This window comes from Ictidomys tridecemlineatus, chromosome 6 (genome assembly GCF_052094955.1).
Source record: "Ictidomys tridecemlineatus isolate mIctTri1 chromosome 6, mIctTri1.hap1, whole genome shotgun sequence".
NCBI lineage: Eukaryota > Metazoa > Chordata > Mammalia > Rodentia > Sciuridae > Ictidomys > Ictidomys tridecemlineatus.
The window spans coordinates 163407660-163479748 of record NC_135482.1 but is presented as its reverse complement, the minus strand read 5'-3'; the positions used below and the strand labels follow the sequence as shown (position 1 = coordinate 163479748).

Below are 72089 nucleotides of genomic sequence, written 5' to 3'. Positions count from 1 at the left end.
TCGTTCCGGGCCGAGCCGTCCGAACGCCTCCGGCTTTCCTGCTGCGCGGGAGCCCGGGTGGGTTTCCCTCTGCCGCGGTCCCTCTGGGCCCCTGGCAGGGTCGAGATGGCGTCCTAGCTGCTTCTCGGTGCGAGGCCTGGCCAGGACTTGAGAAGTCCGGGAACCGCGACCTGCTCCGACCCTTACATATCCAGATGGGAGATCCCTTGGAGTTATTCCCGGGCCGCAGGGGTGAGGTGGAGGTTGGGGGCTCACTTCAAGTCTCAGTTTGCAAAAAAATAACATGCCCTGGTCGCGCTGATGCCAGGACCCCACCGAAGGGAAGCAGTTGCTTCCTTGGGCCCTTCAGGAGTGGCGCCCAGTTTGCGTAAAACACAGTAATTCACAATTTTCGCGTTCTAAGAGAATTCTGAGGGGGCGCCGGCCTGAGCCCCAGACAGCAGCTCCCGGACGGGCTTGAAAGTTTTGGGCTTTTCCAATTCTGATATGAACGTGCGGCGCTGAACTTGGTGTGACCTCCGCGCTGCGCTCTCAGCTCTGCGCGAGCAGGAACCAGGAGCGGGACTCCAGGATTCACACTCGCAGCCGGGTCTTGAGAACCACTGGAGTGGAGGACGGGGAGATATTTGTAGGTGTTCATGCATGATGTGTTTTTCTATAACAAGCTAAATAGACCTTAAGAGAGGAAATTCCTGATCCTGAAGCCACTATAACGCGCTCCTCCGTCTGTCCAGAGATCTCCTAAGGGCTTTGGTGTGAGGAAGATATTGATGCCCCAAGTTCTCATCACATACGACGCTTTGAACTTGGATGCAGCAAAAGAGATGAACACGCAGTGCCCACGCATTACACCTCCGCGGGAGCCAGATGCTAATTAGGTGCGATTCTTCTGCTCTCCCTGAGGGGCAGCCTGGCCCCAGGGGGCTGAGATCTGCCGCTTACACGAGGTCACCCTACGTGACCGGCCTCCTCATTTGGAAGGAGAAGAGAGGGATTTAAAAAAAAAAAAAAAAAGACAATTTGAGGCAGGAAAGCCTGCAAGTGGAGGTGAACTGCGTGTATGCTCTATTTAAAGAGCAATGCGAAGTTGCCAGGAAACTCGCTACGTGTCTGTTTACTCCCCGCAAATGGGCCCCAAAGAAAATAAGGTAGTGACCAGGCGGGATCTGGGAAGTCGCTCCAGGCAACTTTACTCTCCAGCGACTCTGCACCCAAAGCAGGAGGAGCTGGTAGGTGGGTTTTCTCCACCCATGGGTGCTACAAACTTTCACCATTTGCTTATTTTTTTTAAAGAAAAAATGAGCACAAGTTTCTCTCAAAATAGTTGAATAGCTTCAAGATAAAATTTGCGCTATGAAAAATATGAGGTCGAGATACATCAGTATGTGGGCGAAAGCTGCTGTAGCAGAAACGCTAGAAGTGAGCAAGAGCCCACAAATTTCGTTTTTACTGTAGAAATTGGGAAACGGAATCAAATAGTAATTGTTACCCATTACAGCCACTGAAAAATTCGAATTAATTTAATGTGTTTCAGGTTTATATGTATGTAATCACCATATTTTTTTATTTTTCTAGCTATTTCCATTAAGTTTTAATACGCTATTAAAGTTCCCTGGATAAATTTTGTGAGTTTTTAAGTGAGTGGAGATTACATGAACCAGAAGCAAAGTTTGAGCATAATTTCTTTAGCCACTGGGAAGTCTGAATCTCCTGCCAAATATCCAAGAATAGGGAGGGAGGGAAAGGAGAGAGGACGACTACATAATCCTTGAGCACCTACTATGTGTTGGCCCACAGATAGTACTAACTATATATATATCGTTTCACATCAATAATTGCCTATCAATAAGAAATCTTTTTTTAAAAAAAAACCTGAAACCTCCATCTTCTGCATCTAGACCTCATATGTATAGCTTTCATAATTTTATTTTATTCTAAAGAATTTCGTTTTTATTACTTCCTTCTTTGAAGTGACAGGATAGCCAAGGTTAGTGGGGAGAGCCATGTCTACTGATAACAAAGTCTGTTTTGTTTAACTGATTAACATCGTTTAATGTTAATCCTTGTCTGGGGGTGGGGCGGGCGTGAAGGTGTGATTTAGCACAAGCTAAATTTCTCCTAATCCTTTAGGTCCCTGTAAAAACAGATTCCTAGAAATTGTTTGGGAGAAGAGGAAACTTGTAACTGGGAGAGCACTCTCACTGAACTCCATATGCAAAAAAGAAAACGTGCAAAGCAAAACTCTTTTTGTCGCTGAGCATCAAAGGAACTGAAAATGTGACCGGTTTTGCGAGGGCTGTGCAAACTCTTTCGGCTTGTATTGACTGTTGATAAAAGCTGCCTAAGACTGCCGGACTGTATACGTTGTAATGGTTACGAAGTCATGGATGACCGAAGTTGAGGGGCTGCGGGGTAGGTGGACAACTAGATGATGTGGGGAAAGGAGGCGAAGAGAATACTGCCAGGAGCTGCAGCAGGCAGGTAAATCATCAAAAACTCAGTTCCTGAAACTAATGAAAAAAACAATCTCACTAGAGTCCAGAGGGGAAATGGTTCTCTGACGCAAGCCTGATGGCGATTCTATTTGTCCCGGTATTTTTCCGGTCTATCAAAAAGTTATTTCGAGATTTAGCCAAATGTTTTGACTGGGAGACCGAAAACGCGACGAAGCGTTTCCTGCTCTAACGCCCGGTGAGCCGCGGGCCCCGGACTGAGCGCTCCGCGAGTCGCGCGCTGCCCGCATGGGGCTGCTCTAAAGGACGGTCCCCGCGGCCCTGGTAGAGGCGAGCCCGAGGAGCCCGAAGTCCGCCGACCGGGACAGCTGAGGTTCCACGTGGGGAACTGACTTTAGCCTTTCTTGGGAGGAACACTCTTTCGGTCCTGTTTTAGAAGGGGAAATGGGTGCAGCTCTCTGCGAAACTGTCAAGAGTCCCCATCACTCCACAAACTTGGAAACTCTGGACGTTCTAAACTTTCTTCCCCGAGTTCATTTCTACCTACTTTACCGGCGCTGAAGGACTACTGGCCGAGGGGCGCTATTTGAGATGATTTTTTTTTTCTTCCACGTTGACTAGAGAAACTATGCGGCGGGTTCCGAAGGCGACTTGCAGACCTCAGCGGCCCGGGCTCGGCGTGGCGTACTGCCCGCCCCTCCGCTCCCGCCCAGCCCCGCTCGGGGAGAAGCCCGAGGGGGAGTATCTTTACCTCTGGCCAGAACTCGGTGCCAAGGCGCTCTCCTGACATAACCCTGTCCAGGGGAGCCGACACGCTCCATAACCAGTTCGACTCCTCTGCTGCCAGCCCCAGCCCCATCCGTCCGGCGTCTTCCTTGGAACCGGCCCCTATAACAGAGGATCTCGCCTCACGTCTCCCCTGGCTCCCAGTTTTGCTGGCCTCTTTCTAACTTGTACACCCCTACCCTTCTTCTTCCGCCGACTAGGGTCGAACTCTGGCACCATCCTCCCGCCCACCCCACCGCGTCATTTTAACCCTTTGGAGGTTTTCCTGGGCCGTGGGGCGGGAAACAGAGAAGGTCCATCTTCTTCAACTCTCCCCACCCTCTGGCTCCCCCCTGGGTCACTCCTGAAGCAGTCTGGAGGGGATTGTGAAACCACCAGTAGTGGGCGGAGGTGGGGAGGGACACGCTACCTCCGGGCTGCCGAACCTTTGGCAAAGTCTCGGGAACACTTGTGCTCCCCCAGGATAGCTCCCTTCGCCTCATGGCGAGCGTGGGGTGTCCGAGTTTCTTGGCACTGACTGCAAAGAGCCTCTCCCTTTCCCTAGTGCCTTTAAGGACATCTGATCTGCAGCCTCAAACTTTCTCCTCGGGTCGAAAAGCTTCCTCAGGCCGCTGAGAGCGACCCCAGGCGAGGCCCGGAAGGGAGCGCGCTGGTATGGGGTTAACCCAAAGCCTGGCGCCCAGAGGTCGGCTGAGGCCCTGCGGGTCGAGGCCAGGCGCGCTGTTTGCAAGAGGGAGCCCCAGGGGACCCGCGCGGGACGCATAGCCGCAGCTGAAACAGGCGTTCCCTTTTCCAGATCATGTTCCTCATAAAATCTAAAGCCAGATGCATCTCTTGGGCATGTTCCCATTTCACCGTGAAAGGGACAGATTTGTTTCCAAACTGGACTCCAAATCGAGGTTTATGTTGCGGGATCCATTAGTGTGCGCAAAGCTGGGGCTTTCGATGGCTCTGGGGATGGCTGGGGTGGATAACGTTGGAGGGACTAAAGTCTGAACCTAGCTCAGGCAAAGCATCATTTGTGAACGCGTAGGCTTTTAAGGGGGGTGGGGGTGGAATAAAAACCACCAAGGGTTTTCAAAGGCTTGCGTGTACTTTTTGTTTAAGAACTAACTTCATAATTACAGATGCTCAGTTTAGCAAGATAACCCGATGGAACCTGTTTCACAAAAATATGCTACAAGGGGGAAGACTCAGCAAGAAAAGTGGCCACATATGAAACTAAAGCGCGAGCACAGTGAGCGCAGGCATTTTTATAGTGTGCTGAGTCAAAAGCAGCTTTTGCAAAGTTTTATTGTTGTTAATGAAAGGGTTTTTGTAAAAGGAAGAATCTAAGGGTCTGTTTCACCTGTAGCTTGCCTGTCATTGACGTATAAAGAAATCTGGATGGAATGGGCCGTCCTTTTTTACAGTTAGGACTTTCTGTTATTTGCCGTTGTGGTAAAAAAAAAAAAAAAAAAAAAAGGAGGAATGAAAACCAACAGGGTTAGTCTGGGAATGACTGCTGCCTGTTACCGGCAAAACCTTAGCAGGAAACCAAGGCTGCCTTCCCGAGGTTCACCCAAGAGAACACCAAAAGCAGACGGCTTTTGAGTTCTGTGGTGAAATGAATATTTGGCGATGCAGAAGCTGAACCATGCAAACACAACTCCACATCTCCCGCTTTCAAGGGCGAGTAGGCGCTGTGCAAAAGCGCCTCTGGACAGCTAGAGACATCACCGCCCTCGCTGCGTCCTACATCAGGTGCCTGTGAGAAAAACAGACCTGACTACTCGCAGGGGGGAAAAAACGGTTTCCACATTCGACTCATTTAGGAACAACATTTTTAAAACACTCATACCCATAAACATTGCTACCACAAAGGTGTTATCAAATAGAATAAAGTTAAGTGTTTACTAAGGTAAGATGCGGTTTTTCGGACGTTAGGCTGCTGGAGTAACGGCGAGTGCTCGGCAGGCCAATCAGCCCGGGTTGGTTCACTAGGAAGCGGGTGGAGGAGGATGAAGCAAGGACAAATTTTAGCTGACCGTCTGCCACCGGCTACTATCCCTTACTGGCGCTTGTGGGCACCCGGTTATGATGCCTTGCTTTAACAGGAAAAGCCTGTGCCCTGTGCCCTGTAAGGCCGCCCACGCGGGCCGTGCCTCTTCCAAATCTGTTCAGGGCGTCTTTGTCTCTGCAAAGACTCCCTCAAGGGAGGATGACCGGCATGTAGTATGTCACCAGAGTTTCCTCAAGTCTTTAAACAGCTTAAAAATCTGATTTTTGCGGGGAGGAAGAGTGCTCATCCGACTTAAGGGTAGCACAAAGCCACGGGCCTCGAGTCCAGGCGGCCTCAACGCGCCCTCGCAGCGCTCCCGCTCGCTGTGACCGTCTTGGGAATCCGCTTCTGGGGTCCAACGCTCGACCCCCGCGCCACACTTCTTTGGCTCTGTGTGCCTTCCGCTTGGACCCAGTCAGTATTGACCTTCAACTCAAGACCCTGGCCAAACTTTCCCTCCCTGGCCAAACTTTCCCTACCTGGCCAAACTTTCCCTGCGGGGTTGGTATATTTATTATTGACGTTCGCTTTTCCCGGGGGAGAAAAAGAGCGACAGGGCACTGAGAAGATCCTGGCCTGGCAACTCCTGGGCGCCCTCCGGGGATTGCCCCCATCCGGTTTCCGCGAAGCTTGGGCCCCCATCCTCGCTTCGGGACCCCAGACTTTGTCCTCCCAGGGCCGCGCTCAGGGAAGCCGCTGCTACTGATGCGCCCCGAGTGCTTTCGTTTTGCTTTCCCTTCCTCCTTTCCACAGCTAGGAAGACCGCGGGAGAACAGAGTGGGGGCGAAAAGCGTGTGTCCTGACAAAGTGGCTGGGACACCGCAACTTGGTCCGAAGCTAGGGTTGGGAAGCCAAGGCTGAGGCCGAGGCCTGGGCAATCTCTGGCCCTTATAGGACCAGGAAGGGCCAGGAGACTCTGGCTTGTTTTCTTCATGAAAAGTAACGTGCTTTGTAGATATCGATGCAACAAAATTGGCGCGGAAACGAATTTGATTCTCTAGAAGGGTTGTGTTTTTCAAATGCTAGAGGCAGGGTAGGGTACAAAGACGGGAAGAGGGGCGACTGGGGCCTTTCACTAAATAGGAAGGAAACCGGGGAATAAAAAGTCTGCTCCACACTCTCAGGTGTGGGGGACCAAAGCGGTCGACTCAACTCCACACTTGGGAAACACAGCAACCACTGCACAAGTTCGCTTTACTTCATCTTGCTTCCCTCTTTATAAAAGCAGGCGCACACATTGTTAGCTTGAACCCATTCTCTTAGGTCTCCTCCCTGCTCTTCCTCCCAAAAGATGGCTCAAGACTGGAAAGATTGTCCATATAAAGAAAAACTTAAAGCTGACCCATCAGGCCCGTGCAAAAGCGCTCCCAGGTTTGGACCAACCCAGTATCCGGCCAAGGAGTTCGGCTTGGGGTTCACGGGCCCACCACCATCACCAGCCAGCACTTAGCCCGAGCAAGGGTGAACGCGCGCGGGAACAATTTCCCTAAGGCCCTTAAAAAAACAACATCATCCTACTAGACTGTTTATCACAGTCCAGCCCCTGAGAAAGATCCAACGCGTTTCCAGCCCTCGTCTAGCTTTCCTCGTTTTCCTCCACCAGGGATCTGGTGGGCTAAATTATTCTATTCCAATCCTGGAAAGTTAAACTGCGATCTAAATAAATCATTTAGGGAGAGGATCGGAAGCAGTGAAGGTAAATTACATACAAGCTAGCCACTTCCACTTGGTTTTGTTTTAAGGCCTTCTTGTGTTTACCGCCTTCCTTGTTTACAAGGAGCCCAGGAACGGAGGCTTTGGGCCGGCTGGGAGCTCAGTTTCACTTCGGGGTATGGCAGGGCCTATCATTTCGTCATCAGATTTTGAAGAAAAGTTAGAATGTTTTTGCCACACTAACTCCCATGACAAAACAGTAACTGCTCAAAAACTACATTCTCCCCACCGCGGTTCAGGTTTGCAAAACCCTTGGGCTCTAAACGGCCGGGAAGAGAGATGTGAGCTCAAGCAACGGCTCGTTGCACCTGCGGAGGGAGAGCGTCTGCGAGCGCCCGCACCCAGCTTCCCGCGCTGTGCCTGGGAGCCGCTGCGAAACACCCCCGCATCCCTCCTGCCTCCGCCCTCCGTCAATAGTGCGGGGTAGTGGGGGCTAGCATCCCAATTCTGGCGGCAGGGGCCGCGCCAGTGGCATAGGGACGTGTCAGACTCCTGGCTCCGAAGCGAGGTCAGAGCGCGCGCGCACACCGCGAGCAGGGCGGTGGCGCTCCGGGAGCGGGAAGCGAAAGGAGGGGCGGAAGCGCGCGCGGGACCCTCCGGAGCACTTCCACATCCGTGGACCCTGGGATCGCCGCCGGGTGTCGAGCGCTTGGGTACCCACGATGTGCGCGACACCTGGGCCGCGGCCCGACACCAGGAGCTGGGCTTGCAGCTGGGCGAGGCCGCTGCCACGGAGCCCAGCGGGCGGCGCGGAGCCCCAGGGAGCTGGTTTTCCCGGGCGGGCACGTGACGGGGTTGGCAGCGCTTTGGCCCAGCCTGGGAGGAGGGGGGAGCAGAGAGTAGGAGGCCGGGGGCGGGCGGCTGGCGCGTTGTGTACTTAGGTCGTGTGCTGGGGCTTTTCTCTCCCCGGAGCCGGCAGGGGGAGGGGGAGGGGCCACCGCTCCGCCTTCTCCTTTTCGCAATGTTGACGCAATCTATAAATAGTGGAACAAAAGGACCAACTTCCTCGGAGCTTTGCTGAAACTGCACAAAAAATCGAGCTGGGGGGTTCCCTGGTCCCTGGCGATGGGGCGGGGAGCACAGCGCCGAGGGAGGGGGCGGGAGCGGCAGCGCGGGCCCCGCCGAGGGGGGACACCTGGCTGAGGCACAGCTGCCGCCGCGCCGCTCCGCGCGAGCGCTCCCGTCTCTGCGCGGGCTCGAGAGCTCGCTCCGACCGGGGGTCTTCCTCCACCGTTGACAGGTCAGTGCGTACCGCCCCTTTCAACGCTGAATTTTCTTTTCTCTCCCCCAAACCTCCACTTTTAGAAGGGAATGGAGGAAAAAACTGAACGAGGCGCAGCAGCTACAGCAACCAAATCTGCAACCCCAGCAGTCCACGGCGGGGGCGGCCGAGGGGGCTCCCGCAGGCGATTAGCGCCTGGCCGCTCGTCGATTGGCTTGTGCCCGCGCTGTAGCCCGAGACGAAGCCCGGCAGGACAGGCGTGCGCCGCCCGGGTGGCGGGGAGAAGGAAGGCGCGGGCCTCAGCGCGAGGGTCAAGGACGGGTTCCCCATTGCCTCTCCCGCACGGGGGCCGACCCCCGGTGGCGACAAATTAGGGCTGGAAGACCGCTGCGCGAACCTCGCTACTCCCCCACCCCCCAGCTCCGACTCGGCGAGTCCGCCTCGTCCTCGGGCTGCGGTGGGAGGACTGAGAACAGAAGCTCTAACGCCGCACGCCGTCGCGCCCCCTGATTCCAGTGCCCACACACCAAGTGCGCTGGAGTTGGGGGGCAGGGTGGGACCCCGGGCACGCTCGGATCCTTGAGTCCGGGACCCGAGCGCGAGCGATCGCCGCGCCGCCGTGGCGGTTACTCAGGGCGCGGGGGAGGGGGCGGAGCTGGCGCTGTTGACAGCGGTGCCGGAGCAGGGAGGGCGAAAGTTGGAGAGAGGGGGCGGGGGAAAGGTGGGAGTCGGGTTGGGGGAGGGAGCGCGCGCGCGCGGGATTCAGCGGGGCGTGGGGGTCTGTGTCACGTGACAGGCAGACGCCCCCGCTACAGGCTGGCTGTAGGGATGACGTCACTACCCCTGACTGCAGGGGGTGGCACTTCCGTTCCCTCCCCCATTGCGGCTCCCCCAGCCCCTAGTATCGCCACCGTTTCTCCTCGTGGGGAGTGGGCCGAGGTTAGAAAAGGGTTTTCCACACGGCCTTAGCTTTTGGCCGCTTCCCCAGCAGCCCGGAGTCCGGGCCCTGGGACTAGAGCGGGAGCCGCGGCAGCCCCCTTCCGACGCGACCCATTGTGTGTGCGGCCGGCTCTGGGCGGAGGCTGGTGCCTGCCCCCCGCAGCTACCCGCTGGGAAGGGGGCGGGGGCGGACCCTTCAGCAATCAAGGCCAAGTCCCGCCGTCGGCTGGGTCTCGCGTCCAGACTGCGGCGTCCGCCCCAGCGAGGTCCGACGCTCTGCACTCCGGGCCGGGACGCGGCGGCCGTCGCCTGCGTCCCTGGGGCGCCTGGTGGTTAGTAACCCGCTCAGTGGAGCGGGTCCACGGCCAGCCCGGCGGGTGTGTGGTCAGCGTCTGTCACCGCTGCGAGGGGAATGATTCCAGCAGTCGTTAGGAGCTATTTGAGGAAACTCGGGGTTTGGGTGACTCAGCGCGGTGAGCGCTATTTATAGGTAAATGCGCTAAGAGGAGGGAAATACATCGAGCCAGGATCCGTCCGCCGGAGTACAGCAACCGACTTCATTAGGAGGAAACAATTAAAAGACAATTTTTAAAAATATATATTTTTTAGTTGTCGATAGTCCTTTGTTTTATTTACAGGCGGTGCTGAGAATCGAACCCAGTGCCTCTCACATGCCAGGCAAATGCGCTACCGCTGAGCCACAGCCTCACCCCCTAAAAGACAATTTTTTAAAGAAAAAAGATTGAGATTGATTGTGCTGTGAGACATCTCGTCTCACGAGCAGGCTCGTTAGAACAGTGTATCTTTAAAAGTCCGAACGTTTTCCAGAAGTAGATGGAGAGTTGGGAAAACACGTCTGGACTGTCTTTCTAGCTGATAGTTCTTGAAGTAGGAGCATTACTTAGTGCAAAAGACTGAGCAGTCCTAGTAGATTCCAGAATATCAAGATCTGCGGGTTTTTTTTTTATTAATTACAGGATTTGTATAAACATATCATGTGGTGGCAGGGTATAAAACTGAATGATGATAAAAGTCCTTTACGTGATATTCTTTAACACTGAGGTTTGTGTGGCATTTATCCAGTATCAAAAGTCTTACAAATTATGTTTCCCACCCAATTTTTTTCTTCCCAAGAAAGCACTACAAAACATTACAACCTGAGGTTCTTCAACAGTGTATAAATGCTGCCATTAACTTTTAAATCACTAAACAATGATTTTGATCTTATTTTGTGGTTTTAATCCCCTACCCCCAGCTCCCCTTAGGAACTACAGGAGGTAGAGGCTAAGAACAATTGTAAAACTGGCTGCAGGGAGGCAAGAGTTGACAACCAGCATGCTTAGCCTGCACAGCTTTTGGTAGGTAGTGTGACATGAGCTGTTTCTTGAAGGAGGGTTGGTTTCCTGGATGACCTGAAGTTCGGTCAGCTAAGAGGAAAGGAATACGAAGCAGAGAGCAAAACTATGTCAAGAATAACAGCTAGGTAAAGGGTGGGTGTCTAAGGATTGAAGAGGGGTAAGAAAGGAGCTAGACCTATGGCTAGGTCATGCAGGACATTTTATACCATACTGAGGAATTTGGGCCTTAGCCTGAAAACCTACAACTTTTGAGGAGACACATACCTCACCCAAAAAGCAATGGGCTGTCCTACAGACTTACACTAAAATTTTGCTTATTATTTCAGGGAGGTTATTCCTATTGTACCTGAGTTTTAAAACCTATAGGAAAAGGGAAGTCATGGAAAGACTTTTTTTTTTTTTAATGGAAATTACTTGGTCAGGGGTGCATTTTGAAAAGTTCATTGGTAAGAGGCCTGGAGACTTGAAGATGAAATATAAAACAGCCTGTGATCTGCATAAGAATCAACTAGGACCACTTTTATGTACCTAGGGACAGTAGAAATAGAAAGAGAAAATCAAAGAGTAATTAGAGTAGGTGGAATGGGAAATTGGCTGTGTGGGACAAAGGATACCCAGACTAGGTATGTCCTCAGAGCCTGGAGAAGGAATTCTGTTTTTTCCCTGTAGCATTTGAAATATCAGAGAACTATATCCTAGGAAAGCTAAATGTACAGCCTAACTCCCTGGAGTCTTTAAAATAAAAGTAGTAGCCAAGAAAAAATGGGAGAATCTAAGGTGGACCTGAAAGGGTACTATGGGAGAAAAAGCCTAGAAGAAAACCCTGGGGAACACCCACATTTAGGGGAAGAGAAGAGCTGGAGGTCCATCAGTGATGGTGATGGCAACTAAAAATAGAGTGGTGTTCTTAACAAGTAAAGGAAACAATACTGCTTTGGTTCCTTTGTAATATTGAAAATTTCACTCTTTCAGTGAAAATGAAAGTATAATTACTTTTCCATAGTTTTGAATTCAGAATCGAGATGAGGGCAGGAGAGGATTAAATCTTGTCTTTGAAATACAGAGAGATACCTAGAAAGAAGAAAAGGAGAAATGGAGGAAATCAAACTTTTCTTTCCCCTACTCAGCTCTAAGCCTTCAAAGAAAAGATTTAGGATATACTGGGTTGCTGTGACAGTGTTTTTTGTTCCCTGTGGCACTTACTCTCTATCAGTTAGTATTAGAGCTGCTAAAATGGCAGTCTGGCTAAGGAAACAAGGAAAATAGAGGGACAAGGGGTTTCTTTTGCTTCCTCTATCTCCTCCCTACCTGTACCAGCTAACATGATCTAGAGATTTATTGGAAGCAAGGACTCAAGTACACAACTACCACCACCCCAAACTTAGTGGCTTAAAACAACATTACTTTGCTTGTGAAAATGCAATGTGGACTCAGCTCAGCAGGAACAATTTGTTTCTAATCTACTTGGTGTCAGCTGGGGCAGCTCCAAGGCTGAGGGCTGGCATCATCTGAAGGCTGTTTAGCTTGCTTGTCTAGTGATTAATACTGATGGCTGGGACCTTAACTGAGCTATCAGCCAGAACACCTACACATGATCTCTCTCTGTGGTCTGGGCTTCCTCACAACAGAGTGGCTGTGTTCCAAGGGTCCCAAGACAGAGCCCAGTGGAAGCAGTATCACTTTTTATGACCTAGTTTTAGAAGTCATGCAGCATATTTTTTGTATTCTGTTTGTTAAAAAACAATCACTAAAACCATATGTATGCTAAGGAAGGGAATCCAGAATCTACCTTTTAATAGGAGCAGTGTCAAAGAATTTGCAATATGTTTAAAATCACACATAATAACTTCCGATAAATTTATAAACATTTTTATTATGTTTAAAATGTTTAAACATAAGAAATCAAATAAATATCCTCTTTCTCATGTTAGGAAAATTTTTTTTTTAAAAATCCAAATATTTAAACATTCCAGCAAAGAGCACTCCTGAGCCAATTTGAATAGGCAGTTTGTTTTTAATAATCTCTCTCCACTTTCCTCTCCTTGGTGACCATTCATTGCCTCCACGTGGGCTTCCTGTATACTTATGCCTCCTTCCCTCAAGCTAGGTAGGACCTTTTCAGTGGCAGTAATCAAGCCTGGAAGTAATCAAAACAAATTTTGTTTTCCCTCCTTGAATTGCCCTCATATTTGGACCTCACTGGATCATTTGGAAAGCCATCAATGGCATAATGTCCCTAATTCTAAAAGTTAAAAAGCAAAATGCTGTAGAGATTATTTCAATAAGTATAATAATTGATAAAACAAAAGTGACACTTCTAAAAAAAAGAATTATGTGCTTTCAGACATCAGGATACTGACTTTTTCATCAAATTAATTCTAAAAGTACATTTGAGATTTTAGGTATTCCAATTTGCATGATTCTCTTGAAAATGACTTAACACTTGATTATTACAGTAAAAAAATTAAATGATATTTCTCCCATTTTTACAATGCATACTGCCTGATTTTTCTTTAAAATCAGCAGTTATTTGATTAGTAAAAGGGCTCAAGAGCTTTCTCTAAGGAACTGAAAATGCTACTTTTCTCTAATTAAGGTTAAGTAATCTTATAACCTAGTGTTCTTTTTTCACATTTATATATATTTCATGTCTTCATTTCCAATTTCAATCAATGCCAACATAACCTAATATGCTTTAAAATTCTCCCTATACTAATATTAATTTATATGTCTTTGTGTTCTTTTAGAAAGATGTGTTAAGAAAGAGAAAGAAATAGTGCTTATTCCATTTCAATACTTCATATTCTCCAAAAGGCTGATACATTTTGGTAATTTCACATAATTACTTATGTTTATGATAAGTCAGAATCACATTATAAATTCATACTATACAAGTTTTAAGTAAGAACAACCAGATAATGAGCAAATACACAAACCACTTTATTATTTTAGTATTATTTAATTATCTTGAGGAGCTTTTTTTAAAAAAAATAAAGTATAATTTATTTTAAAAATTTCTTATACAGCAACGATTTTTTAAAATATTGAAACAGCTTCACATTAAATTAACAGACTGTGTTATCAGGCTCCAAACTGTTCTTTTCTGTGACTTCATAGCTACCATGGAGGCAGCCCAAAGGAGCCTAAGTAAACACTTTTAAATTACGTAATGGAGTCCTGAAGGAGGACCAACCCTAAACAAACTCTGCCATATAGTTTTAAAGATGCTATTTTCCATATGCTAAAATGCTCATTGCTGTATCTATAGAATGACTTTACACTAATGATAACATAAAAGAAAATTGGAAGTGAGCTAGTCCGTCTCTAGAAAGGTCAAATGAAGGCAGGGATAAGGAAATTATTTCAAAGTAATTATCCAGTAAGTTTTTTTTAACCTTATAAACCAAGCATTTAGTAGTATTTTTGGAAAGTGCTATTGTGAAACAGGCACATTGAAAAATAAAATATGGTATTGCTAATAGTAAAAGTGTTCTGACTGCTAACACATTAAGAACTAAATAAAGTCGTAGTTATTATAAGTAAAATAATTCAGATCCTTATGTTATTTTTCTTTATCTTCCTATGAATTCAAATTGCAATTTATTTTTAAAAGAAATATTGCCAGCCAGGCACAGTGGCACACATGCCTATAATTCTGGCAACTCGGGAGGCTGAGGCAGAAGGATCCCAAGCTCAAGACCAGTTTCAAAATAAAAAAAGTGCTGAGCATCTGCACCTCAGAGAGGGTGTTAATATCTAGAATATACAAAGAAATCAAAAATGTAACACCTAAAAAACAAATAACTCAATAAATGGGCAAAGGAACTGAACAGACACTTTTCAAATGTATGAAAAAATGTACAATATCTCTAGCAATTTGAGAAATGCAAATTAAAACTACACTGAGGGCTGGGGATATAGCTCAGTTGGTAGAGTGCTTGCCTCACATGCATAAGGCTCTGGATTCAATCCCCAGCACCACAAACAACAACAACAAAAAAAAACAACAAAACACCTATACTGAGATTTCATCTTGTTCCATTTAGAATGGCAATTAGTTTTTGTTTTTCTTTTTGTATTAAATTTATTCATCTTTTTAGATCTTCTTGAAAGAAGAGTATATTTTGGCATATTATACATACATGGAGTATAACTTCTTCTAATTAGGATCCTATTCTTGTGATTGTACATGATATATAGAGTTTTGCTGGTTATGTGTTTATATATGAACATATGAAAGTTGTGTTTGATTCATTCTACTTTCTTATTCCCATTCCCCCATCCCTTCCTTTCCCTTTGTCTAATCCAATGAACTTATATTCTTTCCTCCCACTCCCCCTACTGTGTGTTAGCATTTATATATCATAGAATAGAAATGTTCAAGAATACAAGTAACAATTAATGTTGATAACACTGTAGGGAAAACGTTACATATATATTGTTGGTGGGACTGCAAATTGGTGCAACCACTCTAGAAAACAGTATGGAGATTCCTCAATACTGGAACAATCATTTTACCCAGTTATCCAAAGTATTTAAAATCAGTTTATTATAGGGGGGCTGACTGGAGAATACAAGTTCAGTGGATTAGACAAAGGGAAATGAAGGGAAGGGATGGGGGATGGGAAAAGGAAAAGAAAAACAGTGGAATGAATCTGATATAACTTCCCTATGTACATACATGAATATACCACAGTGAATCTTACCTTCATGTACATACACAAGAAATTAATTTAAAGAGAAATCTATGGGTAAATGTCAGAAAGATCAATAGAGGAAAAGAGGTGTTGGGGTCTGAATTAGAACAAGATATATTCCTTGTTTGTTTAATTATGTCAAAATGGATTCTACTGTCATGTATAACTAAAAAGAACCATTAAAAAATAAATTTTTAAAAAAAGGGCTGGGGGGCTTGGGCTGTAGCTCATTTTGCTAGCATGTGTGAGGCACTGGATTTGATCCTTAGCACCACGTAAAAATAAATGTCCATATACAAAAGAATTCTGTCCATATACAACTACAAAAATTATATTTTTAAAGTTAAAAGGTGGGGGCTGGGGATATGGCAAAGTACCTCTGGGTTTAATTGGCAGTACCCGCCCTACCCCCACCCCCCCAAAAAGAAAGAAATATTGCCAAAGTCAATGTGTATTTTTTCAACATCTGGGCAAGGCCTGAGGTTACACATCAAAGAAAGATAAAAAATAAGTCCTTGAGATAATAAAGTTATTTACATGAATATATGAGCAAAAAAAAATCATGGAATTTGGTTGAAGGAACTGCTGAACTTTTAGGAAAATTTCTCTGCCATAAGTGGTCTTACTCCATAAAATAACAAAAATTTTAAAAAGTAAAATTGATACTTTGGAGGGCTGGGGGTTGTGCATGTGCGAGGCCCTGGGTTTGATCCTCAGCACCACATAAAAATAAATAAAGATATTGTGTCCAACTGCAACTGAAAAATAAATATAAAAAAGTTACGACTTTGGAGACTACTATCTGTATGTTTCAAATTTGGAAATGCCAACAGACTCTGCTATGAAAATACTTTTATTATGTCATTAGCTTTATACAATTTTACTTTTTATTTCTGTAATCTTTATTTCATTGGTTATTTGGTCTTGATCTACATTTAAAAATCCAGTGCCCACAATATGTCGTACTTCTGTATATCCTACTTATTGACTCATTATTTCATCTGCTCTTCACTAAGTAGTTTTTCCCCCCAGAGTGGACTCACAGATGCTATATTTGCTTTTTTCATTAATTCTTGAATGGCACAGATTTAGATGTAATAGTTTAGGGTTATGCTGGCTTTACCTTAAAACTGCACAGATAGCTAACTGGGCACCGTGGCAACATGCCTTTAATTCCAGCAGCTCAGGAGGCTTGCAAGTTCAAAGCCAGCCTGGGTATGTAGCTCAGTGGTTAAGCACCCATGGACTCAATCCCTGATACCAAAAAAACAAAACAACAACAACAACAACCCTACACAGATATTTTGTTTTATTTTCTAGCTTTAACTATTGCTTAGAAGTGTAAGCCAGCATGATTTCCTGTCTCGTAAGTGATTTCTTTTTCTGCTTGGGGGTCTGAAAAGTTTTTCCTTATTCTTTATGATTAATAGTTTAACCAGGATATGCCTCAATATTGAAAATTTTTCTCTGAACACTTTATTCCACAGATTGAGTTCTTTCATTATTTGTGGAAGTTCTCTACTATTACATTTTTAAGTGCTTTTTGTGATTCATTTTTTTCATTATATACTCAGGGAGATGAGTCAGCCTATATTGTGTCATCTTGTCACTTCCATATATGTTCTTTGCAGTTATTTTGATGTGTTTTCTTCTGCATTTACTGCAGTTTATTAATTTCTAGAATTTATTAAATTCATTTGTTTGCTGTAATTTATTAACTACTGTATATGGCAGACACTATGGTAAATATGATCACATCTCTTCCTTTATAAAGCTGACATTTTAGTAGAAAATAGAGGAGGAACCCCAACCCCAGAGGAAGAGGTACTGCCTATTTGTTGCTGTTACTTTTGAGAGGCTATGTTGGGACTGGCTCTAGAGGAGTGGAAAGTAGTTGAAATTTGTAGCTAATTACCACACTGTGAGATCTATATCTGGGGCAATGCTGTCAAGTACAGAAGGTCAACAAAGAAAAGGCAAGTTCTTTTTCCCTCCCCTGTCCTTTACTTTGTCTTCCCCTATTACTCTTTATTGGCAGAACAAAACAAGAATTCAGCTGGCAAACTGGCAATGTAGCTTGTAGAGCTCTAGTTTTGGCATTACAAAAGCATAGTATGGAAAATAGTAGGACTATAACAGGTAAGAAGGCATAGTAATGTTAGACATTATTATAATAGTTATCATTTAATGAGTGTCCATGAGCCAGACACTATGCTAGGTACTTTCCAATACATCTCTAAAACTTGTAAAAGCACTACAAGGTAAGATCATTAACAGTTATTTCTACATGAAACTTTTTTTTATTGGTGATGTCAGATCACAGAATCTTATCAAAAAGAAACAAAAACAAAAATTCATCCTTTGTGTTTATCAAAAATTTGCAATTAAGAGACTGTTCTTTTTGAAGTAAATTTTTTTTTTGGAAAAGTACACCACACAAACTAAGAAGACACCATTTTTTTCCCATTTCTTTATTGTTGCATTATAGTTGTACCATATTGTGTGACTCATTGTTACATATTCGTGCATACATACATTATAACAATGTAATTTGGCCAATATCATTCCCCAATATTTCTCCTTATAGGGAAAGCTTTTGATACACTCTTTCATTAAACTCTTCTGTGAAAGAGTTAGTTGCTAATTGACAGTTTCAAGGAACTTGGTAAATTAATTAAGGTATTCCTTTTTCTAATCATCTCCTCACCATCAACTAATATGCAAATGCTATGTTAAAATACTTAGTAAATAAACAATTATAATTATTATTGTGTAAGTTACAAGATATATATTGGTGTTTTTTTCCTTGAAATTCCATTATGTGGATTTCAAGAATACCAAACTTCTTCCTTATTCAACAATGTTTGTACACACACACACACACACACACACACACATATGTATTTATAGTCATGATAAGGCTGAAAACATATCACTGGGACATAAGCATGTATGACAAATAATGTATTTCTTTTTCTGATTATAAAAGTAGTAAATGGTAAAGGAAGAAACTTGAAAATACGTTAAAGAATAAGTATTTTTAAAGAACAGCAGGAGGGCTGGTGCTGTAGCTCAGTGGCAGAGCACATGCCTAACATATGTGAGGCATTGGGTTCAATCCTTAGGACTTCATAAAAAAAATAAACAAAATAAATAAATGCATGCTGTCTATCTACAACTACAAAAACAAACAACAAACAAAAAGCAGGAAAAAAATAATCAGCAGTTCCTTTATTTAGAGGCAGCTATTGACAGCTGACATATTTCCATGCAGTTTTTAAGCTGATGACATTTAAACTGTTCAATTGTGTACACTTCCTTTTTTACATACACAAAACTACACAAAACACTACACAAAACTATTTTCAATGGCTGTATAATGTTTCCATTTAAGAAAATAGTACTTACTTTCCTTATAAATAATGTTGCTGAAAGCTTTTGTATGCATAAACCTGTTTAAGCATTTTAGATTATTTCCTAAATTAGGATAATAAGGCAAAAATATAAATATTTTTAAGTTTCTTCATCTAGTAAAAAAAATGTGCTATGAAAAATCATTTCTCTTTTATTTCTCTATATACTCTTTTTTTTTTTTTTTTTGTGGTGCTGGGGATTAAACCCAGGGCCTTGTGCATGCAAGGCAAGCACTCTACCAACTAAGCTATATTCCTAGCCCATCTATATATTTTTATATTAAAAAATATAACGAGCCAGGTGAAGTGGCACACACCTTAAATCCCAGAGGCTTGGGAGGCTGAGACAGAAGGATCACAAGTTCAAAGCCAGCTTTAGCAAAAGCGAGGCACTAAGCAACTCAGAGAGATCCTGTCTCTAAATAAAATCCAAAATAGGGCTGGGGATGTGTCTTGGTGGTCAAGGCCCCTGTATTCAGTCCTAGGTACCTCCATGTATGTATGTATGTGTATGTGTACAAACACATACACACACACACACACACACACACACATATATATATATATACATACACACACATACATACATACATATTAGAAAAATTTATGGGGACAACCTTTTTAAGCTGAGATTAATATTTAATATTAGATTCAGTGTTTTGTTGTTTGGGTTTTTTTTTTTTTCTTTCTTTCTCCTCCACACCCCATGTTTTAATATTTAAACCTTCAAGGAAAAATCTGCTCTTTAAAATTTAGTGGGGGGTCAGGTTCAAAATTTATCCTTAATTTGAGGACATAAATTACTTCTACTTAATGCTTCCATTTTACAAGGTATCATCATCTCTTTTTTCCTATTTCCCAAAATACTCACCCAACAGTTTCACCATCCAACTATCGTGATCTCGTGTGTACACCACTAATTTATGCAAGAGACTAACAAAAGCAAATGAATAAACCAATAAAACAGTTATATATATTATAATTTAGTTCCCTTAAAAAGCATTATTTAAATGAGGGTTCTCCCCTAAGAATTGTTTAAGTTATACTAAGTAAGCAAAATTTAAATATACAGAATTTTTAGGAAATACAAATGACCTCTATAAATCTTTTATAACTCTGATCATTATCATTCCTTTGTGCCTGGTTCTCCCACTAACCCTGCCCCCCCCACCCGCCAAAAAAAAAAAAAAAGCCATACGCAGGACAAAACTCAAACTCTTTAGTCTAATCTTCATTCTCTCTATAATCTGTTCTGCCTCAACCTCAGATGTAGCATGTTGTAGCACAAAGTGAAACGGGTCCAGTTTGGGGAGTAAAGAAACCTAGGAGGGTGGGGATGTCGCTCAGTGGTAGTGCCTGCACAACTTGGATAAGGCCCTCGGTTTGATTCTTGGAAGGAAGGAAGGGAGGGAGGGATGGAGGAAGGAAGGAAAGGGAGTGGAGGGAACCTGGGTAACACAAGTGTCAATGTTGGAAGCGAGACCTCAGGTGAGACATTTAACTTTCCAGGTGTCAGTTTCCTTTACAAAATGATGGACTGTGACTAAATTATCTCTAAAGGCCCTTTAAGCTTTAAAATTCACTCTCTAGTTCTAGCATGTATCTGTCTACATCCTTTATTCTTGACAAACAGGTACACTACTGATCAATCTTATTCTTTCCAGCTTCCATCCTTCCTTGTGCTATTTTTTCCCCACTCCTAGTTTAAGAATTTGAACCTGCATCTGCCTCATCCCCCAAGTCTGTGTTCAAAACTCACTGTGCTGCTGGTTACTTTTCTCTCTTTCAAACTTTGTTTTAGCTGCAAAATTCTTTCTACTTGACATTTAGAACATTTTGTTGTAAGAAATAGGTAGAATATGAACTAGTCTTTTAATCTTGAGTTTAGGTCTCTTCACTAGTCTCCTAGAGAAATTAAACATAATTAAACATCCAGAAAAATGCAGGAAATTAGCACTGCAGTAAATTTGAAACAAAAAGTATGAATAGCCTCTATTTCTTAGCTTTACTCAGAACATTAATTATTCTTTTGAATCTTTTGCTTTAATTTAAAATACATATGTATACATACATACATATATATATGCATGTACAGATGTTTTGAATATGTATTCAGCTGTCTTAATTTGTTCAATCTTTGAAGAATATTTAATAAGTTTTGAATAACCACCATTTTGTAGCTTGAAAACACTAATGCATTCATTTAGCATGTGCAAAATTACAGGTTGTATTGAAATTCAAGATGTCAAAATCAAAGGAAGTGTCTATGCTTTTTCATACAATGCATGCACTTCAGAAACTCTTGAAATGATGTGCCTTTCACCAGCTCTTTCACTTCCCTGAAGACCTTAGAATAAAGTTAGGGTCAAGGAAAGTATTCTGTTTCAGTGTCATTCTGAAAACTGTCAAACCCGTTATTTTGGGTCTAGTTTTGATATACTGAAATTTTATATATTTTAGAGAGAGAGAGAGAGAGAGAGAGAGAGAGAGAATTTTTTTAATATTTATTTTTTAGTTCTCAGTGGACACAACATCTTTGTTGGTATGTGGTGATGAGGATCGAACCCGGGCCGCATGCATGCCAGGCAAGCGCGCTACCGCTTGAGCCATATCCCCAGCCCAATATATATTTTTTGATATTCTGAAATAATATATATGTAGGTATGCACATTTTTTACATGAACGGTGTTAACTTCTTTAAAAGTAATGTTTTTGAAATTGTAAACAGACTGTGTTAAAAAGAAAAATATTGGAAACCACAGAAAAGTACTGTCACCTTGTAGTATCCCATAGCCAGAGAAAAACCAATGTTAATTCATGTTTCTTTATTGCATTTAAACTAAATACTAAACACCAAATCCACACAATCATGAATCACTTTAAAGATGGGGATATGAAGTCCCTAGGCAATATAATCTTATGGGACCACCATCACATACAGGGTCCACTATTGACCAAAATATTATTTATATGCTTTTATATTATTTTTTCATATTTAGCTTATAATGACTGTTTTCTCTTGTTACTGAATATTTTCGAAAACATGTTTTTAACATCTGTATAACATTCCAACATAAATATATATCAAAATTTATCCTTTCCCTCATTTAAAATAGTTAGATTGTTCCTCAATTTCTGCAATTATATAAGGATATTTTAGAATCTATACTTGTCTACTAGTAGTCAAAATATTGTTATTGGTTCTCTTTTTCTGTCATGTTTCTTTTGTGGAACAAAAAAGGGTATTGTGTGATTCCTTCTTCTCATCTATTCCAGCCCATACGTGACTTTTTCTCAGCATAAAAACCTCACTATGGACAATGTTATAGAACCTATCCTTTTTCCTTTCTAAAATAGTGTCATCCCTGAATGAGGTCCATATTTCTGCAGCTCTCCTTCAGCAAAAGAATGTGAGATAAAGCCAATTCTATGCCTGCATAAAATCTGGAAAAAATGCAGATTTTAGCTTTCAAAAAAAGATGAAATTCATGAGACTAAAATTCCACCATCAAACAAATAGGCAAAGAATCATTTCTACTGGCTATATTATAAAATCACAAATAAAAATGTGATTTTTGTCAAACATGGAAGTGGGAATAAAAAGGATGAAAAAAGGGAGGAGGGAGAAGGAGAGAGAAAATACTAAAAGTTTTAACTGGTAAATTCAGTGAAAATTATATAATCTGCCCTCTAATTTTTAAAGCTTTGACTTTTTTGTAATATGTATGCTACATTCAATATTTCAATAATTACCACATTCTGCATTAGTTTTGATCCTTCCCCATACACTGAGTGAAGTATAGAAATTAGAGAGGTGGAACAGTGCTTTTGAAATTACTCTAAAAAATCCTGGGTTAAAAATCTTTTTAAATTTTTTTTAATTGATTTTAAAAAATGACAGTAGAATGCATTACAATTCTCATTACACATACATACCACAATTTTTCATATCTCTGTATATAAAGTATGTTGACACCCAATTCGTGTCTTCATACATGTACTTTGGATAATGATGTCTGTCACATTCCACTATCCTTGCTAATCCCCTGCCCCCTCCCTTCCCCTCCCACCCCTCTTCCCTATCTAGAATTCATCTATTCCTCCCATGCTCCCCACTCCCTACCCCACTGTGAGACAGCCTCCTTATATCAGAGAAAACATTAGGCATTTGCTTTTGGGGGATTGGCTAACTTCACTTAGCATTATCTTCTCTAACGCCATCCATTTACCTACAAATGTAATGATTTTATTATCTTTTTTTTTTTAAAGTAAGACCTAAAGTCTTTTTTTTAAAGAGAGAGAGAGAGAGAGAGAATTTTAATATTTATTTTTTTTAGTTTTCAGCGGACACAACATCTTTGTTTGTATGTGGTGCTGAGGATCGAACCCAGGCCGCACGAATGCCAGGCGAGCGCGCTACCACTTGAGCCGCATCCCCAGCCCGATTTTATTATCTTTTATTGCTGAGTAAAATTCCATTGTGTATCTATGCTACATTTTTTTTTAATCCATTCATCCACTGAAGGGCATCTAGGTTGGCTCCACAGTTTAGCTATTATGAATTGTGCTGCTATAAACATTGATGTGGATGTGCCCCTGTATTATGCTGTTTTTAAGTCCTTTGGATATAGTCCGAGAAGAGGGATAGCTGGGTCAAATGGTGGTTCCAAATGGAATCAAACTAAAAAGTTTCGTCTCAGCAAAAGAAACAATCTGTGAGGTGAACAAGAGCCTACATCCTGGGAGCAAATTTGTACCCTTCACACATCAGATAAAGCACTAATCTCTAGGGTATATAAAGAACTCAAAAAGCTAAGCACCAAAAATAATAATAATAATAATAACCTAATCAACAAATGGGCCAAGGACCTGAACAGACACTTCTCAGAAGAAGATATACAATCAATCAATTATATGAAAAAATATGAATTCAATTATATGAAAAAATGCTCAGCATCTCTAGCAATTAGAGAAGTGCAAATCAAAACTGTTAAGATATCATCTTGGGCTGGGAATGTGGCTCAAGCGGTAGTGCGCACGCCTGGCATGTGCAGGGCGCTGGGTTCGATCCTCAACACCACATAAAAATAAAATGGAGATGTATCCACCTAAAACTAAAAAATAAATATATATCTTTTAAAAGATATCATCTTACTCTAGTCAGAATGGCAGATATCATGAAGACAAACAATAGTAAGTGTTGGCGAGGATGTGGGGGAAAAGGTACACTCATACATTGCTGGTGGGACTGCAAATTGGTGCAGCCAATATGGAAAGCAGTATGGAGATTCCTTGGAAAAATCTTTTCAATTTAATAAATTTTGTTTGAAAGAAGGGTAGGAACTCTGTTGTGCCTATTTACCAATGTGAATTGCTAAGAGTTAAAGATGTTCAAGTTACTATTATTACATCAATTTGAATTCGGAAGGAACACTCATGCTGTTTCTCCCAACAGCTCTGGACATTACATAGATGGCAGAATATTAGTGAAGTAAGGAAACATTGAGGTCATAATAATCCAACTCTCATTTTATAGATGAGGAAAATTACGCCCAGATAAGTTTAGAAAGACATCTCTACTACTCAGAGCAGCAAGTGTTTTCTTTTTGGGAAAGGAAACTCCTAATATCCTATAGGTTATCAGAAGAATATGCAACGATCACTGTTGTAAAAATCCTGGGAGACCTAATTTGGATCCTAAGTATACATTTTCCCCTTACAAGTCTTAATGGATCATCCATTCCATCACCTTTCTCTTTACCACAGAAACAATATGGATGTGTGCCTTCAAACAAATTGGTGCTTATCCACAATGAAACCCATGAAAAAGTTAAAATCAATTTGGCCAAGTCCGAGTGTTGCACCACTTCTGTGAAAATATTTAAATATATCCCTATGTATACTTACCTGTAGCCTTTCAACTGTGCTTCAAGAAATTCATTTACATAACTTTACAATGTATTAGTTTTTGTATGCTTGATTTTGAGTGGCTGGGAATTGAACCCAAGGCTTCTAGCATGCCCCTTACATCCATTAAAATGGAAATGGTGCCCATTGAAGTTGTCATCATAGGGACATTGCATATGCTGTACATATGCAATTAATTAGGGAAGCTAACTGCGAATAGATCAATTCTGAAAAATGACTCAAATTTGTTTCTTGCTGAAGTAAATAAATAGTTCAGTACCTAGTTTCCAAGATCTTTCTGAACTTCATCCTTTAGTACCCAACTTCCAAGTTTTCCTTGGAGGTCTTCTCTGTTTCAGTCTGTTAGAAGGAGAGATTTTCTTATGAAAGAGCTTCACAGTAGTGGGTATCACTTCTATTCTCATTCCATCGACTATAATTTAGTCACATGCCCACACTTAACTGAAAGAGAGGCTAGGAAATGAAGTTTATCTATATGGACAAGAAGTGATGGACATTGACTCTGATGTCTTATCTAGCAGTCATTATTTGCTTGGGTGTTTCCCATCACCACTACCTCACACAATCTCTGAAGTGGTTAACAAAAAAATAGATCCTCAGATTGTCCTCACTCAATTCTGAAAATCCTAAATGGGAACCATGCTACATAAATGTTAGTAAAACCAGAAATTCTATGGTTTGGGTGATTTTCTTCCCTCAAGTTTTCATGTTAATGTCTGATTTTGTATACCTGGAGGGGTGTGCGTGTGTGTGTGTGTGTGTGTGTGTGTGTGTGTGTGTGTGTGTGTGTGTGTATCCATGAGGATATACAGCAGTATTACCTGATCAATTTTCTTTAGCAATCTAACACTTTAGGGCATTAGGAAAACTCTATGAAATAACCTAAATATTAATATACTTAAATGGTAGGGAGAGGAAATGATGGAGAAATTGCTGTTAATTTGGCATCACTAGCAACTGCTTTTATGTATAGGTTGTTCAACTTCCTTGTTGCCAGAAGACACTGTGGATGGAGAAAGAAGCCAGGGAGTGAATGACTATTAATTAAACTATATGAAAATCTATTATAGAAAACATGGTTACACTTTAAACAATTTTATTCTGACACTTCAGTGATTCTACTACATTGATTTCTTCATGAGACAATTAGGGAATAACTTAAGTACTACAAAAATCCAGGATAGTCTCTGCTTCTTCTACATGAAGAAGAAACTAGAGATTTTCTTAGTTTCCAATAAAATATCCCAATTGACCAGAAAGAAAATAAATTGAAGGAAAAAGTATCTTAAAGGGGGTGGGCTTAATGTCAACTCTAAGTGGAACATCACTAGAAGGTAGAAAATTCAAGCTTTCTTAATAAGCTCTCTGGTCGGTTGATACATATATATATGAAAGTTATAAAATAGATATAGATTGAAACTCTAGGGTCAAATGAAGGGAATGGAATGGAATGAAAAATCAAATTGCTATACATATACTTTGATTACACTATATTAATTTCTGACCAAAGAATTGCATACATACCACTTGATTCTATGTACATAAAATTCTAGAAAGTGCAAACTGATCTGTTTTCTTTAGCAACCTAACATTTTAGGTCATTGGGAAAATCTATGAAATAACTTATGAAATCTATGAAATAACATTAGAATACTTAAATGGTGGAGGGAAAGGAAATGATAGAGAAATAAATCGAAGTTACAAACAAAAAAAATTAAAAAGTGTGAGTCTCCCATTAAGACCCCCCCCTTTAAATCTGCCCCCCCTGCTTTATGTACAGGTTGCCCAACCTCCTTGTTGCCAGAAGTAAACTAATCTATAGCAACAGAAAGCAGACCAGTAGTATCCAGGAGAGAGAGGTGAGCAGAGGGGGAATTATAGAGAGGCTGAGGAAATTCTTGGAGATTTCATCAGCTTTATTTGATCCTTTCCAATCTGAGTTGTTTTATCTTATTTTCTTCCTGATTTCACTGCCAAAACTTCTAATCAGGCTTGACTAAAGGTTTATCAGTTTTACGGATTCCAAAGAACCAGGTTTTGGTTTCACTGATACTCTCAATTGATTTTCTGATTTCCATTTATTGTTTTCTATTTCTTTCTTACTTCCTTTCTTTCACTTCTTTGGGTTTACTTTGCATTTCTAGTTTCTTAGGGGAGAAACTGAGATCATTTTATAATATAGGAATTTTATTTCTAAATTTCCTCCCTACAGGGTATTGCCTTAGAATGCCATAAAATCTGATATGGCTTGTTTTTATTTTCATTCAATTCAAAATGCTTTCTAACTTCACCATAGGTTCCTTTTTTAATCAACAAGTTATTTAGAAGCATGTTATTTTCTCCTCAAACATTTGTGGATTTTCCAGATAGCTGTCAGTTATTGATTTCTCATTTAATTCCATTGTGGTCCAAGAACATCCTTTGCATGACTTGAATTATTTAAAGTTTATTAACACATATTTTATGGCTTAGAAAAAAGGTTTACAAGCTTTCTGTAAAGCTTCAGTTTTCTATAAAGGTAAATTTAAGCTTTGTGAGCCATATGTAATATTTTTCACATATTTTCTTTTTTAAAGAATTTTTTAAAATGTGAAAAACATTCTTAGTTCATAGACTATACAAAAACAGGCCAGTTGATTGATTTTATATATATATATAGTCTATATAGGTATGTTTCACATATATACTTTGAAGAGAATGTGTATTCTATTGTTAATGGAGTATTCTAGAAAAGTCAAATAAGTGACATTGGTTGATAGTGTAGAGTTTAACTTGCTAAGTTTCTACTTGTTCTGGTAATTATTAAAAGAAGGGTATCCAAACCTCTCACTATAGTTGAGAATTTGTTTCTCCTTGTAGTTCTATCAATTTTTGCTTCATATATTTCAAAGCTATATTATTTGGGATAGGAATATTTAAGATTATTATATCTTCCCCATTAACTTGCCACTTTATTAATAAGAAATTATCTTTATCCCTGGAAATACTCTTTGCTTTGAAACGTACTTTATTTCTTGTTAATATAGATGTACCTTTCACTTTTAACTAATGCTAGCACCGGTAAAGTATATCTTTTTCTATCCTTTCACCCTTACTGTTCTTGTGTCTTTCTATGCACAATGTGTTTCTTATTGATAATAGCTAGTTGGGTCTAGTTTTTAATATAATCTGACAGTCTTTGCCTTTTAAACTTTTTAATTTTGTTTTGTTTTGTATGTAATGTTAGGGGTTGAACTTGGAATCTCACTTAGCAATACCCCTAGTCTAGTATTTGCCTTTTAAATGGATGTTTATTTATATTTAATGTCATTATTGATATGACTAGATTTAAATTTGTCTTCTTGCTATTTTATTTTTGTTTCATCTGTTCTTTGTCCCTTTCCCTCTCTTTCTGCCTTCATTAGAGTGAGTAATTTTTTATGTTTCTGTTTTACCTCCTTTGTTGGCTTGTTAGCTATAACCATTTTGTTTTTCTACTGGGTGCTACAGGGTTTACTGAATACAGTTTTAACTTACCAAAGTCTACCATCAAATGATAATACACCACATCACATACGCCAAAAGAACCTTATAACCTCATTCTTCCACTTCTCCCCTTCTTGCCTTTCAACTATTGTCATATATTTTATACTTGTGTGTTATAAATTCAATAATACATTGTTATCATTTTGTTTAGATTGTTGATTACCTTAAAGAATTAATTCTAATTAATTTTAGTAGAAATTCTTATATTTGCCCAGTGATTTCCAGTGCTCTTTATTCCTTTGTGTGGATCTGTATAATTTCATGTGGTATCATTTTCCTTCTCTCTCATAGACTTCCTATAGCATGTCTCATGGTATGGCCTGATAGTAAAGATATCTGAGTTTTTGTATATCTGAAAACATTTTACTTTGTCTTTGTTTTTGAATGATATTTCACTGAGTATAGAATTCTGGGTTAATAATTTTTTCTTTCAGTATTTCCACTGTCTTTTCACTTGTAATGTTTCTGATGAGAAATCTGTCATCCTTCTTTTTGGTTCTCTATAACATAAATATTTTCTCTGGCTACTTTCAAGATTTTCTCTGTATAACTGGTTTTAAACAATTTGATTATATTGCCTTGGTTTAGTTTTGTTCTTGTTGTTGAGCTTGGATCCTGTGGGTTAATAGTTTTCAACAAATTTGAAATTTTTGGATTATTTTTTCAAATATCTCTTCCTCCTCTGACTCTCCTCTCCTTTGGTAACTCTAATTATATAGATACTAAACCTCTGGAATTATAATCTATAAGTCTATCCCAAATGACTTTCTTATCATTTTTTAAAATTCTTTTTCTCTATTTATTTTGAATAGCTTCTTTGGTTATGTCTTCAAGATTACTAATCATTTTTTTCTGACCTAATTATCCAAGAATCCCATTTAGTGAATTTTTCATCAGATAGTATAGCTTTTATTCCTAGAATTGAAACTTGAGTTCTAAAAATATGTCTTCCTTGTCTTTGTTTTTCAGACCTATAGAATACTATTACAATAATGTTTAATGCTCTTGTCCACTAGTTCTAATATCTGTGTCCATTTAAGTCCACTTTCAGTTCATTCATTATTCTTGTCATTATGAGTCATTTTCTGGCTTGCATGCCTGGTCAGCTTTAAGTGGATGTGAGGGATTGAGAATTTTACCGTGTTGGTTGTTGGAGATTCTTTGTTCCCACAAATATTTCTGGGTTTTGTTCTGGGATGCAGTGATATTACTCAGAGAAGTTTGTTTCTTGGTCTTACTCTTAGGATTTGTTATGGAGTGCTCAGTTTATAGCTCATTGTTCAAAGAAAAGTACTTTAGGTAATCTTTTAAGCTTAGGATTTATAACTGCAAAAGACTTCCTCAGTGACTTTTGAAATATATTAATCTTTTTTTCTAATGACAAAAAAAAAAAATGAAGATAAACAGCCAGGTTTGGTAGCACATGCCTGTAATCCCGGCAGCTCGGGAGGCTGAGACAGGAAGATCTTGAGTTCAAAGTTAGCCTTAGCAAAAGCAAGGTGCTAAGCAACTCAGTGAGATCCTGTCTCTAAAAATACAAAATAGGACTGGGGATGTGGCTCAGTGGTCCAGTGCCTCTGATTTCAGTCCCTGGTACCAAATAAAAATAAAAAATAAAAATTGAAGATAATAATTTCAGAAGAAACATTCATTTCCATTAAAAATTACAAAACATCCTGAAAGAAAAAGAGTGGGAGGGAGAGGAATTGAGGACAGTGAGCATTCTAGAAATTCCTTTTGTGTGAAGGTGAATTTTGATTAAGAATTAGTCTATAACATACCAATGCATTTACTTCTAAAGACAGTGGTTAAAATCATAGATATTAGGGATGAACATACTTGAATACATACTGGATTCCTCGACATATTTTAACCCAACTTGTTTAAGCTTCAGTTTTCTTATCTGTAAAATGGCATGTTCTTTCACAAAGTAATCTAGAAGAGAGAAAACTGTTAATTCCACCAAGTTAAAATATATGGAGAAGTTTTAATATTCCCTGATATCTGACTAAACTACACATTTAAATTGGATATCTTCCATTTTCTTATCTCCTGCACAATTTTAAGTGGTTTAAAATAAATCAGTTGAAATATTCACAATTTTAAAAACACATTCCTAATGAGACTATTTAATTCAAAAAAACTTATAAGCTTGTTTATAATCCTTGCTTAGCTCCTAGTAATATAGATATTACTTGGCCTGTATCTGCTTATTATCACTTTAATTCTAGAGCTCTGTGATTTTTCAACTGAATATTAAGGACAATTCTATCCCAGATAGAGTCCAATGCTAAATTAATTCATGTAAATTCTTTATGTACAACAACCAGACTGTTGAATAGGAGCAATTCTTTTTTGAGGGTGTGGGAGTAGGTACCAGGAATTGAACTCAGGGGCACTGGACCACTGAGCCACATTCCCCAGCCCTGTTTTGTATTTATTTAGAGACAGGTTCTCACTGAATTGCTTAGCACCTTGCTTTTGCTGAGGCTGGCTTTGATTTTGCAATCCTCCTGTCTCAGTCTCCCAAGCCATTGGTATTACAGGGGTGAGCCACCACACCCCGCTTTTGAACCTTTTAAAATATTAGCTTTTAATGGCCCTGTCCTATACAAAATGATACAAAAGTCATGTGAATTTCTTTTTACTCTACCAAACATTTGTTTTAACATTATTACAGAGTAATAATCTTAGTTGTGCATAGTAATTAGAATTAAAAATTTACCTCACAGAATAAAATAGGGTGACTCTATGCCTAGTCCCATGAGTTTCAGCTGTTTTAAAAATAAAACTCTTTAATTTGTTTAATATTTCAGAATACTACTAGATAGATATCCTCAAGAATTAGAAATCAGAAATTTCTGCATATTTTGTGATCTTATTCTTTCTTCTACCAATGAATTCTTCATTTAGGTTAAAAAGTACATATTTGCCTATTTTTCATTCTAGGCCTTCTCATTTTGCCAGCAGCCTCTATCATGTCTCCTATCTTTTTCTTTCTAAAATTATGCTCTTCTGAGCTCTGTGCCTGTGTGCTAAGTATAAGAGACAAAATTCTAATGTTCTACACTGTTTCTTGGGGAGTTCCCAAATGCTCTATTTGTTTATTTATTTATTTTTTTACTGTAGTAAGAATATGTAACAAGAGATCTACCCTCTCACCGGGTTTTTAAGTATATTAAAATATTCTTAACGTGCTAATGGTTAGAACTAGGGTGCTGAAAGGAAGGCGAGAGAGAGGGAGGCAAAGAAAAATAAACTGACCTTAGGATGGTGTGAAGTGGTTTGTGGAACCAGGAAGAAGTACATTATGTCTTTTCATTTCCTTTTGGTGTAAGATCTTCAACTGGGAGTTAAGAAACTCAAATTTTAGTTCCAGTTTTGCCACTATTCATGAATGTAGTCTCCAATCTCCTTAAGTGGTGGCTAGCCATGAGAATAGAATTATTATACCTGAGAGGGTCTCCAAATCTCAGTAGCCATAATGCATGGATAGTTGAAAAACTGATACTCTTTGAAAAGGTGGGTGATAGTCCTAGCCAATATTAAACAACTCACTTTATTTATACACTTAAACTCTCATGGCATTGATATTGATGAAGTGTGAGATTATATAAAATACTTTTGAATATTCACTTGGTGAATTTTCAGTTTCTGTGGAAATCTTATGTTCAAAGGGGGTGAACATCAATTAGTTTTTTCCCTGCCATGCACAACTATCAATAACCTTGGCTAAACTGTAAAAGAAAACTGAAAAAGAACATGCTACAGAACCACAAAATAGTCTAGAACCTTGTCTCTGAAAGTCCAACTCTAGTGTGACTGAGGATTAAAAGCCAGTGAATAAATATGGAGCCTTTTCATAGATATCAACTTTACTCCAAGACTTTAAAAAAATGCATAGTCATTATATTCATACTAAATATAGGAATACTGTGATTTAAAATGCAATGTTTATATTAAATTTAAGATAGAACTTGAAACTAAAGAAAATTATAGCTTAGGACAAGACTATATTAAGGCAATTGTTCACTCTCTATACTGTTAACTATACTTGTGTGAAAAAGTTTGAGGCAAAGTGACCTTGATGGTATGTTAAAACCTATTTTAGGGGCCGGGGTTATGGCTCAGCGGTAGAGTGCTCACCTCACACATGCAAGGCCCTGGATTTGATCCTCTGCACCACATATAAATAAATAAAATAAAGTTATTGTATCCAATTACAACTACAAAAAATAAATATTAAAAAAACATTTTCTAGATGGAGATGGATGCTGGTGATGATTATACAACATTATGAATGTATTTAATATCACTGAATTGTACCTTTAAAAATGGTTAAGATGATAGATTTTGTTATGAGTATTTTACCACAGTTTTAAAAGTAGGGGAAAAACCTTCTACTAAAATCGAATGTTATCAACAAATGAAGATTTATCCCGAGAAATTTTTAATTTCAATATACATATATGTTGACCACTATATCCTGTTATTCAGCTCATGAATCATCTCTTATTGTGCTCTTGAAAAGAATGCTTGATTCCAAGGTTTTTAAACAAATTAAAGAAGGTCCCTGTGAAGAAGAACCTTTACTTACCAGTTCTCACTTCTGTAGCTGACAGCCTGCATTTGTCAGAATACTACCTGTGTTTTTGAAAAAGAACACCCATAAAGAAGCCTGTTAGAAATAGTTCTAAAAGAGACTTTTCATGAAGATCCTACCAGAAAATTTCTAGGATATCCTAAACAAATTAGACAAGCATTTACCTATGAAACTGTTCTTTTACAGGAGAGAAAACTTGGTTGAAAGGCTGAAATTATGGTATATCCTTATATCCTATAACAATACTTATTCAGCCATTAAAGTATATAACAGAATATTTACTTATTTTTATAAAATTTTAATATTTTTTTAGATGTTGATGAACCTTTATTTTTACTCATTTATTTATGTGTTGCTGAGAATCAAAACCAGTGCCTCCCACATGCTAGGCAAACTGAGCCACAACCCCAGCCCATAACTGAATATTTACTGATAGGAAATACACACACACACACACACACACACACACACACACACACACACACAAATAACAAACTGACAAAGTTTAATAACAAAGGGTTGCTGGGTAAGGTAGTGCACGCCTGTAACCCCAGGAATTTGGGAGGCTGAGGCAGGAGGATAACAAGTTCCAGATCAGCCTCAGCAACTTAGCAAGACACTGTCTCAAAATAAATTTAAAAAAATTTATAAAGGACTGGCAATGTACCCTAGTTGTAAGGCACCCCTCAGTTCAATCCCCTGTATGAATAACAATAATAACAATAACAACAAGGGATTGACAGTGATTATTTATGGGTGATGGGATTGTTAATGTTTTTCTACACCTTGCATATTTACATTTATTGTTAACTGCTTCTAATAAAAATTGCAAAAATTCTTTACAACATGAGGTTACTATTTGCTTATTCATTAATTCAACTAATATTTTCAGTATTAAATAAAATAGTCTCTGACTTTTAACTTTTGAGACTAAAAAGAAGGCATGATCAAACAATCCTGGAAAAATTTTCATTCCTCTTTCATTCTCCTGACTTAATTGCCCTGTCATTCTCTCTCTTGTTCATCCAAGACTTTGGCCCTTTGCTTACAATATCTGCCTCTCCTGTACTTTTCTGCCATCATCTACCACTGCAATGTCCACATGTACAACCCGTCAAAAATCCTTGAAGCTCTGATTCCACCAGCTTTTAGAGCCACTTCATTGAGCAACCCATATCCAAAGCCATACCTTCTGATCTCTACATAGCATTTAATCTTCCATATTCCATAGGTTTTCAACTGAACTTCTCACTTCCCTCTCCCCCTCACAGTGTTCCAACCCACCCTTAAACATACACACCTCTTCTCCCCATCTCTTTCCTTTCTCCACTGTTCTATCCCAGTTAATAATACCACCAGTGAACTCTACAATCAGATGGGGATTGGGGTTCATTCTAGACCATCTGGGTATCTCTCTATCTCAGACATCAATGGCCTAATCCAAAAGTTCATTATTGTCACTATCAGTGTAAAAGTCATACAAAAATACTTACATTTAAAAAAAAATAGTAATAGAAGTGTGTAGCTCAGTGGTAGAGCATGTGCTTAGCATGCTGCAGGGCCTGGCTTCAATCCCCTACACCAACCATAATAATAATAATTAGTAGTAGTAGTAGTAAGAGTACTTTACAACATTCACCCCAAGTAATTAAATTACAGAACAGTATTACCTTATTAGCAAACCATGAAATTTATACTGAAACATATATGACTTGTGCTACTCTCAGAATTCAGAAGCCCAAAATGTTTAAAGTAAATGCATCCTCATGGCTATCCTTAGAGTAAGAACAGTGTACCCTCAGATAGTCAGAGAGGTGTTGCCTGACCAACGTCCTGAAAGATGGAGCTTTCTATCCCACAAGATATCAAAGTGCAGTTTTCCTGAAGAAGAGAAACAAAGGACAGAATTCAATAATGGATGACATTCAGTAATGCTAATATGAAAAAACAAATAGGAGCCTTCCGTGGTAAATTCAGAAAGGAGATGGGAAAAGAAGTATATTGTTAAGGGGCCTTCAGAAACAATGCCACTAATCATTCCTAATTGTTTTTTTTGTTTGTTTTTTCCCCCATTTTTCTTTAATACACATGTATTGACAGTTAAGAGAAAATGTTCAAATGTGAGTTCAGGGGTTTAGTTTTAAGGGCAAATAAAAACTTGTGTACAAAGTATTTTTTACATCAAATGGTTTATAAGAAGCCTTGAATTTTAATAACCATATCTACTAGCTTTTTTTAACATCTAAATGATTTCAACTGTATATAAAAAGAAAAAAACTTTGAGCATAAAAAGGTACTAGAGGACTTCTATTTAGTTACATGCTGTAAGAGTTTCTTTTTAGAAAAAGGTTTCACATCTATTGTACTATATTAGTAGTCTTAAAGTTCATTAAATGTATTAACAAGTAAGTCATGTCCACTTTGGGTTTTGCCAATAGCATAAACATCTAATTATATGATATCTTTCTACACAGTGGAAATTAATTTAATCTTCTGCTTCATATCAGACTTATCTTATTTTTTAAGTTTCTTTAAAATTGGGTTATACAGGGCTGGGGCTGTAGTTCAATGGTAGAATACTTGCCTTGCATGCGTGAGGCACTTACATGCGTGAGCATCACATAAAGATAAATAAATAAAGATATTGTGTCTATCTACAACTAAAAAAAGTATTTAAAAAAATAGATTATACAGTCCACATATATTGTCCAGAGTTCACTGGAGCAAAAAGTTAACAGTATGGGGTCATCAAGTAAATTAAATGTTAACAGCAAAAATTAAAGGACTAAATTAAAAACATAGGGCCTTAATCCTATATGATGAAAAGAAGTAAGGAAAAAGTATTCCCACAAGAGCTATAAAGTGCTCACCTATTTAAAATAAATTACTTCTTCAGAGCTGCCTTAAAAGGTTAATTTGTTTTTAAACATGTGAGCATTTCTTAGCCAACAGGGAATGTGATATATTTATTTTCTTATTTCCCCATAGATTTGTTCTATAAGAAATAAATTTTATATATTAAGAATGTAGCATAAGGCTTAACTATCTTATACAACTGGTCACATATCCTCAGTTATATCACTGAGAGACCAAGAGAGCCTCAATTTTACTTCTGTTCATTAAAAATAAATAAGAAATGAATGTTAATACCTGATTCCCTGTTCTCAACTTCCCAGATAGGCTTAATCCCAAGTCACTTAAGTCTCAAAGGAAGTCATGAGGTATATATAATTTTATAAGTTTTGTTTTTGTTTTGGAAGGTTGGTTTGTTTGTTTTGTTTTGGTTTGGTCTGTGTCAGGGATTGAACCCAGGGGTGCTTAACCACTGAGCCACATTCCCAGACTTTTTATTTTTTATTTTGAGGCAGGGTCTTGCTAAGATGCATAGGGCCTTACTAAGTTGCTGAGGCTGACTTTGAGCTTGTGTTCCTCCTGCCTCAGCCTTTGAAATCGCTGGGATTATAGGTGTGTGCCACCACACCCAACTTACAAGTTGCTTTTATTCAACATAAAATTTAACTGTTCAGTTTTCATTTGATAAAAGTTGCCAAGAGCAGATCAATGTCCATTATTAATTAATTCTTTTTATTATCTAAAATTGCTCCCCAATTAGAAGAATTTCAATAGGTAACACAAAAAGTTAATATCAAGCTTTGGTATACTTCATGCCACAATATGATATATGTCATATCATCTGGATGTCACTTTTACAAACTAGAACATAACCAGGAGAAGGAAGCCAAGAGGGTAAAGGATTTAAAATCATAAAACAACTAAAAAAATAAAATATTAAAGAAAACATTAGAGTATATTTGAGGGGTTGGGATTCAGTTGTCATCATGACTAGAAATAACAAGTTATATTTAAAGAATTATCACAAATAGGAATAAATTTGTTCTTAGTAGCTTCAGGAGACATTTGGACTACGGGTGGGAATAAGAAAGAGGCATGTTTTAACTCCTAATATTATAAGATTCCAAACCTGAATAGGCTAAATACCCTTTATTAAGCTCTTATGAAGTTCACATTATTTTAAAAGCATTGTTTCAAAACACTGGATTCATTTTATCCAAGCCAGCATTTTCATACCAATTTTAAAAAACATCTAGATAACTTTAAACAAATAGATTTATCCCTTTTCAGGTATCATTATTGGTAGAGGGTAAGAAGTTCACACTTATTGTAAATGACTTTCAGTTAATTTGATTTGTGGTCAGGAACATGGAAGCAAGACAAATCATGGGGGGGGGGGAATCTCAAAACAAGCCCATAATCTTAACAGAATTTGAGTTTAAAATGCTATATAGGAATCTGCATTTCTAAAAATTATAAATTTCCCAAAATGGAAGTACATTCTCAGATGCATGTGTAAATTTTTCACCCTGTAAATATCCTTTAAAAATCGCATAAGACCCTAAGCAACTTAATGAGAAACTGTCTTAAAATAAAAAATAAAAATAACGGGCTGGGTATGGGGATGTAGCTCAGTGGTTAAGTGCCTCTGGGTTCAATCCCAGTTACACCCTCCCCCTCAAAAAAAAAAAAAATCACATTAGAGAAAAAGTGTCTCTTTCATAAAACATTTATGGATGATAAAGTATTTGTATTGATCTTTCATTAACAAGTCTATCCAACTACAAATAAATATTTTAATAAACACTATGTTCTCTTAAGCTAATAATTAAAGCATATACATATGTACCATGAGTAACCTCTAAGGAATATATTTTGTAATTATTTTCTTTATGTGTCAGTTAGCTACAGTGAAAAGAAATTATCCAAGTTATTTGGAAAAAAAAAAAGAAATTGTCATTATCTAAAATAAATCTCAAGTTTTTCACTTTAAAAAGGAAATGTAGATGGGTAAATCTGTAGGAAAAACTCATAACATTCCTACCAATAAATTTCATTAAATGTTGTATAGGTATATAATTTCAGTAATAAACTAGATGCTACGTATATTAAATACTTATTGTCCATCTTGATGTCTGACACTTTATAGAACTTTTTTTAATATATATATATTTTTAGTTGTCAATGGATCTTTTATTTTATTTATTTATATGTGGTGCTGAAGATCGAACCCAGAGCCTTGCACGTGCTAGGCAAGTTGCTCTACCACTGAGCCACCCCTCACCCCTATAGAACTTTTTAAAAGATTTTTTAAAGTACTTTTATGAATTTGTTAAACAAAAAATACAGAAAAACACTTAGATGTTATTTTATTTTATTTATATTTTTATGGACATTAATTCATTCAAGAGAGGGAGCCCTCATGACCTTTAGGTGGTATCTTAAAAAGTAAAATATGCACTTATTACTACTACAGTCACATACCAATCCACAGAAAATGGTTGTTTACATACTGTATTAGTGTCCTCTTGCTATAAAATTACCACAGATTACTATAAACTTAGTGGCTTAAAACAACAGAAATTTATTTTCTTATAGTATTGAAAGTCAGAAGTTCAAAATGAGTCTTAGCTAGGGGCTAAATAAATAAATAAAGGTCCATCAACAACTAAAAATATATATTTTAAAAAATGAATCAGCTAAAATTAAGGCATATGCAGAACTGTGATCCTTTCTGAAGGAGACTTAGGAAAATAAATTTTCTTAGGAAAAGAAGTTTTCTTGCCTTTTTCAGCTTCTGTAGAGCTTACAAGCTACCACTTGGCTCCTGGCCCCTTTCCATCCTTAAAGACAGCAATGGCTAGTTGAGTTTATTTCACATCTCATCACAGCCACTGACTTTTGCTTCCCTTTTTCACACTTAAAAGACCCTGTAATTACAGTGGATCTACTCAGATAATCAAGATAATCTATTTGTAGGTAGAGTAGCAGCCTTAACTTCTGTTCTCAATCTGAATTCCCTCTGCCATGTAGCATGACATTTCAGATATTTCCTGTAGGCCATTATTCTACCTACCATATTTATGATTAATTTTTCCTTTAGTTTTCTTCATGACCCATATGGACTCATCTGTCTCTGAAACTGTATACAAAATATTCAAATATGCACATTATTCTAGAGAAAGAGTTTATAACTTTCAACAAAATTTCAAAGTTTAAGAATCATTGGAGCCAGGCCCAGTGGCACATGCCTGAAATCCCAGTGACTCCTGGAGCTGAAACAGGAGGATCATGAGTTCAAAGCTAGCCTCAGCAAAAGTGAGGCACTAAGCAACTCAGTGAGACCCTGTCTCTAAATAAAATACAAAATAGGGCTGGGGATGTGGCTCAGTGGTTGAGTGGCTCTGAATTCAATCCCCAGTACCACCCTCCCCCAGAAAAAAAGAATTACTGGATTCACTCATAGAATATCAGTGTTTCTTAGAAGAACAGCTTGGCTAATGCAACATTATAGATATGCTTTCAAACATATACATTAATAATAACACCTTGATATGATTTGAAAGTTTTTTCTTGCGTTGTTCCTTATTTTTTAAGTAATCAAAATCATCCAAATTATACTTTATATCTTGTATTTATAAGCAGTTTTCCATGTTACTATGTATCATCTTTTAATGATGCTAATAGTACATGGAGTAGATTTTCCACAATTTAAAATAGATTCTTCCTACAATTAGACATTTCACTCCCCTTGTGCCTTTCTATATACCCCCAATTTTTTGGCTATTATATTTAATGCTGGAATGGGCATATTCCTGCCTAACCCCTACATAGGTCTTTCTCTATATTTTGGATTTATTTCATCTAGATCAGATTTCTAAAATTAGAATTTCTGGCAGGCAAGACTTGAATATTTTCATAACCCTTTTTACTTTCCACAAAAGCTGTTTTATATTACCACTAGTTATAAGACTACCATAAATGTATTGAAGTGGTCCAGCTTTTTGTTTTTGTGTCTTTTTTCTTTTTGGTCTTTAAGGGTAGCCTTTCTGTATAGAAAATACTATGCAGGGGTCACTTTTTTTTTTTTTTTTTGGCACTACTGAGGATTGAACCTAAGGGTACTTTACCACTGAGCTACAACTCCAACTTCTTTTTGGGGGGTAGGACAGTACTGAGGATTGAAGTCAGGGACACCCAAACACTGAGCCACATCCCCAGCCCTATTTTGTATTTTATTTAGAGACAGGGTCTCACTGAGTTGCTTAGGGCCTCACCATTGCTGAGGCTGGCTTTCAACTTGTGATCCTCCTACCTCAGTTTCCATAGCCACTGGGATTACAGGCCTGTGCCACTGTACCCAGGTCCAACTCCTTTTTTATCTTCAGACAGGGTCTCACTAAATTGCCTAGACTGGTCTTGAACTTTCAATCTTCCTGCCTCAGTTCCTGAATAGATGGGATTACAAATGTGTGTCACTATGTTCAGCTTGGGGTCACTTAAAATTTTTTTTAATATTTTTGTAGCTTTTGATAGACCTTTATTTTATTTATTTATATGCGGTGCGGAGAATCAAAGCCAGTGCCTCACACATGCCAGGCAAGTGCGCTATTGCTGAGCCACAGCACCAATCCCGGGGTCACTTAAATTTTGATAAAAATTATGAACTAAAAAATTTGTCTTGGGGTGAGGATGTGGTTCAGTGTAAAAGTACTTGCCTAGTATGTGTGAAGCCCTGAGTTCAATCCCCAGCACTGCCAAAAAAAACCCAACAACAACAAAAAAATGGTACTAGGGATTGAACCCAGGGTCACTTTAACCATTGAGCCAAATCCCTTTTTAAATTTTCATTTTGAGATAGGGTCCCACTAAGTTGCTTAGGGCCTCAGTAAATTACTAAAGGTGGCTTGGAACTTGGGATCCTCCTGCCTCAGCCTCCCCAATACCTAGGACTACAGGCACGTGCCATCACTGCCTAGCTCTTTCCTTAGCTTTTAAATTCAACTTGCAAATTCGTCTATTAATTGTAAATTTTAATAATAAGCGCTTCAAGAGGACTTTTTATGTTTTTAAATTGCCTTAGACTGCATTGACAAATTCTATTTTCTTAAGTACTTAATGTTTGATTAATAAGCAATATCTCTGAGTATTTAAATTCTAAATCTAGTATACTTCCAGAGAATCTTAAATTCTTTTAAAAGCCCAGATAGTCTTCATAAGCATCATTAAGATTCTCTATCTTTTAAGACTAATCTGATAAGTATATCCTATGATAAGTCCAATTTTCTTAAGCATCATAATTTAACATACACAGATCATTCCTAAGCCTAATGCTAAGATGGTAATAGTATAGGCTACAAAAATAAAGAGTATAGAATACAAAATCAGTTCTGTAATTTTATATATTCCTTGGATTAAAAACTATAACCCCCTAGTAAAAACTGTCAACCCAAGCATGTTAGAATTGCATCACAGGCACTGATTTACCTACCATTCAGAGCTTCCCAAATGGGATGATCTTGCCCACATCTCTCATATTAAAATTACAAACAACCTATTTTTTAAAATTTATTGCCAAGATTGTAGATACCTTTCATCACAACTTAGTTGTTTTGCTTATTTTTGGATACTCAATGGTCAACCAATTGGAACCTTCACCTCTCTCTGTGACTTAGTTCTCTTAGTCTGCCAACTCTCAAGTCACACCAGCAAATAGAATCTAATTATTCATGCTACATAAGAAGCAAATATTTTAAAAATAGATATGTAAGAATTGTGTAATCCATCAATCTTTTATTAATACATGTTTTCAACTGTTAATTTTTTAAAAATATTTATTTTTTTAGTTGTAGTTGGACACAATACCTTTATTTATTTTTATTTATTTATTTATTTATTTTATGTGGTGCTGGGGATCAAACCCAGGGACTCACACATGCTAGGCAAGAGTCTACCGCTGAGCCACAACCCCAGCCCCTTAACTGTTAATTTTTAAAAGTAATTCAGTAAAAATGAGATGAGATGATGAAAACTTTACATATCTCTTCTTTACATTCATTTTGAGATTATATCTTTTTAAATACTAATTAATTATGGGTTTGATTATAATTTATTTTTCTTCTCATTAACTAAATACAAAGCCATTCTTTTCTTTCTCACAGACTTATCTCTTTATATATTGAGATTATTTAACCTTTACCTAGAGTATATATTGCAAATATATTTTAGTTTCTTTTTATTCACGTATCTTTTTATTTATAGTTAAACTTTTTTCTGTATATACATATTACAAATATTTGGGGGGCCACCAAGTAATGTTTACCAGGATTCTGGGCGGAGCCTTTTCAATCATTCTACATACCTTCCTCAGTGATCTCATCTAAACACGTCATGTAAACTACCACCTATAATCAGTCAACTACTAAATCTATAGATAACATGTAAACTAGACCTTTTCCCTAAATTCCAAACTTCTAATCTGAAACTCCAGTTTTCTTTAAGGTGGGAGTGTAAAGATACACTTGGCCCACAAGCATCTCAAAATCAGTATGTCACATATCAAACTTAACCAAACTTTTCTTTTTTTCTTCTCTCTTCTTTTTTGTACTAGGGATTAAACTCAATGGTGCTCTACAACTGAGCTACACCCCAGCCTTTTTATTTTTCATTTTAAGACAGGATCTCGCCAAATTGCTTAGGGTGTTGCTAAATAGCTGAGGTTGGCCTCAAACATGCAGTCCTCCTACCTGTGACTCCCGAGTCACTGAGATTACAGGCATGCCGCATAGTTCTATTTTCTTTCTCTCTCAGTCAATGTTACCAACAGCCAACTAGCTCAGCTGTCCACAATAGAAATCTAGGAATCATGCTATTATACCATATCCATATTGAAAGGCTATCCATATAGAAAGGGTCCTAAGCCTCTTTAGTCTTACCTCCAACTTTTTCCATCCTTCCTTACTCTTTTCCAGCAATATAGATATTGAACTTACTGGCCTTTCCTGCTTAGGACATTAACATATGGCCTCTTCCTTTGCCTGGAATGTTCTTCCTCCCTTTTTGGCCAAGCCAATTCCTCTTTGTCCTTTCAAGTCTGTGCTTAGCCATCCCACCTTAAGAAGGCCTTATTTAAATATCTGGTGTTAGGTGTATGCTTTCACAGCATCTTGTATTTTTCTGTTACTTGTAATTGGTATTATTATTAATTAATTTAATATGTCTCTTTAATGAGACTGGACCATAGAGAAGAAACTATGACTGTTTTATTCACCCCACATTTTCAGTGCCTGGCAAAGACTACAGTGTACAGGCACAGATTAGGTGCTAAAAGTTAACCTGAGAATACTTTCATGAGTACTGAATAAATAAATCCAATCTCTTTTATACCTCATTTCACTCACTTGCTACTTTTTCTAGTTTCTGTACTCATTATTTCTTGCCTGGATACTATAATAGCTTCCAAAAGACTCCCTACCACCTCTCCGACATTTTCTAATCTGTTTGCTAATATCCTCATTAAATGAATTCCTAAAATACAATCAAGTCATATCATGGATTGGTTTAAGATTTTCCAGTTGCATCAATATAAAGGTGGCACAGAAAGCGCTTCATGGTTTGACTTCCATCCACTTGAGCAGGCTGAGCTTCCTCAATTATAGGCTATACATCACAGCAAACTACCTGATTTTCTTAAACATGCCAGGTTCTCTCTATCTGCCCTTTTTCCTAACATTCCAGTGATTCTGCTTAAAATGCTTTCTTTGGCCTACTTCTTCTTTCTCTTCTATAACTAGGATAACTCATTTCAATCCTTTAAGGCTCTGTTGAGGTGTCCTTCAAGACACAGAACAACTGTCACCTCCTCTCGAAAAACTTTCTCTCGAGCTACCTATTTCTAACGGAGCTAAATGGTCTTCCTTTATATTTATTTAAGTATAATTTTTTAGAAAAATCTTTCTTCCATTAGACATTCAGCTCCTTGCTAAAAGAAACTATATATTTTCATATCTATATCTAATTCTGGTATGGACTTTGGTAAATGTTTGATTAATTTTGCATGGCAAGATATATTAAAACCCATAAACATATACCAATCTTTTGAGAAAGAATATTTGTACTTCTGGGAAATCTTCCAATCATTTGATAAGAATCAAAATTAGACAAAAGATATGCACAAATGTTCACATCAGAATTAGTTATGGTAGCAAAAAATGGAAAAAAAAACAGGAATAGAAGAATGGTAGAATCTGCTGAATGATATGTAGCACAGCAATATAAATGAAGATTGTGAAAATGATGTAATTCAAATATTTGCTAGGTGAAATGAAAAAAAGGTTAAGAAAATTACGTCATACTATGATTCTACAAAATTAAATGAATACACATTTACTAAAAGGGAACAAAAAATGTATGGATTGTTATTTCCTTTACTCAGAACTTTATATATTGTTGATATATCATCTTAATTGCAATTAAAATAATTAAAAATTAGCCTGGTACACTAACAAACACCTGTAATCCCAGTGACTTGGGAGGCTGAGACAGGAGGATCACAAGTTTAAGGCCAACCTTGCAACTTAGTGATACTCTGTCTCAAAATGAATTTTTGTTTAAAAGGGATAGGATGTAGCTCAGTGGTAGATAACCTTGCCTTCAATCCCTGTACCACAAGTAAATTAATTAATTAATTTAATCTGTGTCATGAACTAATTATATGTACTTGTATATGTATATTTGTATGCATGTACACATATATGTATATATTTTTAGATCTGTGTCCCAAAAGGTCCAAGAAGCAAAGACACCTCAGTATAGCAATGAACCCACCTAGTTCTGGTCCCTAATATTATTTTCCACTAACAGGAAACAGAACTCCTTAGAAAAAAGGCTAATTCTAGGACCAAGGTAGGATAAGTATAAGATAAATGTAGAATATTTTTTAATACCAGAAAGTAAGGAAGTGCTCTAAAAAATGGTGTGGACATGCCAAAAAGTCAAAGGAGAAAGAACTACTAGCTAAATCTAAGAAAACTTGAACATCAAAATAACTAAACACCAGTTATATTAGAATGAAAGACCATGATATAGGTATCTTACCCTCAAGTGGCTCAAAAACATTTTTTGATGTTATACCCCTATACTCGTCAAAATCTTCCATTATATTTAGTATGCATTTATATTTAGCTGAGGCTGGCTTTGAACTTGTGATCCTCCTGTCTCAGTCTCCTGAGCCACTAGGATTATAGGCTTGGGCCATGCAGCCAGCTCAAAAAATTTTTGTACATAAATATGCACATATAAACAGAGATGGCACAAACAAGAATAAGCAAACACAGAAATGGGAAGACACAGGAATTCATAAGTTCATGTAGATAATAAGTAGGTAAATAAATAAATAAATAAGAACTCTACTTGCAATAGAATGTCATGGGCTGCAAATGAGGAGGCAATACTAAAATTTGCTCAGTTATTTTGTAACCATAATGGTAAAATTATATCAGCAATAATGGATGCTAAATATTATGGAAGATTTTGATGAGGATCAGGATATAACATCACAAATCTCTCCCACAAATTGCTTACTTACTGCCAGTAAGTAAAAAAAAAAAAAACAAGTAACTACACAATGAAAAATTCAAATCCCATACTGATGAAGTGATCAAAATTAAGATCATCACTGAAAGTCAGATGGATATCATGTGGTTCCAAATGTGATACTCAGAGGAGGCAATATTACCTATGCAATAGTCCAGATGAGAATGCATAATCTCAATCCAGTCATGAGGAAACATCAAACACAAAATGAGGAACATTCAACTAAAAGAGAGTAGAGGGAGAAGCTGAATATTAAGTTAAATGTGCTAAATAAGTTAATTTTCTTCAAATATGTCAAAGTCATAAAAGACAATGAATCAAAAGATGAAAGTTTCATAAAGAAAAGGAGGCTAAAGAGATATGACCACTGGTGCAGAACCTGACATAAGACTGGATCCGGTAAAGGAGGGGGATATGCTATAAAGGATCAACTTATCAAATTTGAATATGGATAATAAAGTATTGTTTCAGTGTAAATTTATGAAGGGGTGAGGGGCCAGAATCTTATAGCCTAATGGAAAATGGTTGAGGAAAAAATGTGATATAAAATTACATATATATGAAAAGAAAGAACTCACCCATGTATAAAAGCAAGCAAATTATATAGATTTTTTAAACTATTTTTATTTTTGGAAATTTTTTGAAAATTTGAAATTATTACCAATGTAAAACGTTCAAAAAATGAGTCTACTTCAGAGAAACAAGACCAACATGAAAGTAAAAGGAACTTTAAAAATTCTGCTAAACAGATTGTTTTCAAAATGCTCACTAGTATGTATTGTTTTCAAGTTATTTTTCAGAATGTTTTCTTCTTTTAATTTTTTTATTTTTTATTTATATAAATAAAAAATATGACTGTTTTCTTCTTTTAAGGGTATCCATTTTTTTAAAAAAAATGAACAGACTGGGCTGGGGTTGTGGTTAAGTGATACAGTGCTTGCCTAGCATGCATGAGGCATTGGGTTCAATCCTCAGCACCACATAAAAATAAAATAAAGATATTATATCCACCTAAAACTAAAAAATAAATATTTAAAAAATGAACAGACCTACAGCTTTCACAGTTTTATTCAAATACATTAATATGTTGAAGCTAACATTCCATCAGTTGTATTCTACTTATTAGAAAATAGTAGGGAGTCCCTACTCCAGAAATTGAAGACTTCTATTCTCCACACTACCCATATTTACCATTCATTTGCTGGTGTTTGCAATCCAGTTTGCAGAATTAAAGCCCAGATTTTAAACTATGACTTCAGTTCTTATGACAAGAAGCATATGCAGAGACACAAACTGGGAGGGCAGAAAGGGGTAGAGAAGAGATGATTGATTAACTCTTATTGTATTGAAGAAAGAATGCTGAAAACTTAAGCTTACAGAGTTCTTTCTTCTCATAAAGTATATGATTTTTTGGAGTTTTAAAATTCTGGGCAGATAATCTTTACTAATTTCTTACCCATGAGTTTAATAGTCTGAAGTAAAAGGCTCCCCCCTCCCTTTTTTTTCCCCCCATGAGATTTAACTCAGGAATTTGCACCCCCTTGTGGTCAAACATAAAATTCTTAGCTTTGGAAAGATCTTTTTTTTTTTTTCCCCCCAGTTGGACTTTTTGTTCAAGCACAGGAATTGTTGCTTTTGTTTCCTCCTATTTTAGCAAATCAAGAAGCTTTAGTGGAAGATTTCTGGTTTATTAAATAATATTTTAAACACAATGAGACTTAAATATGAAAGTCACCTCTACAAAAGGTGCAAAATGGAGATTCAAACTCGGGAAGTTTGGCTTCAGATTTGATCCTCTTAAATAGTTCATAAAAGTGTCAGAGAGATAAGACAAATATACTCTGCCATGTTAATTGTTGATAATTTGAAAATGCTAAAAGCCATTTCTTTTTCCAAATATACCTCAATAATACAAACCATGCTAGCCTTCTCCCATTTCCTTACTTCTTTGTACTTCAGGTAGTCATACTCATTCTCTTATTCAACCCTGACAATAATGGGATATGTGTTTTTGTACTCAGTTATAGTTCATCTCGAATTGTCTTATAACAAAAACTGGGACAAAAAAGTTAATATCCCAGATTTTAGACTGCTGGATTCCTTAGAAAATCCATTTTGGGAGCTGGGCACCATGGCCCAGTACTGTAATCTAAGTACTGGGCTAAGTAAGAAGATCCTAAATTTGAGGCCAACCTGGACGATATGGTAGACCCTGTCTCCAAAAAAAAAAAAAAAAATCAATCCACTTTGTGTTTAAGGAAAAAGTAAGCAATCAACAATAATCTTAAAATACGATCATAAGAACAGTTGGTTTTGTTTCATCTTAACCAGCTTGATGTCAAGTATAACTCTCCCAACAAAATGATTAGATGAGATTTTTTAAGGAAGATATTAAAATATTGACAATTTTAGTATCATTTATTGTCCTATCATAGCGTCCAGTTTTTGAAGATGGACACGGGTTTGCATGAGTCTTTACTTCTACTTAGTTGTAAGACTTTGGGGCAGATTTCTTAATATGAGTGTGTCATAATCTGCAAAATGATGATAATATCTACTTCATAGGGCTGTTGTAAGTAATAAAGGAGCTTAATCCAGAAAGCGTTTTTTCAGCACAGTGAGGAGTACAGCCAAAACGTGGTGACTTACTACTTTTTTTTTTTTTTTTTTTTTTTTTTTGCGTTGTGTTGCACAACGGGAACCCGTCTCTGCTGGATTCAGTAATTTAACACGCCATTATAAAAACATCATTCTAAATGACATCCAAAGACTGCCCATTCCTATCTCCAAAACAGAACTGAAAGTCTACGGACAAATAAGGTGGTAAGAAAAACTGGATTCGATGAAAATGGCTTAGTAACAAGCACCCTAGGGCGGTGAAGGGCTCTAGCAAACTTAAGTAATCATTAACTCCAGGCTGACACACACACACCACAGGGGACGGAAAACCACGCCTCCTGTGTACTCAGATTGGATCCTACAGTGCTAAGTGGCCCAAGTTCCAGAATCTGACAGACGCGGACTCATCCACGTGTTTGGTACCTGTGCTGCCTCCGGCAGATTATTTAACGTCCCAATAATTGGTTTCCTGGTCTTAACCGAGAATAATAACAGTTCCTACCTCGTGAGGCTGTCCCGAGGCTTAAGTGCAATAGCTCTGATAAAGCTCTGGCGTACAGCAAGAGCTCTACACAGCGGCGGGGCTGTTTTAAGAACACGTGTATCCAACACATGATCTCAAGAGGCACATTCCGTTGTCCGTAGTTTAGCAGGACGTTTTTCTTCTAGCCTAAGCTGTACCCTAATTTGTTTACCTCCAACGGTAGACTGACTGCCTGTCTCCTGACAAGCATCTGTGGACTCTCGGGCCCACAGTCTGTAAGGTCACTCCAGTCCACGGCCGTACAAAGGCGCTGCACGCACGCGCAAGAAAAGCAGCAAGAGAACGGCAGCCGAGGAAGCTAAGTGTGAGCTGCGAACAACTATCCGTCTGCGCATGTACAAGGTGTGTGTAAGGGAGGGGCTGAGGGTAGGAGTTTACGCATGCGCAAATGTCGGGACAACGGGGGGGGGCGGGTAAGAGGTGGTATTGACAGCTGTGGAGGCAGCCCGCGTTCCCGGCATGCCCCGGGGCGGCGGGGTTGGCTCTAACGAATTTGAATGAAGAGCCTCAGCGCTTTCGGCGCCATTTTCGAGTGATGCCTGATCTCATCAATCTAGCGGGAGAGACGGGATAACCTGTCTGAAAGTATAGTGCCACTAGCGCTCCGCCGAAAAACCACTAAAAAAAAAAAAATCACCAAAAATAACTTGGAGCAAAAGACAATCCGCGAAGCTTCGCCAGGGTTGACGCAGTGGGTAAGAACTTGAAGTAGAACGGGACTCGGAAGGTGGCAGTGGTGGGACCGGCAGGCGTTGAGGAGTCCAGGGAGTGGGCGCTGGGTTAACCCTCACTTTAAACGCGAAAAATTCCAGGAGATAGGATTTTGGGTGACTTGGGCGCCTGCGAGTGGGCGGTGGCGGCGGAATGTGGCGGGAGCGCGGTGAGACGGAGCTGGGGGGGAGGGGAGCTGTAGTTTGAGCGGGACCGGGACGGCTGCGGCCGAGCAGCCGCCGCCCAGCCGACCTGTCAGCAAGACCCCCCGCCCGGGGCCGGGGACAGGGCGCCGCGGGGTCTCGGCAGGGCCGCGACTCCTTGACAGGAGGGGACGCGCGCCCCTCCCCCGTTTCCGAACCGAGCCGCCTTTTCTCGTAGTTTTCCCTGTCTGCTGAAGGCCGTCTTCTAACGAGAAACTTGAGTCGACGGAAAATTCAGGACCCAGAGTACGGGTGCCTCCGGTGGGTGGTGGCCCACAGTGCCCCCGCCTAGTCCTCGGCACCCAGCCATGCATGTTGTCGTCTTTTGACGCTTAAACGTGAGGTGCCCTAGGAAGGAGTCAGCCCGGGCCGCGCTCCCCCCGCGCGACGTCCCGGTGCGGTCTTTTTAGAGAGGGGTCGGACTGCCGCGCCCCGAGCTCGCGAGCGGGGCTCCGGGCGGTCGGGGCAGGCTTCGGAGGTGGTAGCGGGCTCCTAGCAAAGATGCTGGGACTTTCGCTTCTGGCTCGGATTTTTGTTATTTACTCTCGCGACGTTGTCCTTCCTCGAGGGGGAGGGGTGTTCGGGGTGAGATGAAAGATGGGGCTGCGAGCTAGCAATTTCCTTCTCCTGACTATTTCCTTCTCTAAGTCGCACTCTTCTTAGAAGACTTTTTCCTTCTCCAGTCCTTGAAACATCCGAAGGGGAAAAAAGCAATCTGTGAAACCATACTGGTATTCTCCGGAAAACTCTTTACCAGGGCAACTTAACGGTAATTTTGCAATCCCCACCTTTTCTTGGGAACTGAGGCGGAGGAGAGAGGGGTTGTTGTTGGTCTTTCCCTTCAGTGTTTTTTCCCCCCTTATCTATTTGTTTTTATCAACCTCTAGTCGACAGCTCTTAAATAAAGCAAGCCATTGACTGCTGTAACTTTAGGTAATACTTTAGAGATAATAACTTCTGTAAAAATTCTATTAGATCTTGAATTCTTTTTCCACAATGAGGCACACTTAGATTAAAATCCCTTTGCTTGTGTGATGTTTTGCGTGTGGGGCGCGCCGCGCACTGGGTTGCAAATATTCTGGAGATGATTTTTGTAGCAGCTATTCAGTAATTTGCAAAGAGGAATAAAACTTCTTGGGAACCGCAGTATCACTTTAGGACCGCCAGCCTAAAGTTTTCCCCTCTGTAATTAATAGAACGATTGATTTCGTATATTTCAATGAAGATTAGGGATCCGCCCTCGCTTAGAACCTTTCCCGATGGAGAATAGGATAGAGCAATGTGATGTTTTTCAAACTGTTTAACGGAGCTCCCCAAACACCCGACTTCTTATCCCCTGATTGGCTGGAAGGAAGCGGGACTGGGGGGTTTGAATATTGAACTCTGGGTTATAATTCTCGACCTACTGAAAAATTATACTTTTAGTTGGAGAACCATGGAAATAGTTACAAAACGTTAAAACGGGGAATTTAAATAAAAATTGGTGATTAACATTTTCTTCTCCCACTAAAGGCTTTCGGGTGGCTCTGAAATGTATATGAAAAGTAAAACTGAAGAGGCTATTTTCGCAAAACTGAATTTCTGCTGACAGAAATTGCAAGACATATATTTGCCCCTGTTTTTTATTGGTTAAAAACTGAGTGAAGGATTTAGGTTTTTGTGGTGTTGGGTTTTTTTTTTCTTTTGATAAAAAAGTTTCATCTTAAACTACTTGTAATTGTTGGATGCAGATGACGAGAGAATGAATCATTTCTTTTATTTTGATGAAAAAACTAATTTTTTAAAAATGCTACATGATCTTTTCCACATTTCCCATAAGAATTGGATATATTTTTTAAACTTTTAACTTCTGTTTTAATATATACATATTTAGCTAATTCAGCCATTGTAGAAGACTTAAATTTTTAATTTACAAGACATTAATGTTTCTTAAGTTAGATAATACAACAGGTAAGTATGTACAGGTGCGTATGTTATTGCATTCCATTGATAAATTCATTACAAAGAAATATATGCAGCAGTGTGGTTGTTTTTTTATTTGGTTGGTTTTCAGTTGATTTTGTTTAATGTTGCTCGAGGCAGCCATCAACATATTTCTATTTATTACCAAACTTGTCATTCCATTTAATTGCATCTTGATAAGAGTTGGTGTGGTTTTTCAAAGAAAAGCAATAAACTCGCTGATAAACAGTTGTAGATGTTTTTAAAGAGAATTTTTAAAAATTTAACAGACATTTATATAATTTTATGAATAGTAGTTGAAATTTATAGTTTGCATTTTCAAAATATGTATTGTTAGAAAATATTAAAATGAAAACATGACAAATCTCTGTAGGACTTTAAATATAATTTACATTAATAAGTGGTGTAGCTGAGTTTACTGATCATACTATTAATAATTCTGATAACTGAATGCATCCATATTCATTACCTTTTTTCAAAGCTGTTTATTTTGGATCATTTCATGAAAATTTCATAAAAAGAATTAATCATCCTCTATAAAATTGGATTTAATGAAATTATAGATGTCATTTCTGTTTTAAATATAATTATATCACCCAGGACTGGTAGGTTTTACTTTTTACTGATTTTTTATTTTAATTTTCATTCAAATATTGTGACTGGTAGAGTGTTTTGGGGAGGTTTTAAAATTCCATCAGTCTGATTAAGTTTAGCCACTTTTTTTTTTAAGTGATTTGGTTTATGGGATTTTGTTTGTTTGTTTTGAGGATGATGAGTGAAGGATTGTTTTGTTTGATTTTAAAATAAGTGATGGATTCTTTTCTTTAAAATACTTAAAGCTTTAGAACACACTAGTGCCTAACTAAAAATCACAGCTTTCGAAGTATTTTCCCTTCTTGTGATGTTAGATAAGAGGAAGATTTTAGTTTTAGATTTATGAACATGAGTTCCAACTGGTATGTATTTTTAATGTTTATATGCAGTTATCCCTTTTTTCTATAAAAAGATAGTTCTGTGAGTGTGCGAGTGTGCGTGCGCTATTTAAGAAATACAAAAATCATTTGTTACCATAGAAAAAAATGATGGAAAATGGTACTTCGACAATAGCTCATCTTTTTTTCAATACTGGATTTACATACTGTGGGGAGAAGGGAACAAGAAAAGGTACCAGCCTTCCTGTTTCATTTATTTGCCATTTATATACTGTTCTTTTAAAAATTCAAGTAAAAGTCTAACTTTAGACTTTTTTTTAATGCTGTTAACTTCTCTTCATTGTGTGTTTACAAAATGTAGCCTCAGGTATTTGTATGTAACACTACATGTTTTCTAATCAGATTAATATCAGTTTTAATGTTTATCAGGATTGACAAGTAAGGATGAAAATTGCAAAGTAGTTGTAATATTTTGGATCCCTTATGTTTGTTTTATGAAGTCTTGGGTATATTTTATTTATTTATTTATTTATTAGTATTTAGTAACTTCATGATGTCACAAAATTCTTCAATCCAAAAATATTGGTCAGTTGATTTTGGTTTACAAAAAGAAAATAATTCCCCAGAAATATTAGGTATTTCTGATATATGACACATAAGCTTTCACCAATTACATTGTAAATTTGTCTCTAATTTTAAAATAGTACTGACCCAAAATGGCTCTTGCTTTTTTTTTTTTCTTTTGTTTAATGACATTTAATTCCCACATTGATTTCTTTTTAACCCCTTTTAGGAGAAACAGGTTATTGGTCTAATTATAACTAGAACACACATCTTAGAAAGAATTGTCAAAATATAGATATAGTTTTGTCTTTTTTTTTTTTTAATTGAGAAAAATTAGGCTTGTGCTTTGCAACTAATTTTGGCTGGCCTATAAGTAGAACTAAAACTTAAGACTTTTTAAAATTTTTTGGCCCCAAATCTCATAAGGCCAGAGGAAATCAGAAATAAAATACTACTGTATTTCAAATAAGTATTGAAAGTGAGATTGAGAATTTAATTTTAAGAATAACAGGTAACAGTTTTAAATGAATTTTAAAGTGGTTGTTTTAATGAAAGTCACAACATTAATTTTAGAATACCATATTACTAATATTTGTGAATATATCACCTGATTGTTTGCTTATATAAATGACTGTGGTAGGATATGGGAAGGGGCTAGGATTTTTTTTTGTTTTTCCTGAATTAGAAATGATTTAAAGGCTCTTCCTTTTAGAAAAAGAAGTTTCAAACATTGGAATCAATATATTAAATACATACATACATATTGGAGTTTTATACTTAATTATTTCGAATTGAGTTATGAGAAATTGAATACACTTTTACTTAATCTGTCATTTGACTAAAGAATGTTTGCATTGAAAAGACTTATAGTTGTTTCTAAATATAAATAATAAGCTGTAATAGATTTGAGCTTTACTATTTGAAGGTTTTTTAATAATCACCTTTTTTTAAAATCACACATTTGGTTCAAAATTTATCTTTATATCCAAACCTCTTTTGTTCCTTATTATCTAGTATTTTTTTTGTTTCACTACTATTTAAAAAGTTATGTTGCAATGTTTAAAATTTAACATTTAGGTTTTTACTATTTTCCTTCTATAATTTCTAAACTTAAGATACCTTAATTTTTAAGAGTACTCAAATATAGAAAACTATCTCTAATACTATGTAGAAATTGCCTCTTACTCATTAAGATTCAGAAAGGTGCAACAAAATGACAAAACTACTTATATACATTGTTACATCTCATTTATACTTGGAAACATTAAAAACTATGTGATCTAGAAGTGGTCCATTTATTATAAATATTTGTTTATTTTTAAATTAAATTCTAAATTTAATCTGTTAAAACTGTAATGTATTGAAATGTTTGGAAATGTTATTATTCGCTCAGGTTTGGCAAAAGACTAAAATTTAACATAATGGCACTTTCAATAATTATTAATACATTTGATGATTTGAGGGAAAAGGTAGTTAACTTTTGTCCCTATGTCTTAGTAATTTTTTAAATTGTGTGGATTTTGAGTTTTAGAAACACAAACTATATTTCTGATATTTTCCTTAAAAAGTCCCCCTTTACCAGTCCTTCACAGATATCTTCATACATAAACTCATTCACACCTCTTTGAAAGTGAATACCCTAAAGAGAAATGAAAACAGAAACATATTAATCTGACTTGTTTGAAGAGGCTTCAGATGATAAAGCATATCACAGGTGTTTATAATCAAGTTATTTCTGTTTTAAAAATATCATTTTTCTGTTGGGACTTCTTTGAACATTGGCAGGATTGGAATCATTTTGAAAACATTACCTTTGTGTTCAGGGATCAGTTGTGGAACTGAAGGAAACAAATCTGTTCAATGTCTTCATGCTATAATACATGACATTTTTATTGCAGGTTTTGACCTTTAGGAGAGAGCCAATTCTGGAAAACAACCTAACTTCTTTGATTGAATACACACATAATGCTTTGGAACATGATAGGAGATTAAGGTATAATAACATATTTTAAAAGCATATAATTTTATATATTTGCAATGTAATTGGACTTGTCAAATGGTAAAATTGAAACTTTGGGGTAAACTAAAATCAGTAAATAAAGAATTAAAAGAAATTATTGTGTGTGAAGTGACCCATATTAAGTTAGCTTGCTTATTAAAACTCCAGATTTTTTAATATAGATTATATTCTCATGGTATTGTATTAAGAGCTAATTCTCTTATTTATTCCCAAGATAAGTATATATAATAACTTTTTTCCTCAAGAATATTATTACAGTGTGTATAATAATTAAATTGTAGTAGACTTTTCTTATAAAATGGAGGGTTTAAGTCAAATGAAATTTGGTGTTTGGCTTTTTTAACAGGTAGAGAGAGCGTTTTAGATAAGATTAATGAGAATATTTTAAATAAGAGAATTTAAAATTTCCAAGTACTATCCTAATCAAAAGTAGCAATTTGGCTGAAACTGAAAAACTCACTTTCTTAAGCAGAAGCTAGTATCTTACTCATAGATACTCTGATTATTAGGTGTTCATATAAAAAGTTGCAACCTCTTTAATAAAATTGTAGAATACCTAAACCTCCAATGACTTTTGTCTTAACCTCCAAAATACTTTATCCCAGAACCATTTTTCTGGCATATTTATTTTCTTTGATTTTTACAGCATTAGTTGAAAAATTCATATAGTATTTAGCTAATGCAATTTTGTTATCTAAATTGTAACCTGGTATAGTGAAAATGAACTTACTGAACAGTTTTACTAAGTATTACTTGGTTAGTTCTTTTATGTATATATTTAATGCTATTTGCTAAATAGTTACTAAAATACAACATACTACAATTTTTCTTAAAATTTTTTCATGTAAAAAGTATTTACTTTATACACTTCAGATACAAGAAATCCCAAAAGTTTGTTTTTATAAGAAAAAGTAATTTGGTCTTAGAGTAAGTTAATTATGATTATGATCATAGAACTGCTTCAAATTTAAACAGTAAAAATTTTAAAACATTCTCTGATGTGTTTAAGAATGTTTGAACATTGTAATACTTATCAAAATACCAAAAACTGAAATTTGATTTTTTTGTATTATTAGATGTTAGAAAATTCAGGAATGTGAATATTAACAGAATAAATAAAATGTTACATTTTAATAGAAATCAGTTTAGAAGTTCTGGTACTTTTATATTGGTGGCATCATACTGTAAAGTGGTTGTTGGAGATAAATAAATAAGAAATAAAGAATGTCTTCATACCTTTGGTTTTAGAATATTATAAAGAAGCAGTTTATTTTTAATTGGACAAATAGAAATAAAATTTTCCCATCTCACTTAACCAGTGTTTTCCAGGTTAGAGAGAATAAAGATGAAACTGAAAAATATGTTTATCTGAGTATTTGAAAAAGATACCAGTTTAATTTGTCATTTTCAATCCATTATATTTGACATGGCTTTAATGAGTTTCAGGAAAAGCCAACAGTATATGAGTTTGTGTTGTAAATAAAGATATAAATCACAGAGCTGTTCCTAATTTAGAGAATTTAAATTGTGATCTTTAAAAGTGTCAGAACTTATTATTTGGACACAACAATTTAGCATCATCATTATTTTTTCTACAGTTACATACTCTGTCTTATAAACTAATAAGCTTTTTAAACAATATAATATTAAAAGCATCAATGTAGATATTAATCGTTTTATTATATTTGGTTACTTTTCACAGGGTAAGGAACTTTAACCTAATTAGTAGTATGTGTTACTTTAGAAGGCAGTTAATAAAAATTGGCTTTTACTCTTATGTGTGATTGAGTCTCTCCTAACCACCCCTTTAAAACTTGGACTGTTGTGATTTGGCAAATCTGATTATCTAATTAAGCTTAGATGTAGTTCATTATGTCAGAATTTGGGTGAAGAAATTTATGGTGTTAATTTTTTTTTTTCAGTGATAGACTTATATCTTATTTGTACAATATTTATTTAAATTTTTGGTTAAATGCCTAAGGAATTTAAATAAAATTCACTTTCAATAAAAATTCTTCATTCTTCATTTCTGTCTTACTGAAAAAGTTTTTTTAGAATATTTGAATAAACTAGATGTAATTTAACATTTCTACAGATGACGGAACTTGGAATTATTCATTATTTGTGATGTATAAATATAAAATATTTTAAGCAATTTGTCAATTACGATATTTTTCTTTGATAAAGGTTTTAGAATGTTGCTGAGGATTTGTGAAATAATAGATATAACTACTTTTTTTAGTTTAAAATTTTTTAAATGCTTATTGAACCAATTTTGTATGTATTTTTGTGTGGTTTTGCAAATAACACCCGTAACCTATTTCTATTGTTTGTCTTCAAATAAGACTTAATGTATCAAAATTAATATTTTCATATCAGCATTTTTCAAAAGGAAACATTTAATTAATGTGAGGGTTTTAAATTTTTATTCAATATCATGTTGAGGTAGAATTTCTGTTCCCATCACTACAAACCACATTTTTAAAATTACATTAGCATATTATTAAAGTTGGTTTTACTTTCTTATTTTTGTGGTTAGAATCACTTGGAGGAAAAACTTGCAGTATCTTTCATATGCGCTTTCTGAAAATAACTCATTTCCATTTTTAAATAAATTTTAAGAAACTCTTTAGTTTTTGTTAGTTTTTTCTATTGACAACTTTTCACACTAAATAAATATATGCAGTTTTCTTGTTAGACTGTCATCTTCAGAAATATTTGTTTTTACCATTAACAATATTTCTTACTGAGCCAAGCAGAAAAAAATACTTTTCAATTGTGATAAAAATGAAAGGTTGAAGTTGGCTGTTGTTTTTTACAAAATATCTGAATTTAAAACATTGCTGTTCATACTTTTTTATTATTTAAATTTGCCGGCCAATTCTGTATAGATTTGTTTGTTTTATAATATTGTCTAGATTTTTTTGACTTTATATTTTTCTGAATTAAAAATTGCTTACGGTACTAAAAGATGACTCTCATTTAAACTTAAGTTTATATATAGGTCTATAAGTAGCATATTGTATTTAAAGGTAATTTAACAGAATAAATATTTCTATTTCTGTTTTTCATTATTTGTTGCTATGTACTTACCAAGTTTTTAGTTCTATATTACCCATTTGAAGTAGGTAAATTGCTTGTGGAAATTTTTTTTTAATTGTTGGGAATTTTTGTTAAATCTTTATGGCTAAACTTATTCTTTGCTAATATTGTCTAAAGTCAAACATATGGTGGTGATTAGATATGTGGTACCTAGAAGGGAGCTAGCGGCATTTTATAAGCAAAATATAATTTCATTTCTTGATTGAAGTTTGAACACTTTATTTCCTAGGGAATAGTTAGGGAGGAGTGTACTCTCTTTATGCATTCACCCTGACAAATGGCTAAAAACTCTTTCAGAGAATTTGTTAATTGAGCAGTTAAATCTAAACTAAGGAGCTGAATATTATTTACTTTTTTTCCCTAGATATTATAAATTCTCTTTCTAACCAAAACATGAATTTTGTCTTTTCTTCACTTTCTATCTCTTTTTAAGGAAAAAAATATATTTCTTAAAAAATAATTTGTCTAGTGCTATAAGCAAACTTGGTAAGTAGGTTTAGCCTGAACCAGTTTTTTTTTTTTTCTCTGTATTAGTTGCAGGCAATTTTGTCAACTTGCTGCTTAAGCAGCAGAAGCAGCAACAGTGAACAAACAAGTATTACTACCACATCCCTTGTTCTTGTCCGTTCCAGCTGGGAGCAAGGGCTAGGAGATTGCTGCTGCCTGTCAGCTGTTCTACAGAATAGCATCAATATGCAGAAATGATCGTCATAGAAGCCTGCGCCCATCAGTTTTTACAGGCCAGGTGGAAGGACACAACTGTTTCTGTACCCATATATAATTTGTAGAATATATTCTTTGACAGAAAGATATTTTCTTCCCAATAAAGAGAAGATGCTATAGTTCTTAGGCTATTATTTTTTACTATTTACTTTGTGGGTTTAGTTCATTTTGTTTTAATTTAGATAATTTCATTTGTTTAGAATGGAATACTGACTTCCAGAAGTATATATAGTATGTTTCATGGTTTTCACTTTTTAACTGATATTCTGGAAAAAAATAATAATTACTTGCTGATACCACAAGTTAGGAAAAAGAAAGGAAAGTTGACTATGGCACACAAGAGTGTATCTTTCACTTTGGGGCCATATTCTGAGCCTGTATTGTCTTTGTTTTATAGCGTACTCTAAACAAGGTTAAATTCTTATTGATTTTGCTATAATTTTAAAAAATCCTATATTACTTAATGTTGTAAATAACTAGATACAAGGCAGACCACAGGTGAAAACTTGTCTCATTTTTTTCTCATTCATTATTAAATTTTTCTATTTCTATTACAAGGTTTGCTATGTCTCATTATTACAATAATGCCATGCCATATTCTAAATCTTTTTTATTAAATCTAAATTTAATTTCAAATAATATAAAAAGGTGTTCTCAATTTTACAATTTGAATTTATACAAAGTCAAACCTTCCTTAACCTAAATATTAAAATATTTTTTCCTTTTTTATATCTAAATGGTTCCAATAGATTTTAGTTGCAAGAAAATAAATATTGGCCTTCTATTAAGGTTCTGATTTCACTTGTTAAATTGTTGGTAGGAAACTACAGGTAATATTTTGTCTTAGTGTAAAAGCCTAATGTCTCAATTTGAAGCCTGCCATGTGCAATAGAATTATTTTTTAAAAGTAACCATAATTTCTTCCTGGTCATCTTCATTAAAATCATTCCTGATCAGGGGCTGGGGCTGGGGCTAGGGCTAGGGCTCATAGTAGAGCGCTGGACTAACATGTGGGAGGCGCTGGGTTTAAGCCTCAGCACCACATAACAATAAATAAAATAAAGGTTTTTTTTTTTTTTTAAATCATACCTGATCATACCCACTCTTAATGTTTTTTTTTTTTTTTTGCCAATAATAGTAAACTCAGAATATTATTTCTCTGGTATTAGTACCAAAAAACTTGTGTCAGGATGTGCTTATTTAACTGAAATAATTAATGAGCTCACAGTCTATTCTGGCACTGTGAAGTCAAGCATATTCAACCATAAATTGAGATTTTCTCTTTTTTTCCCCCCTGAGTTAGTGCTAGAGTAGCTTTTTTAAAATATGTCTATGTAACAGAGAACATATTAGTTACTATTGCCTACTTTTCACCAAAAAGTGAGTTATGTAATCCTTTATTTTGAAATACACCCTTTTTTTCCCCATTAGTTATAACTTAATGTGTGTGAACCACCTGTACCAGAATAACTTGAAATAAAGCATTTTTCCAGACCTGCTATATCAGAACCTCTGGCAGAAGGGCTCAGGAATTTGTGGGTTTTACAAGCTTAAAGAGAGCTTTTTCTTCTTTTTAGGAGTATTACATGAGAAACACTTCCTGAAATGAAAGGGGGGGGGACTATCCACACCAATAAACCATTTACTTCTCTTGCATTTTTTCCTCTTTGGTCATTTTGGATCTGACTAAACTCAGTATTTAATTAATAATCATTTTTGTAACAATAGAATACTATTGTTATTGGTATTTCCTCAATCATGAGGAAAAACGCATTATCCGAGCTTTATTTTTTACAAGTGCCTCTGGCCAAATTTTAGTCTATTATATTTGGAATTTTTAGTATTTTTATGTAAGATATATATTAGATGAAGGAATTGATCACATAAGAATTTTTTAAATATTCATATAGATAGTAGCTGTTTTTCTTAAATGTACTGTCAAGTGTTGTAAATATATGAAAAAGAGAACTTTTCATATGCTATTGTGGAAGAATTTAATTATAGTAAAGTTTAAAATACAGTAGACTTGAACTCAATACGTTCCTAGATGCTCTAGATAAACTCAGACATATGGAAAAAGAAGAATCTTATTTATGTTTTATAGGAAAAAAATTTTTGAAACCAGTAAAAATACTAAGCAACTAGAGAATGGTAATTTATGACACAGTCTCATGGTGAAATATATAGCTATTAAAATGAGAGCTATGTGTATCATCATGGATAACCTTCTTACACAAACAAAAACTACTTTATGGAGAAGTTATATTCGCTTTAACATTATTGATTGGTGCTAACCAATAAAAGATCAGACGTCCATATGACACCATATATATAAGCTTTTAAGGAGCAGAATTTGTAGTAATAGTACAAAAACATGCATAGGAGATACATCAAAATTAAGTTGGGCAGACATAGTGGCGCACACCTGTAATCCCAGCAGTTTTCAAGTTCAAAGCCAGCCTCAGCAAAGACGAGGTGCTAACCAACTCGGTGAGACCCTATTGCTAAATAAAATACAAAATAGGGCTGGTGATGTGGCTCAGTGGTAGAGGGCCCTTGAGTTCAATCCCCAGTACAAAAAAAAAAAAAAAAAAAATCAAGTAGGGGTTACATCTTAGGAAACAATGGCAAGTAAAGACACCATGGAAACAATTTCTTCTTATCATTACCCTTTCATTTACTCTTTGATCTAGGCAATTTCACAACTGTATTTTCTTTAGTTTTACCCATAGCATCATAATATATTTTCAGTTTCCAGCTTACTTAAATAGAGTATAAATACAAAACTGGAAAGTTTTGTATTTATACTCTGTTTATATATTACATAACAATATAATTCTTGAATTGGCAATATATAGACTGTAGATTTTGCAAATGTGTGTGTGAAATCTCAGGATATGATCGTGCATTAACTTAGAATACCTGCAATTATATGACGTCCTCCAGAAGCTAATCATGCTCTAAGTTAGACTTTGACTTTTAAACTTCTAAAAGGTAAAGTAATAGAAAAGCAAATTTTAAAAACTAATTACAGTGCATGGGATTGAAATAGAGAAATGTTGCTACTGGGTATTTATAATCTGATTTTTCTCTGATATAAGAAGATCAGAAAACAATGACTGTTAACCTCATTAAGTGTTCAGAAAACAATGACTGTCAACAATGTCAGTTAAATGTTCTAATTTCTGTGGTCAAATTTTTAAAGTTTACTCTTATTTTTTCCCTAGGTTTAATAATGACAAAATGAAGACCACAATAAAACAGCCCCCTACTAGCCCAGGAATTCTTACTTTGTGAGTATTAATTCTGAGCCCATGTACCATTGCTATAAAAGTTACTTTGGTATTATATTTAGGTTTGTTTCTGATCCTTTTTTTCTATTCATCCTAGAATGTTTACTTTTTATTCTCCCCCTTAGTCCTCTACACATTAAGGTTTGATGTTAGTTTAATATAATTTGGAGCAAGGATAATGCTGTTGCCTTGGGTAAATTTTCTGTCATCTCTGAGAGTCACAATTAAAATCTTTTCCCTTCAAAGGAATTTACAAATAAGTAGTGTTTGGTTTTTTAATAACTTTATTTTATATATTTATTTTTATGTGGTGCTGAGGATCAACCCCCAGTGCCTCACATGTGCTAGGCAAGCGCTGTACCACTGAGTCACAATCCCAGCCTTAAGTAGTGGTCTTTTTTATTGTCATTATCCAGGTTTATTGATCTTATGATTTTATAAATTGAGAGAATAGCCTCTTCACTTGAAATTTTTTAAAATTTGTTCTTATATTGCATTCAATTATACTTGAGACTTTTTTGTTAGGAGCTTTACATTTTGCTATTAAAACTTCAGGAAGGAGTAAACACCAGAAGGCAATCCCTTTTTCTTCCTTTCATATATGCATTTGCAGTCCTCTTTCTTAGAATAAGAAACATTTTTCTCCTGATTCATTTAATTTTTGAGAATTTATAAATTTTATAATTCTAACAGGCTAGCTAAAATCATATATCTAGAAAAACTCATAGATCAAAGTCATGTTAAATACACAGATGCTTACTTCCTAAGAGTATTTCATACCCTAAAATGAGTTACCAGAAAGATTCATTTCTATCCATTCCTTGAGCTAACTCTATCTCTAAAAAAATCTTAAACTGTTTCTGTTCTTGTTCCTGATGGTGTTGAGACATGGCCTTTTTAAATGAAAACTAGTGCTTCAGATGCTTCCCTTACATTATCTTACACATTGCATTGGTGGCTCAGATCACATGTTTGTTGTAGTAATAGTACAAAAACATGCATAAATGGTCATAAAAGATTGGCCATTCTACTCATAAGTAGTAGAGTTCTTGGGGGAGAAAGGGTCATTTAAATATGAAAATAGTTAATAATAGGCTAGTTTGCAAAGGTAGCCAAATGCCATAGGTCATTTTCTTTTCTAATTTTTTTCCCTTCATATTTTTATGCTCTCTGGAAAATTAGAATGGAAATATTCGCAAATCCCTAAAGAATTCTGTGTAAGCCAGTCTTGGGTTCATTAATTGATCCCTTAGAAGCCAGTATAGCCTTTCTTCAACTTACCTCTTAGAAAAAGAAATATTTTTCATTGATATTGCGCTTATACTGTAGACTGGAGAAGAGTCCACTTTTCAAAAAGAGAAAAGCTGAATACAGTGGCACATACCTGTAATTCTAACAACTCATGAGTCTAAGGCAGGAGGATCACAAATTCAAGGCCAGCCTTAGCAACTTAGCAAGACCCTCAACAATTTAGCAAAACCCTGTCTCAAAAAATAAAAGTACTGCAAATATAGCTGTTGCAAAGCACCTCTGAATTCAATTTCCAGAATAAAAAAGAAAGAGGTATCATTTATCTTCTTGACTGACTTATAAGCACAGATGTCATATACTTTTTTTAAAAAATATTTTTTTAGTTATAGATGCACACAATATCTTTATTTTATTTATTCTTATGTGGTGCTGAGGATCAAACCCAGTGCCTCACGCATGCAAGGCAAGCACTCTACCACTGAGCCACAGACCCAGCCCCCAGATGTCATTTTTTAACCCCATTTCATCTCCTTTATAAATTTCTAAGCAAGCGGCCTGATTTAGCTCTTCTCCAGCATTTTTAATATGTCATTTGCAATATTCATCATTGGAATGCTTTCTCTTGGTGTTCTAGGTAGTATTCCTGGAATTCCACTAAATCATAGATTCTAAAATGATAATTTTCCAATTAAATAATATCCAGAAAAATAGGTCTATAATGATCATATGTTAAGTGTGTTTGTCCCCATTTCTCTTTTAGTGTTTATTTTAATGGCATAGTTGCTTTTAGAGAGTGATTTTTTTTTTAATATTTATTTTTTAGTTGTAGTTAGAAACAATACCTTTATTTATTTATTTTTTTGTGGTACTGAGGATCGAACTCAGTGCACGCACGTGCTAGGCAAGCATTCTACCACTAAGCCACAACCCTAGCCCTAGAGAGTGATTTTTATAAATGAATGATTTTTATTTATTTGTGAAATTTGTGCCCAAAAAATGTGGCATAGTAGCATTCATATATTAAATACTGTCATAATTAAATAATGATAATATATTGGATTCATTTTTTCCAAATTAAGTAAAGAGATGGAATATTTTTCAAGTTTGATTTTGGATGAAAGATTTAAAATTTTGATGGCTAACCAAAAACTCAGAAATAGTTTTACCTTTTCTTTTTCTTCACTTTTTCCATTTTGAACTATTTTTATTCTTTATATTGCATTTTTGGATACATAAATCTTAAAAAATAAAAAAAAAGATCTTAAAAGACATTGACTTTCATAAATAGGGAAACTGGAGATAAAGCAGAAAATCCACCAATCCACCATTCAATGTCATCATTGTTGGTAGTTCTATAAAGTACTAAGGATAAAGAAAAAGTACTTCCTAATTCAGGAAACATTAAATGTGCCTGCTCTCAAAAGCTATCTTAGTAAAAAGTGACAACTATTTCCCATGTAGGAAAATAGATAAGGTTTAGAAATGTTATTAAGTTAGCAATAAAACATTAACATGTCATTAAAGCAGTCTAGAAAATACTATCAGTGGTTGAATTATATGTAGTATAAATGTAATAAGACTGACTGGAAGTATTGAAAAAAAAAATCAGAATGTTTTTATCAGTGGGGCAGTAAGTAATTGATGGTAGGGTAAATGATATAAAATCTGTTTTTCTTTCAATACAAATTTAATATAATTATCATTACTAGACAACTGGAAATCTGTTTTTTTAAATATTTATTTTTTTAGTTGTAGTTGGACACAATATCTTTATTTTATTTATTTATTATTATGTGATGCTGAAGATTGAACCCAGGGCCTCACATGTGCTAGGCAAGCGCTCTACTGCTGAGCCATAATCCTAGCCCCTGGAAATCTTATTTTTAATTCATTTGTGTAGGAAATTTAGTCTTATATAAATCACTGTCTGCATCACTCATGAGGAAATTTAATTATCGTGAATAATTTTTGTTTTAAGTGGGAATGTTTTCTGGGAGAAAGGTATGTGCCAAAAAGAAAAAAATAAATTGCTTATTTGGCAGTTAGATTAGTGGTGAAGGGTATTCAGAAGGATACCAGCTAATATCAGCATTTGGTAAAGAGGATGTCATATAAACCTGATAAGATTAATTACTTTTAATTTAGTAAATACATACAGGTCCTTAAAGTTTAATATTGTTCTCTAATTTATGATCATAGGAAAAGTTTACAGTATGCCCTGTTTCTCATTGTTCTAATAACTGCTGTTTTTAGGAATTAGTTCTTAATCAAATATCATGTGTTCTTTGTCCTCAAAACCTTATACATTTGACATGTATATGTTTAGCAGAATGATTGAGTTAAATCTGAGCTTTTTGGTTTAAATCATAGCTATATTTCTGCTTTAAGCAAAATCAGAGCCATAAAATTTTGATTTTAGTGTAAAAATGATGAACTCTTTGTTTTCCCACCATGAACAATTTCTCAGTTTCTATATGAATTCAAAAAAAAGTAATAGGGAATTTCTTATTTATGAAGTTATTTTGGATGTTTTCTTAGGAAAACTAAACAAGGCAGAATTTTATACCATAGAACTGATTTAAATAGAAACTTACATATGCAAATATAATAAACTCTAGTGAATAGGGATTTCAAGCTTTGTGCATACATACAGTAAGTCACCTGGACATTTGATGTAAACTTGCCCTTACCTACTATTCTAAAACTTGAGTTTTTAAATTTATCTCCATGTATAAAAGAGAAATAAATTGATCAAGGAATTTAAATATATATTCACGTTTTAGAGGCCTGACTTGGCCTAAATTATCAGTTTCACTCTTCCTTTTATCTTCAGCAAATAAATTTATGCTTATTTTGGTTATTAAAACAAGTTTCTTTTTTGAAATATTTAATAGTATTCACTATAAAGAATGCCATGATTTTCCAGTGACTAGTCAAATTACCACTAGTCAAATTTTAGAATCTACATTTAAAAGTTTAGGAGAACATTAATATCAAAGAATATCTGGATTTCAATTTATTAATTTTTTTTTCCTTCAGTTTTTCATATCCTTAGGCTGGCTATTCAAGTTGATTCTTTATGCCACTGGTATTTGGTGCCTCACTATTTAGAATTTTAAATTGGCAGTTTACCCTGCAAATCTTTAATAGGACAACTTAATAAAGTTCTTATGATGTGGAAATGTTACCCAAAGACCCCAATGTTAAATGAAGAATTGATGGCAAGCCTGGCACTGTTGGGAAATGATTGAACCTTTAAGAGGTGGGCCTATTAGAGAAAGCTGTGTTATTGGGGGCATGCCTTTCAAGAGACTATTACAACCCTGATGCCTTCCTGTCTCCCTGAGTGCTTTTTGGCCACTATGAGGTGACAGGCTTCCTCTTCCACATGTTCCCCCATGATATACTGTGCTTCTGTAGAGCCAACAGACCATGGATGGAAACCGTTAAAAAAAATTTTTTTTTCCTTTAAGTCTTAGGTATTTCATCATGGTAACAGAAAGCTAAATAACGCAAAAATAAACTGAAATTTTCTGAAAGTCAAATTTTTTGTGTGGTGCTGGGGATCGAACCCAGGGCCGTGTGCATACAAGGCAAGCACTGTACCAACTGAGCTGTATCTCCAACCCCTAACAGTCAATTTTACTCTAAATAGATCTTATTTTTAGCCATGAAATATTAAGAAAGCCATTATCTTTTATTTTTATATTTATTTATTAATTTATTTTTTTAGTTGTCAATGGCCTTTGTTTTTTATTTATTTATATGTGGTGCTGAGGATGAAACTCAGGTCTCACACATGCTAAGCAAGTACTCCACCACTGAGCTACAACCCAGGCCCATAAATACACTTTAATATTATTGATTTTACTTATGTTGATGATAATTGATAGAAAATAAAATTATCATAACAGGGCAGGTTCTAGTTCTACACTAGAACTTCATTCTTTGATCCCAGATAAATCTTCTAAAAATAGTTTTTATATCTTTTCTCTAGCCTGAACATAACCACCAGTTCCTTCCACTGGTTCTCATAAGCGTCAATTTTAGATCATATGTATCCTGTATATTCCACTTAAGTTGGCTGCATTTTGTGTTATTCCTTTTAAAACATTGTTTATAAAACTAGATCCAATATATTCAGTTTGGCCAAAGTACAAAGTATGGTGCATCTCTTTTGAATCCGGTGCTTCGGTAACACAACCTGATTGCACTGGTTTTTCTTTATCATTAACTTTGTTGCTTCATGTTGAAGCTGCAGTCCACTAAAACACTTAAGTTTGTCAGAAATTTCAAATCATACTATAAAATCTAGGTTTGGCAGACATTTAATAAACACATCTATTCACTACTAGATATGCTTCTGTAAGTTTGTGATTGATTAAACAATCTAAATGACAGAGTTATGAAGTAGACATTAGTTGCCCCAGTTTTCAGAAGAGGAACCAGAAGGTTTATATATTGAAATAACTTAACCAAGATAGATAGGAATTCACAGGGTGAATTCCATCATATGTCTTTTGGCTTGAGATTCACTGTTCTGTCATTGCTGCCTCAATAAACTATGTCTGTTGCTTATTATATTGATAATAAGTTTTAAAATGTAGAAATTGACCAATGATTCTAATATAGTCAGGATGATTATATACTTTAGGCAGCATGTCTAAAATTTCTGAATGTTAAATGTAGTAATACTTTATATAAACTATATGAGCTGATACTAGAGCACTTATTAGAAAGAAAGTAAATCTGTCTAAACAAAAGAATGTTAATGGAAACAAAATTAGAATTGTAAATTATTTACAGAGAGGGGTAAAAATATAATTTGTGTTTTACTAGAATTGTATTAAATTCTGTTTTGTATTATAGAAAGAAAACTGAAAGTAAAGATTCTACTCAGGTCTGTATTCAAGTTGGCTTCTAAAGACAATTATCTTGGTGTCTCAACTTTCAAAATGAATTTTTTTTTCACAATAGCATTAGAATGGAAGGTTGAGCTATATCGAAATCCAGTAAAAATAATTAACTGTTCACAGCCTAGAATGTAAACCACAAGACTTGAAACTATAACTGTTATATTAAGATAAAGACCAAGAACTGAACGGTATTGTTTTCTTTTTGTTTTTCTTTTTTCCTAGTAGCTCTTTCCTTTGGTTCTACATCTAATCATTAGGACTCTATCCATAGCTTTTCTTTTAATCAGTTAAATCAAAAGCAGAGATTTTAAGGAATAGAGGCATAGTATTTCCAGTGGACTAAGATACAGGAATAGAGAAATGACATGGACCACACCAGGAAACAATTGGCCATATAGCTAGTTCAGTTTGAATGTAGAGGTATGAGAAACCAGTTACTTACCCAAATAGTAATACCAAGAACAACTGTCTATATTCACAATTTATTAGCTAATAGACAATTCAGCATCAGCTAGAAAAGTTGAGGTGAAAATCCACTGGGAAAAAAATAGACAAATTGTCCTTAAAAGTAGGTGTAAATGGAAAGCGAGCTGTAATCCCAGTGGTTCAGGAAGCTGAGGCAGGAGGTTTTCAAGTTCCAAGCCAACCTCATCAATTTAGTGAGACAGGGTCTCCCTGTGTTGTTTAGTGCCTCACCATTGCCAGGCTGGCTTTGAACTCTTGATCCTCCAGCCTCAGCTTCCCAGAGCTGTTGGGATTACAGGCGTGCACCACTACGCCTGACAAGATTAATTTTGACTCTTTTTTGTTTATTTTTTGTGGCACTGGGGATTGAATCCAGGGCCTTGTGCATGCGAGGCAAACACTCTACCAAATGATCTATATCTCTAGCTGGATGGCAAATTTTTTATATAACCAGGGGTTTATAACTGGTTTGAAATTAGCTGAATTTGGAAACCCTCCTCTAAAATCAGGGAGATACAGATGTTGGCCCCAGAAAGTCCCACTCTCTTTTGATTTGATTAGGAAGACTCCAGGGACTAGGAAGGAACCCAAACCTGTGAAATTCTTTCTTCCTTAGTCCTTGAAATTCCCGCCTTCAGGGAATTTGTGGTGTTGTTACTGACTGGGAAGAGTCTTCTGGCCTGCATTTCTCCTGCAGATAACAAACAGGTTGTTTTCTGAAAATGTAACAAATCCTATTGATTTAAGTTCAGAGTGGTCCCAAGTAAATTGCTTTTCAAAGGCAAGCAGGGGGGAAGGGTTCAGAACAATAGGCCCATACTATATAAAATTATACTTTTAACCTCACTTTCCCGCAGCTCATATCTGTCTGTTACCTATCAATTGACACAGGGTAAACACTGAGAATAATGGGTACATATTCATAATTAGAATACAAAAGACAAAACGTATTTAAGGAAAAAATGTATGGCTAATAACACGTTATATTTTCATGATGCATTTCTTGATTGATATGGTATATTTGTAATTTAGACAAGTCTAGGGAGTAGAGTCATCAAAACTTTTAGAAATATATGAAATGTTTGAGTTCTAATTAGTTTAACTTTGGATGTAAGGAAAACAACACTTAGGGGGTTTAGATCTAACCTCACTTTCTGAAGTAGATTGTTTTGGTTGAAATCTACTTCATAGATACTTGTTAAATAATTGTTCACCCATGCATTTTTCCATCAGAAGAAATCAAAGGAAATGTAGAAACAATATAAACTTTCAATAACATCAAAATTGGGGAGAGGGCCACTGATGTTTGAGCCTTAAGCTTTATACATGCTTAGAAAAAACTCTACTCTGAACCACATCCCCAGCTAAAATAAACCTTATATCCACTTAAATTCAAGAACTTGGTTTTTAAGATTATAAACTGTATTATTGGATTATATATGAATATTATTTCATTGCATGTCTGATCTTGACACTAGTTTTAAAGGAATCTTCTTTTATTAAATGTAGTCTATGTTTTTAAGTAATTATATCCAAGAAACAAAAGTAAAGCAAAAACAAATTTTAATCTGCCTTCTGTAAATTTTATTTACTTGGATATTTACTAAAGCTTTGAATTTTGTAATAGGGTAATGAAATAAAATGCCTTGATAGTAAAATTGTCATAGTTTAATTAGACCTCAAAACTTGGTCATCCTTTACAGATTTAAATAGTAGCTGTTTTAAAATTTTCCTTTGGATACATTATTGAAATATAATACTACTTGTTCATTATTCTGTTCTTAAGCAAGGATAGTTATTCTGTGTCCTAGAGGCTAAAGCATAGCTGGTTCCCTAGAGCTTCAAGGGCAAAATTTGCAGCATATCAGAATTAAGAAATTACTAGGTTACACTAGGCTCTAGGTCCAATCACTAGCACTGCAAGAAAAGAAAAAGTAATTGCTATCACTAATTATGTTGATGCTGGATTAAAAGTAAAATTAAGCTGGGCACCACAACACATACCTGCCATCCTAATGACTCAGGAGTCTGAGGCAGGAGAATCACAAATTCAAGGCTAGCCTGGGCAACTTAGATGTTTCTGAAAATAAAATTTAAAAGAGCTAGGGATGTAGCTCAAAGGTGGAACACTTCTGGTAAGGTTCAATCCCCAGAGCGCACACAAAAAAAAAAAAAAAGAAAGAAAGAAAGAGAAAGTTAAACATTCAAAAAGCCTAAAGCAGTATAGTTTCACAGAAGGATATTTTGTGCTAAGTATTTTAGCATATGGGTATCCCTGTGCCATAGAAACTGTCTAAACTTGATTCAAAAGAAATGTTAATTTACTAAAGTGGCCCCTTCTTGAAGTCATAGAATAAGATCAACTTTGGTAGCTGGTAGGTAAAAAATAATTGGAAAGGAAAAAGCAAACCTTAACCACTCTAGGAGATTATTGTTGCTGTTGAGCAAAAAGAAAGACATATGTACCTTCTCTATTTACCTGGAATTCTTTCACTGAATCTTTCAATTTGCTCTTACGTTTAAATAAAAAATTTTCATATTTTCTTTCATATTTTCTTGTGGGAATAATTCTAATAATATAAATTTATCAGGCTTTCAATTTAGAATCTGTTTCAGATAATTTAAAATAGAAGGATTAAAATGGGAAATCTTCTTAAGATTGTTTACTAAAACATTAAAGATAAAATTGCAATATTGTCACAGAAAGTAATGCTAACAGAAATTACAACATGTTTCTCTTGGAAATTATCCATTAAACAGGAAAATTAGCCAGGCAATGCGTCGCACGCCTGAAATCCCAGCAGCTTGGGGAGGCTGAAGCAGGAGGAAGGCAAATTCAAAGCCCTTAGCAACTTTCTGAGACCCTGTCTCAAAATATAAAATAAAAAGGGATGGGAGTATGGCCCAGTTGTTGAGCAACCCTGGGTTCAATCTCTGGTACCAAGAAGGAAAGGAAAATTAAAGATACAGGAAAGAATTAAAAGAAATATCCTTAAGTAAGTGGGGAAAAATCTGATAATCAAGGGAAGGGATTTGTCTTAGGAACAGTGATGGTTTATCCCTAATGGAAGAGTTATATGGGCATAGATACATGTAGATAGATAAATTTAGGTCAAGTTCTCTTCTGATGGCTTCTGTTTTTTGTAAGGATAAAAGGGAGGGAATATTAGGAGCTGGGGTTGTGGCTCAGTGGTAGAGCACTTGCCTAGCATGTGTGAGGCATTGGGTTTGATTCTCAGCACTACATATAAATAAATAAAATAAAGATCCATTGACAACTAAAAAATATTTTTACAAAAGCGGGGGAATGGGTATTGGAAGTTTGAAGAGGGAAAGAAAACAGCTGTCTTATATTTTTCTAGGAAAATGATAGAATGAATGAACCAAGATCACCAGATAGCTCTTGAACCAATTTTAGATATAAAAGGTAATTATAAATTTAAATTATCTTCATTCACAGTTGACATGATCTTATATTTAGAAAACCCTTAAGATTCCTCACACACAAAAAAACTTAACTGATGGTCAAATTTGGCAAATTTGTAAGGTACAAAATCACCACAGAAATCAGTTGCATTTCTAAACACTTAACAGTGAACAATGTAAAATTGAAGTTAGGAGAACAATTCCATTTACAGAGCTTTAAAAAGAATAAAATA

The 72089-nt window shown here is 36.4% G+C and overlaps 1 long non-coding RNA gene across 7 annotated transcripts; it reads right to left on the bottom strand.

The window, feature by feature from the left end:
- Positions 1-12365: 12365 nt before the first annotated feature.
- Positions 12366-48386, bottom strand: LOC110598648 (uncharacterized). 7 transcript variants are annotated; one of them, XR_013423388.1, is made up of 5 exons: positions 48247-48386; positions 34172-45347; positions 31340-32719; positions 29915-30010; positions 12366-24889 (listed from the first exon to the last, which is right to left on the bottom strand). It is a non-coding gene; the product is annotated as an uncharacterized LOC110598648 (long non-coding RNA). The 7 variants fall into 7 exon arrangements; XR_013423387.1 differs by having other exon boundaries at positions 34172-34254; positions 48247-48382; XR_002484531.3 differs by lacking the exon at positions 34172-45347 and having other exon boundaries at positions 31340-32252; positions 32673-32719; positions 48247-48374.
- Positions 48387-72089: the final 23703 nt, after the last annotated feature.